The sequence below is a fragment of the Choloepus didactylus genome, chromosome 1 (assembly GCF_015220235.1).
Source record: "Choloepus didactylus isolate mChoDid1 chromosome 1, mChoDid1.pri, whole genome shotgun sequence".
NCBI lineage: Eukaryota > Metazoa > Chordata > Mammalia > Pilosa > Megalonychidae > Choloepus > Choloepus didactylus.
Genome location: NC_051307.1, coordinates 198,636,355 through 198,697,302, shown reverse-complemented (window position 1 = coordinate 198,697,302; position 60,948 = coordinate 198,636,355). Strand labels below are relative to the sequence as shown.

General features: G+C 45.2%; 1 protein-coding gene and 1 non-coding gene across 2 annotated transcripts; one reads left to right on the top strand and one right to left on the bottom strand.

Annotated features, from left to right (window-relative positions):
* Window positions 1–624: 624 nt before the first annotated feature.
* On the top strand, window positions 625–44,712 carry LTF (lactotransferrin). Its single transcript, XM_037849295.1, has 17 exons — window positions 625–765; window positions 8,432–8,595; window positions 21,128–21,236; window positions 21,596–21,778; window positions 22,142–22,289; window positions 23,259–23,314; window positions 28,152–28,330; window positions 28,784–28,958; window positions 29,878–30,032; window positions 31,264–31,354; window positions 32,566–32,613; window positions 33,581–33,736; window positions 35,337–35,478; window positions 39,772–39,839; window positions 41,639–41,823; window positions 42,989–43,181; window positions 44,484–44,712. The coding sequence occupies exons 1-17, from the start codon at window positions 723–725 to the stop codon at window positions 44,516–44,518; spliced, it is 2,130 nt and encodes a 709-aa protein (XP_037705223.1). The 5' UTR covers window positions 625–722; the 3' UTR covers window positions 44,519–44,712.
* On the bottom strand, window positions 19,825–19,932 carry LOC119510510. The gene has a single exon (XR_005211954.1). It is a non-coding gene; the product is annotated as a U6 spliceosomal RNA (small nuclear RNA).
* Window positions 44,713–60,948: the final 16,236 nt, after the last annotated feature.

Below are 60,948 nucleotides of genomic sequence, written 5' to 3'. Positions count from 1 at the left end.
GACTGAAACATCCTTCTCATTGGCAAAGGAAGGCACATGGCACCAGCACTGGACACTGCTTGGTGGCCATTCTCCTCCAGGCTCCTCGGCTCTGTTTTAGGGAGTTGTGTTCATGGTCTCCCCACAGGGCTGGGAGGGCTGACACTGTGGGTAGCTGGGGTCAGACTTTGGGCAGCTTCTGTTATCCCTGCCAGCTGTCCCCCAGCTGCTGCTGACCTGGAGCTGGGGTGGTTGGGTCTTTAAAACCGGCCAGCTCACTGCCAAGCTAGAGTGGAGGTGGATCCACCTGGTCCTACCTGTGCTTCCAGGCACTTTTAGACACCTTCTGTTAAAGGAAAGGTCAGCCTCTGGTTCAAGGTGATCCACAGATATTTACCTTAAGGCTTCCCCCACCCCCACCCCGTGTCCTACTGTGATCCCCCTAGGAATTTACAGACTGGCGGGTGAGAAAGAACCTATTTCAGGTAACCAGGACGGGCCGGGCAGGTGGGGGCTGGGTTTCCTCTCCTGGCGCCCAGCCCTGCCCAGGCACCTTCCTCCCCGGAGCCCAGGGCCTTAAGGAACAAGCTGACCTGGCTGCCGCGGGTGGGGAGGGAAGGGGGCGCCTGTTGGGCAACAGGGCGGGGCAAACCCTGGGAGGTCACCAAGCACTGGATAAAGGGGCGCAAGGAGGCAGCTGGCGACAGAGCGCTCCTTGGCTGGCGCCGCGTCAGGACCCGAACATGAGGTTCCTCTTCCCCGCCCTGCTGTGCCTGGGGGCCCTCGGTAAGCGCAGGTGCCGGTGCCGGAGAGCGCGACACTCCCGGAGGGCGCCGCGGTCCTTGCGCCCCGCTAGATGGACACCTCAGCGCCTGCAGCCGGGAAGGTGTCTGGAGTGTGGGGCTGGGAAGGTGCCCGGAGGAAGAGAGCTCCTGGGTCCCGCCTGCAGGCTTGGGGTGGTGCCGAAGGAGAGCTCCTCTACCTGGGTCCCGGTATACCTAGCGCTGCCAGTTTCCCAACAGGCCTCCGGGGACATTGTCCCGTTTTGTCTTACCAGGATCTCTGACATTCTTTGGACTGTTATATGCATTTTGCTTGGGAGGAAAGTGGGATTCAAAGAGGGTGAGCGACTAGCCCAGTTTAGATCCCAGCTTCTGCAAGGGCTGAGTGATTCAGGAAAGACAGAGCCTTTCTGAATCTTAGTTTCTTCTTTTTAAGAATGGCTCAAGCAGTACACTGGCTTTTCTTAAGAGGAGGCTGTGCCACCTGCTCAGTGCTAGGCACAGGTGTGCACACACTTCCCACAGCAGACTGGGGGGACAGAGTGGGTGTGCAAACTGGCCTGATAGGGCCCCTTTCTTGGAGGGTGTGAAAGGAGAATGGTTGATTACACATTTAAAATGTGCCCAGATCATGCCAAATAGGAGGCACTAAACAATTATTAGTTCACCGGTCTGAAACAGCGTGAAGGAAGAGACTAAAACCAAAGACGATGCCTCAAGCCTAGGGTAGAGTATGCGCACAGGAAGGAATAGGGAACCTGGGGCCAGAGGTTATTTCTCCCCTGGGACAGGTTGAACCAGGTGACTGAAAGATCCCTGAGAGTCCTTCTACAACCCACAGTCCGCAGCCTCTGCCGCTCCTCCCCAACACCTGTCTCTTTTTTTCTTTGTCAGTCTAGCTGAAAGCTGATCTTTAGATTTGGGACATTTTCAAAGAACCAACTTTTGGTTTCATGATTCCCTCTTGATTTTCTTTCTCTGTTTCATGAATCTTCACTCTAGTCTTCATCATTTCCTCCCTGCTCTTCAGTTTGGTGTTTGTTTGCTCTTTTCCTTGTTCCTCTAGGTGTGAGGTTTGGTTGCTGATTCGAGACCTTCCTTTTTAAGCATTTACAGCTATAAATTTCCCTCTGAGCATGGCCTTGCAGCATCCCATAAGTTTTGGTATTTTGTGTTGTTGTTGTCTTTTGTCTCAAGACAGTTCCTGATTCCTCTGTGATTTCTGCTTTGACCCATTGCTTGTTTAAGACTGTATTGTTTAATTCCACATATTTGTGAATTTTCCAGTTCTCCCCATCTTACTGATTTATAGCTTCATTCCACTGTGGCCAGAGAAGACAGTTTGCATGATTTCAATCTATTAAAATTTATTGAGACTTGGTTTGTGACTTAACATACAGTTTATTCTAGAGAGAAATACATGTGCACTTAAGAAGAATGTATATTCTGTTATTTGTGAGGTAGTCTATGTAAGTCTGTTAGGTCTAGTAGGTTTATAGTGTTGTTGAAGTCTTTTTATTATTGATCTTATGTCTAGATGTTTTTACCATTATTGAACGTGATGTAGTCTCCTACTATTAATGTGGAACTGTCTATTTCTCCCTTCAAATCTATCAATGTTTGCTCCATATATTATGGATTTCTGTTTTTAGGTGCATATGTTTATAATTGTTATATCTTCTTGATTGTAACCCTTTTATCAATATATAGTGTCCTTCTTTGTCCCTTGTAACAGTTTTTGACTTAGTTTATTTGTCTGATGTTAGTATTGCCACCCACCCTCTATATTGGCTACTATTTGCTTGGAATGTTCCACACTCACCCCCTTCCTTTCACTTTCAACCTACTTGTGGCTCTGAATATAAGGTGAGTCTTGTAAAGTGCATATAGTTGGGTCATGCGTTCTAAATCCACTCTGCTAATTCCTCCAATTGACAGGAGAGTTTAATACATTTACATTTATAGTAGCCACTGATAATACAGAACTTTCTTCTGCCATTTTGCTATTTTGTTTTTGAAAGTTTTATACTTTTTTGTCCCTCATTTCTTCCACTTCTACTTTTGTATTTATTTGGTCTTTTGAAGTGAACTGTTTAGAATCCCTTCTCATTTCCTTCTGTGCATATTTGTCCAATATTTTCTTTTTGGTTACCATGGTCTTTAATTTAGTACTCTAAACTTACAACAGTCTCATTTGATTTGATACTCACTTAACTTCAATAGCATACACATATGCTGTACCTATACTTCTTTGTCCCTCTCCTTATGTTGTTTTTGTCCAAAGTAAATCTTTATACATTGTGTGCCCAAAACCATAAATTTATCATTACTTTCATGCATTCATATTTTAGATCCTGTAAGAACTGAAAAGTGGAGTTACAAAAAATACAATAAAACTGGCATTCATATTTACCCATTTTGTTACCTTTATTAAAGATTTTTATTTCTTCAGTGACTTTGATCTACTGTCTAGAGTTCTTTTCTTTCAACCTGAAGAACTCCTTTAGCATATTTTGTAGGGCACGTCTAGCAGGGGTGAACTCCTTCAGCTTTTGTTCATCAGGGAATGCATGTCTCCTTCATTTTTGAAGGACGGTATTGCCAATATAAAATTCTTGGTTGGGGATTTTTTGCCTTCAGCACTTTAAATATGTCATTCCCTTGCCTTCTTGCCTCCATGGTTTCTACTAAGAAATTGGCACTTAATCTTACTGAGGCTTCCTTGAACGTGACACTGCTTCTCTCTCTTGAGTTTTTCAGGATTCTCTCGTTGTCTTTGGCATTCAACAGTTTGATAAAAATGTGTCTCTGTGGATCAATCTCTCTAGTTTATCTGCTTTGGAATTTGTCGAGCTTCTTGGATGTGTACATTCCTGCCTTTCATTACATTTGGGATGTTTTCAGCCATTAATTTTCAAATACTCTTTCATCCCCTCTCTCTTTTTCTTCTCCTTCTGGGACTCCCATAATGTGTAAATTGGTACACTTGAAAGTTTCCCACTGGTCTCTTAGGCTCTGTTCACTGTTCTTTATTCTTTTTTCCTTTCTGCTCCTTAGACTGTATAATTTCAATATTCTTAATCTTCAAGTTCAATTATTACTTCTTCTGCCAGCTCTAATCTGCTATTGAACCCCTCTACAGAATTTTTAATTCCATTATTGTGTTCTTCAGCTGCAATATTTCTTCAGTTGTTTACTTCCTTTCTATGATTTTTATATCTATTTTGAAATTATAATTTTGTTTATATATTATTTTTCTCATTTCCTTTAGTTTTTGGTCTGTGTTTTCCTGGAGCTCTTTTAGCATATTTTAGACTGTTTTTTAAAGTCTTTGCCTGTTGTGTCTGAAGTCTGGACTTCCTTATTGATGGTTTTGAATGCAATATTGTGTACCTTTGAACAGGTGATTGTTTCCTGTTTCAGTGTATGTCTATTTTTTTGTTGCACACTGGACTTTTAAATATTTTAATGTGTTAATTCTGAAGTTTAGTCACTGAAGTGACTGTTCCTTATGCTTGCATCCAGCTAGTGTAATGACAATGATTTCCTTAAATTCCAATAGCTAACACCAAAAAAAAAAAAAAAAAAGGTAAAAAGAAGCAGAAAAATAGAAACAAAAACAAAAACAAAAGAAAACACCTCTCCCAGTCTTTGCAGATTGGCTCTGACTGCTGCTGTTCTTCAGAACCTAGCCAGCCTTACAATGAGCATAAAAAATAGCCCAAGGTGAAAGCATGGGAGTCCTCTCCAGTCTTTCTGCACATGCTTCTTTTTTGAGCATGTTTGAGTGGCTTTATGAATTTCCCCATTTACATGAATACTCTCTAAATGCTCCCTCTTTCCCCAGGAAATTCTCAGTCTTTCCTCCTGGTCCTGAGTTCTCTATTGTATATCTTAAAGTTGTCATCCTTTTCTCCTGTCAGCTGCAGTTTGATTGTTTTTATAGCATTTTAGCTGCTTGAATTGAGATTTCTACATCCAAGCAAATCCTTGGACATGCCAGAGAAAGTGGTGCTGGTTCAGGCTGCCACCAAACAGATAGATAGAGACTTTCATTCACCCCAATATCACATAAGTGTTACTATTCTCCCTTCATAACTGGGACTAGGGACTTGTAGCAGGAGCACAGTCTGGCTCAATACTGAGCTAAGGTGGGTAGTGGAGAGGGCTGGCAAATGTGACACAAGGTTTTCCTCCTGTTTTTAAGTTGTATTTTTCTTGAGTTGGTGCTCATTAGTTACTGAAACACTTTAACTGTTTTCCAGACCTCTGATAAAGGTGATCCTGCTAGTTTTTGCTTGTTGTTCTAAAATTCTGTGAGGCGACAGAAACCTAGAGTGTCTCACTCCATTATATTGGTGACACCCCACCTCTAATCTTTAATTGTATCCTCTGAAACACAAAAGTTTTGCATTTTGCTGAGGTCCAAATTATGCAATTTTTCCTTTATGGGCTGTGTTTTGTGCGTCATCATAGCAAATTAATATTCACCTAACCCATGGTCCCAAAGATTTTTTCCTATTTTCTTTGATTCATTTCTGAGTTAATTTTTGTATATGATATAAGGTAGGGGTCTGAGTTCATCTTTTTGTATGTGAATATCCAATTGTTCCAGCAACATTTGTTGAACAGAATATCCTTTCCCCCAGTGAATTGCCTAAGCAACTTTGTGAAAAATCAATTGACTATAAATATAAGGACTTAATTTTGGACTTTCAGTTCTGTGTCCTTTTGATCTATATGTCTGTCCTTATGGTGGTGGCATACTGTCTTGATAACTGTAACTTTATAATAAGTTTTAAAGTTTGGAAGTGAAAATACCCCAACTCTGTTCTTTTTCTTTCAAAATTGTTTTGGCTAATTTAGGTGTATTGCATGCCCATATGCCTTTTAGGTTTTGCATGTCAATTTCTGCAAAAAAGCCTGCTGGAATTTTTTTTTTAAATTAAATTCAGTTTTATTGAAATACATTCACACACCATACAATCATCCATGGTATACAATCCACTGTCCACAGTATGATAACATAGTTATGCGTTCATCACCACAATCTATCTCTGAACATTTTCCTTACATCAGAAAGAACCAGAACAAGAATAAAAAATAAAAGTGAAAAAAGAACACCCAAATCATCCCCCCATCCCACCCCATTTGTCCTTTAGTTTTTATCCCCATTCCTCCACTCATCCATACACTAGATAAAGGAGGTGTGATTCACAAGGTCTTCACAATCACACTGTCACCCCTTGTAACCTACATTATTATATAATTGTCTTCAGGAGTCCAGACTGCTGGGTTGGAGTTTGGTAGTTTCAGGTATTTACTTCTAGCTATTCCAATACATTAAAACCTAAGAGGTGTTATCTATATAGTGCATAAGACTGTCCACCAGAGTGACCTCTTGACTTCATTTGGAATCTCTCAGCCACTGAAACTATTTCGTCTCATTTTGCATCCCCCTTTTGGTCAAGAAGATACTCTCAGTCCCATGATGCTGGGTCCACATACATCCCTGGGAGTCATACTCTGCATTGCCGGGGAGATTTACACCCCTGGGAGTCGGGTCCCACGTAGCGGGGAGGGCAGCGAGTTCACCTGTCGAGATGGCTCAGTTAGAGACAGAGAGGGCCACATCTGAGCAACAAGAGGTACTCAGGGGGAGACTCTTAGGCACCATTACATACAACTTTAGACTCTCCTTTGTGGTAATGAGCTTCATAAGGGCAAGTCCCATGCTCGAGGGCTCAGCACATCAAACCGCCAGTCCCAATGTTTGTGACAACATCAACACCAGTCCAGGTGAGGATGTCCAACACATCCACACCTTCCCCCAGATCCTCGGGGCTGGGGAGGGAGAGGCTGCAAATATATTTTTTATTATCTGCCCAAATTACTCTAGGATGTGTCACTATTTCACTCCAGCCTATACTAACCTACCGTATCTCACTTCCTATTCAAAGTTCCATGCAATTGTGGTGTTTGAACAAATCGACTGTAGAGTTGTACCATTTAGAAAATTTAGATCCTGTACCAAATAGATATCTATTCCCTTGGTCTCATATGAAAGTTGAAGTTTTAAAACACAATCAGTTTCAACCTTTATCCTTTGGCCTGGCTTGCCCTGGTCTTAACCAGACCTGCTTTATTCATATCACTAATTGAAGTCTGGGCTCTTTTTCAGCTTTTTTTTTTTTTTTTTTTTTGACAGTGGCTGTATGCACTAATACTGACATTCATATCTGCCGAGCTCTAGCTCTGAGTTTCAGGTATCTCAGAGATATGCATTGTTCCAGAGACCAATCAGGTTATATGCTAGGGGATCAGCATCTCAAAGTTTAGAGATAAGCCTGCTGGAATTTTGACAGAGATTGTGTTGAATTTATACATCAATTTGGGGAGAATCTCCATCTTAACAACATTGAATCTTACAATCCATGAACATTTCTTTCTGCAAAGTTTTATAATTTTCAGTATACAAGTCTTGTACTTCTTTGTTTAATTATATTCCTGAGCATTTTATTCTTTTTGATGCTATTGTGAATGGAATTGTATTCTTCATTTTGTTTTTAGATTGTTCAGTGCTTGTATGCAAAAGTGCAATTGACTTTTGTGTATTGATTTTGTATCCTGTAACCTTGCTGTACTTGTTTTTTAGTTCTGATAGTATTTTGTGGATATTTTAGGGTTTCTACATAGAAGATACGTCATCTACAAATAAGACAGTCTTGCTTCTTTCTTTCCTATATGTCTTTGACTTGCCTTATCGATATGACTAGAACCTCCAGTACTATGTTGAATGTAAGAGGTGAGAGTGGACATCCTTGCCTTTTTTCTTGATCTTAGGGGGAAAGCATTCAGTCTTTCTTCATTAAGTATGATGTTATGTATGAGTTTTTCATAAATGCCCTTTATCAGGTAACCATGTGGTTTTTAAGAGCTATAAGCAAGAATGATTCAGACTCCTCCTTAATTACAAGATGCATCAATTCTAACAACAAAGGGGCTCAGGTGAAGCATAAGCAGTGGCTAGTCTTTCTGACCCAGAAGCAAATGATATTAAATCAGTCATATCGACCTATTTAGCACCATTGGTCCCACCATCTACTGCAGCTACTGACAAGGAGTCCGGAGTATTTTTCTTGTTCCCTTTGGTCCCTCTGGGGAGATGCTTACACACACCACAATCTAGAGAAACCTGGAGTCTAGGTTGGACTCTGAAACTCCTGAGCACTGAGTCACTCACTCATCTTCCTCAAGAGCCACTTTTCATACCAGTAAAACAGGAGCAATACTCTCTTTCCTGCCAGTCCTCCTGGGATCAGATCAAGTGGGACAAAACACATAGAAGAACTCCATGAACTGATGGAAGGGATAGTCATCATTTTTTTTTAGGGTAGGAAAAGCATCAAAGTCATAGAGAAGAAAGGAATCCAGAGGCTCTGATTGTCTCCTCCAATTTATTTTGAACTGAAATGAAATCACAGTGCTCTGGCCAGCACAGATCCCATTTAGGCCAGAAAGATGCCTCCACTTAAGAAGAGTGTCCTGAATTTGAGGGAGGGAGGCAGAGAGTGGAGCAGGGTAGGAAACAACAGAAAACTCCACCAGAGGATGAGGCTGTCTCTCCCACCAGCGGTGAGTGAATCCTTATTCCTCGGTCTTTCTCCCAGGGCTGTGTCTGGCTGGCCCTAGGAAAATCGTTCGATGGTGCACCATATCAGAAGATGAAGCAGCAAAATGCTCCCAATTCAGACAGAATATGAGAAGAGTGCCTGCCCCCCGTCTCATGTGCATAAAGAGAACCTCCTACTCGGAATGTATCCAGGCCATTGCGGTAAGTCAATGCCATATGTGGTGGGACCAAACTGGAATGGAAGGAAAGGAGAGGAAAAAAAACAGAAAATATAATCTCCCCTATTTCCCCATGCTCCTTCTGCAAGTTGAGAGCAGTCCTCTCTCCAGGAATGGGGCTCCTTTGAAAGCAGAAAGGAATAAGCTGATGGCTGGAAGTGAAGAGGCCATGTGAGGGGAACTGGGATCTCAACATAAATTGTTAGTAAAAATCTTTTCAAAACTGAAACAAAAGCACTCATATTTGATGAGTACGTAATGTTGGCAGAAGTCACCCTTACTCTGAAAGGTAAAACCTTTAGAGGAATTATTTCTCTAAACCCAGAGAGAAATAAGCCCACTCGGCTCATAGTCACCACACCTCATGCGGGGAGGGGCGGGGAAGTGTCTGCTGGCGCTTGGGGCATTGGAAAGAAATTCATCCAAGGTGTTTTCAGAGAGAGAGAAAAGGATACCGTGACTTGTAGAGGATTTCTGATTCTTTTTGTTTTTCTAGATCTAAAGATCTACTGAAATAATTTTTACTCACTCAATCAACAAATAAGTTTTGTTCCTGCTCTGTGCGATAGTCATGCCTGCACGACTCCAGCACAGACTGGGTATTACATGTTAGGCTTCCATGACAACTGTAGGATTGTTTTATAAATATAATTGGGTTATCAGAATAGTACTTAGTGTAAAAACTCTAGTTTGAGCAATGTTTTAGACTATTATTTCGCAAGTTTGGTCTGTGGATAAGCTGCACCAGAATCTCGTTTGTTTAGAATATAGATTCTTGGTCCCCACTCTGAACCTATGGAATCCAAATATCTGTGGATGAAGCCACAGAATCTGTCTCATAAATAAGGGTTCCATTTGAAATTAGTACTGTATACTATACATGAAAATAAAGTTGGGTTAGATTAAATGGTCAAAAATAAAACACATTGAAAAATCAGGGGACAGATTAACTAGCTGAACTGTAAAGGAAAGAGAAATTTTTTAGCTTTTAAATGATAGACTAAATCATGAAACAAGCTGACAGATTTTTATTAGAGAAGTTGTGTGCGGTCGCAGTTGATTCGTCTGGGGGAGGGTGGCGGCCGGTTGCTAAATCCTGGGCTCCCAGGATTGCTCCGAGGGTACCGGCGGCGGGGGCTCTTTCCCGGAGGCGAGGGCGAGGCGGGGGACTTGGCCAGGTCCCCGGCGGGAGGCGTGCAAGTATGGAGGGCGGCGAGAAAGGAACAGGCGGGACACGGTTCTTTTAGGGTGATGAAAACCAAGAGAGTTTATTAGGGGAGAGTACAAGCTTATATTGGGCATTTAGAGGGCGGGGTAGCTGTAAGGGTTAAAGGCTTGGATTGGTTCTGAGAGGGCGCGGAGGTTGATTGAAAAGGGGGCGGGAGTTGCTCCGGTAACGGGGAGTGGGTGGGCAAGGTAAAGGGGGCGGTTTTCTCCGGCAAGCCCTCCCCAATGGTTTTTACTTTGGGGTGAGGAAATGGGGCCTGCATTCGGCTCCACTTTCTCAGGCCCGGGGGGCCGTGGAGGGCGCAACCACCCGTGCCTTTCCTAGGGGCTGATCAGTTCCCCTGGCCCAGGCCCGCCAAGTCAGAACTCGATAACAGTGTCCCGCATTTCCCCCTTCTTTTCTAATTAGAGGAAGAAGCTTACCGGAGAGATCCGCCAAGGGATGAGGGAAAGGGGAGGTGGGGGAAGGGATAGGGGTAGATGGTAGTTAGAGAGGCTGGAGCTCGACGTTGGTGTGGCGCCCGGGCGTTCGAGAGGGGCCTCGCTGCTTGCGGGATGGGCGAGGGTGGCGACGCTGCGGAGGGTCAGCTTCTTCAGTGGAGGCAAGTTGTTGATACTGGACTTGCACAAATGATGAAAAGACAGCATTGGCTTGGTTCTTAGCAAGCTGAACAATTTTGCGGATAATGCAGGGCCCTAGGGTGAGAGCTAGAATAATCATTAGTAGGGGGCCGAGGAGAGGGAGGAGGTATGGGAGGAGGGGGGTAAAGATGTGGGACCAATAGCTGGTGGCTTCACGGTCTTTTTTGCGTTGTTCCAGTCCCTCTCGGACCTTTTTTAGGCTGTCCTTGGCGAGACCTGTGGAATTGGCATATACACAGCACTCTTCTCCTAGGGCGGCGCAGAGGCCTCCTTCTTTGAGGAGGAGAAGGTCGAGGCCTCGGCGGTTTTGGAGTACGACCTCAGAGAGGGAATTGACAGAATTTTTAAGATGAGAAATAGCGTCTTGTAGGTGACGAATGTCCTCGTCAACAGCCGCCCGGAGGTGAGTTAGGGCGGAGCCTTGACTGGCTAATGCAGCGATTCCGGTGCCAGTGCCTGCAAGACCTAGGAGGGAGGCAATCGTGAGGACGGTGATGGGCTCTCGCTTTTGCAGTGGGGCAGAAGCTGCAGTTGTTTCCAGGCGGAGGAAGAAGTCTTCCTCGCTGTGGTATAGGACCCTAGGGATGAGGACAATTAGGAGGCAAGTTTCATTAGTTGTATTGAGGGTTTGCACGTTAAGGCAGGGGGTAAGCCCTGTAGAGGAGCAGAGCCATTGGGAGGAGTTAAGAGGAATGAGAAATTTTGCAGAGCTGCTGGGAGATGAGTAGTCGGCACAAGCTGTGAGGTTGGGAGAGTTACTTGAGCGAGGGCGGATGCACTTTCCTGTAAAGGAGACTGAATGAAAGGTTAGGGGGACGGCAGAGGTATTCCAATTGCATTCCGAGGGGCTGTCCTCTGTGTTTTCTGAAAAGGAGAGGTTGGAGGCAACTGGCTCATACAGGGGGTGGGAAGTGGAGAGGCAAAGCCAACAAGAGGAGGTAAGATTGGGGTTGGAGGAATTCACTGAGGTGAAGGCCGCTTGGATAAGGCCGAGGAGGGGAGAAGAGTAGCGAGAGGAGTAGCGAGAGGGGGGTAGAAGAGGTCGGGGTGGTGGGGTTGGCGATGCGTTGTTTGCAGCTGAGGTGCGGCTGGTTGAAGCTAAGGTGCGGCTGGAGGGCTGTGGAAAAAGGGGGTTAATGACTTTATTGGGGCCAATGCCCGAAGATGAATGTTGAGCTGCTTCCTTTTTTATGAGAATGAGGGATCCCGGATTGGACCCCGCTAGATAAATTCGGAAGCCCCAGGTTCGACCCATGAGCCAAGACGTATCGGTAGGGTTTTGTACGGTGAGCATTAGCCTTTTAGGACAAAGGTACCTGTCGAAATAGCGATTGCCTGAGTTTAGGCAAGTATAAGGGATTACTGTAAGATTTAGAAATTTGTCAGGGACAGAAGGTTTCCAGCCTGTGGCTAATGTTTCACACCCCCAGTATGCACAGTAGTACTCATAGGGGGAATTGCAGTATGATTTTCCAGGATTTGAAGATGGACACATATAATAATTTTGTGTATTTAGGCTGCCTGGATAACCAATAGGTTTTGGATTAGGAGGGGGGAACAGATCAGTGGCATTAAAAACAAAGGAGGGGGATCCTGCTGTGGTAATGCAAAGAATTATTTTGGAGTCTTCCCAACGCGCAAGGGTCCACTTCCAAGGCTGGTGGGGGTTGGCCTGGGTAGAAGAGGCGAGGGTAAGCATGACCATTAGAAGGGAAGCAATGCTTGGGTGGGGGTTATGGAGGTGTAGGGGGCTGGCTTTTGCCTGTCTGTATAGGCGCATGATTTGGACGATTTCTTGTCTTTCCTCTTGCGAGTTTTCAGGCCTCTCCGGGGGTGCTCTCGGACGGCCTTCCTGGTCCAGTTGTAAGGTTGTCATCTGGTATGTTAGGCTGCGGAGACGGCGGCGTTCTCGTCTTGTTAGCCGTTTGGCTGCTGGTGGCGGGTCGGATTGCTTTTCCCGGGATCCAGATTGGTTGTGCTGCATTATCTGGGAAAACACAAGCAAACCCGCGCCCCTGGGCGAGGAGTGGGGAGGGACCCTTCCAGACATTATTTTCTGGGTCCTTCCAGTAGACCATCGGGGCCTGGGTGGGCCTATACGAGGGCCCCCAATGTTTATGTAGGGGCGAAAGCCCTTCCTTATTGAATGTGAGTAGATTAAGGTGAATAAGGGCTGCTATGATAAGGTCCCCTGGAGTTGCCTGGGGGAGCATTGCCCTCTCTTTTTCAACTTGTGTTTTTAAGCGGCGATGGACTGCTTCCACAATGGCTTGTCCCTGTGGATTATAAGGGATGCCGAAATGATGGGTGATGTTATATAACTGAAGAAAGGCCGCAAAGGAGGCACTGCGATAGGCAGGCCCATTGTCCGTTTTTATGTCCCAGGGGACTCCCATGAAGAGAATTCCCTGTCTTAGGGCCTTGATACAGTGTTTGGCCGTTTCCCCGGCGAGGGGGACTGCATAACACATGGCTGAGAAGGTGTCAATCATTACATGTACATACTTGAGGCGCCCAAAGGACGGAACATGAGTTACATCCATTTGCCATCTAGAATTGGGTTTTAGGCCTCGTGGGTTGACTCCCTGAGGTTGCAGGGGGCCAAGCGGCGCAAAGGGCGCACAAGTTGCACAATTGCGGACAAGATGTTTACAGGTATCTAGGGGGAGGCCACATAAATGATGCAATGACGTAGCCGAAAAGTGAAACCTGGAATGCAATAACTTGGCCTGGTTAACAGCGTCCCCCAGAGGGGCCGCTGTGTGAGTTAGCATAGCTTGGGTAGTCTGAGCTGAGACCGCTTGGTCTACTATACTATTGCCATTAGCCAAGGGCCCCGGAAGGCCTGAGTGACTACGAATATGGCTAATGAACCAAGGATCCTGTCGATGCTCCAGGATGCTTCTGAGGGTAGAAAGTGCTTTATCAATGGCCGAGTCCCCGGGGAAAAAGGTGGAAAATGCGAGGACTCGGCAGACCTGATACGTGTAGAGGCTGTCAGTGAAAATGTTTACTGGGTGGTTGCAGTGGGCGTTTAGCGCGTATGACACTGCCAGAATTTCCCCCACTTGGACTGAATGAAGGTTGACATAACTGAATAGGCGGGGTTCCGGATGGTCCTGCGAATAAGAGAGGAAGGCGAAACGGGTTTTGGAGGCGTCAGTAAAGACGGTAGTGGCACCCGGGATGGGTGCAGAGGAGGGGAAAGGATGGAAGGGGCTGCGGAAGGGAAGCTTGGCGAGTCCCTGTAACAGCCGATGGCTAGGATAGTGGCAGCTGAATTCCCCATGAAATTCTTCTAAAAGGATTTGCATGTCCGGGTTGTCACGTATAAGCAGGCGGGTTTGGCCTGCGTCTAGGGGCCAAACAATTTTTTCTGGCGGCTCTCCGAATACATGAACAGCCAGGGTGACTAGATCTGAAGCTAGGCTGATCCAGAGCCGTACTGCGGGGCAAATTTTTCTAAGCCGGCTTTTAGCAGGGTGCACCCAAAGTAGAGGGCCTTCCTGCCACAGGCAGCCCATGGGTGTGCCGGGCGTAGGAAGGATGAGTGCTATAAGATTGCCCTCTTTAGTGCTGAACCTGTTGAGACAGCAGGCGGCGAGTGCCTTGTTAATTGCGGCAATGGCTTCCTTTGCCTCCTGGGTGAGCTTAATGCGCCGGGAGATTGCTAGCGGCGGGGCTTCAGGGACACTCAGCAGCATAAAGAGTGGTTGGAGCTGGGCGGTGGTGATCGGCAACGCAGAGCGGAGCCAATTGATCTGACCGCAGAGCTGTTGAAGCTCAGTGATAGTGACCCGATCCGGTATGTCCAGCTGGGGAGCGGACGGGGCAATGGTTTTATCAATACTAAACCCTAAGAAGGCTAATGGTGGCACAATTTGAACTTTATTGGGCTGAACCGTAAGGCCGAGGTCAGCTAAATTAGTGGTGAGGTCTTTGAGGATTAGAGGAAGCGCCTCGGCGTCCTCAGAGGCCACCAAGATGTCATCCATGTAATGGATGAGCATGGCCTGCTTTTGCAGGGGGGCCACTGCGTGATTAACATACATTTGGCAGATGGCCGGACTGTTACGCATCCCTTGAGGGAGGACTTTCCATTGGTACCTGCTAGCCGCGCCCGCGTGATTGGGGACGGGGACTGTAAAGGCAAAGCGCGGGTGGTCTCGCTCATGTAGCGGGATGGAAAAGAAACAGTCTTTGATGTCAATGGTGGCTACATGATAGTGGGCCGGGATGGCTACCGGATGGGGGAGGCCAGGCTGCGGGGAACCCATGGGAAGAATATGCTTATTGATTTCCCGCAGATCATTGAGGAGCCTAAATTTCCCTGTGGCTTTTTTATGAATAACAAACATTGGCGAATTATAGGGACTAGTAGAAGGCTCTATGTGGCCAGCGTCCAATTGTTCTTGGACAAGGGCTTGGAGTGTTACTAATTTATGCGTGGGAAGGGGCCACTGCTCCACCCATATAGGTTCCTCAGTATCCCACTGCAGAGGAACGGGCGCTGGAGGTGTTAAACGAGCAGTGGCGCACATTATTGGGGGGGCTGCGTGGTAAGCACTGCCCCAGAGGCGGCGAGGATGTCACGGCCCCATAAAATTTGGTCTATGGTGTGTAGAAATAACGGGCGGAAGGTGCCTGAGTGGCCCTCTTCATCCTCCCACTTAATGGGCCCTATGGCCTGAAGAGAGGTGGAGGTACCAGTGGCTCCCACTACTGAGGGACCATCGAGAACCATGCACATGGTGGCATACTGAGCGGGCATGCAAGAGACCTCTGCCCCTGAATCGAGCGTGCCCGTGTACCATTGCCCCTCTATTCTTAACTTACGAGTAGGCTTTTCTGGGGTGATAGGGACTGTCCAGAGAAGCGTTTTACTGCCGGTGAAGTGATTAGCTTTATTAGAACCGGCCGGCACGCTGCCTCTTAGGGGCGGGGCTGAGGCTTGCCCCGCTTGGAGTTTAAAGCTTGCTCAGTGCCTTGGCGCTGACTGCCGTCAGGGCACCAAGGATAGCAGAGGTTTTTTAAGCTATTCTTGCTAAGATCTCTGGGGCTGCTCTTGCAGTCGCGCGCCCAGTGATAGCCACGCTGGCAGCGTGGGCAAGGAGTGGGAGGGGGGCGCCCATTACGCTGCATGAAAGGTAGGCGGTTGATTTCTGCATTGGGGCACTCCCGTGCAAAATGACCGTTCTGCCCGCACTTAAAACAACCGGTGGTGGCGGCTAAGGCGGCAGTGACAGCGCCAGAGACAGCCTGGGCTAGGGACGCGGCAGCTGGGTCAAAGGCGCTGCAGGCGAGAACCCAGTCATCTAGACTTTTTCCCTCAAGGGGAGAATGGCTTGCTTACAGGGGGGGTTAGCCCCTTCTAGAATGAGTTCTCGGGTGAGAGCTAGCTGGGCTTGGGGGTTGCTAACTTTTCTAGCGCAGGTTTCTTCGACTCTGGATACGAAGGTGGCGAAAGGTTCGTTTGGCTCCTGGAGGAGCTTGGTAAAGCTGTCAGGTCGACGGGCAGAGCAGTTGGCAAATGCGCGTAAGGCGATGCCTCTGAGGATAGTCCAGAAGGTGGCAGGGACATTAATATAAGCAGACGCATTTAGAAATGCTCCCGTGCCTAAATAGGCTTCGGGGGGATGATAGACTCCAGTGGCTGCGTCTTGCTCACTTTGCTTAGCTGCTTCCGCCTGGAAGTGAGCACGCCAATCAATAAACTGGCCGGGGTTAAGAATGGAACGGGCAAGCGAGGCCCAGTCTTGGGGGATGCAAAAGTCCATGCCGAGATCCTGCAGTATTTGGGAAGCGTATGGGCTACCCAACCCGTCCTCCTTGACGGCCCTGCGAAGCTGCTTAATAGTATTAGAGTCAATGGGATACCAGTCATACGGTTTCTGTGGTGTGGGGGTAAGGTTAAGAGGAAAGCAGTGAAAGGCACGAGAGAAAGGAGGACGCGCTTGCAGAGGGCTTGGCGCGGGAGTGGGGGTAGGGGGAGCGTTGCCCCAAGGGTTGCCTTGAGGTGTAGAAGGCAGCCAGGGGTTGTTAGTCGGCAGGGTGGGAGGAGCGGCGGCAGCTGCCGGTAGCGGCTCCGAGGGGGAGCTCGCCGGAGGGGGAGGCGGAAGTGGGAGGCCCCAAGTGTCGCAAGACGGCGGCGCGGTGGGAGTGGCTAAGGCATAAGATGGTGGACTAGCTCCGCCCTGTGAAAGGGCGGGGCCCAAGGCATAAGATGGCGGACTAACTCCGCCCTGTGAAAGGGCGGGGTAAAGCGCATGCGGTTTCCGGCCCAGCTTAGGGCTGACATCATCGCCGGAGCACTTCCTCCCCTCGATGGAAGAAGAAGGAGGAAGTTCGCCATCTTGGCGAGGCTTAGTATTGCTTTGTTTTTGGGGGGCGATTTCGAGCGCGTTGTTAATTTGCTCGACTAAGGATTCTGTGTCTGAATCGTGGTCTACATTAGTATCGCTGTCTGAATCTGTTGGCTGGGTTGATAGTGCCTCCTTGGATTTAATGGGGCCTCGATCAGGGGGGAGGGAGCCTTGAAGGCAGGAGCGGACGGTTATTAAGGTGGGGAGCAAGCCGGGAGGGAAGCGCTTGCTCTCATGTTCCATGGCGTTGGTGACCCGATCAATAAGGCGATCATAAGTAACAGGGTCCCAAAGATGGCAAGTGGTGAGCCATGGGTTAAAGGGCAGCAGGAGGTCCCAGTATACCTGCAGCTGCCGGACAGACACTTTACAGCGATGTGTGTCTAGGAGACCCGCCAGAGCGCGAACTTGGGGTGCTTGGCGTGCAGATAGACGATTACCCATAGCGGAGTGAGAAAAGAGAAAAAAGGGGGGTTGATTATTGAGTAAAGAAAATGAGGTAAATCGTGGCCGCGAGGCTGAAAGGGACAGTGAGAATAGAAGGCAGGACCCTCTAGTAGCGAGAGCAGTTTGGGGGAGCAGTTGCAAAGAGGCACACCGCGCTAAACAACGAAACAAAGACACAGAGGACCACAGCAAAGTAATGGAGGGGAAGAGGGAAAGCTACTGGAGGAAAAGTGTTAGGAGGAATGTGGGGGATATAGGAAGAGAAGACGAAAGGTAGTCGGGGGTAAGAGTTAGGTTAACGCGGGAAAGGAAGAGCGGCCCGGGCGCGGAGCGGCGTGGGAGGGGCGGCTCCAGACGTGGAGCGGCGAGGGAGGGGCGGCTCCGCGGGGCGGCGAGGGAGAGGCGGCCCTTACTTTGCAGGCGAGGAGAAGGGGAGCTGGAGAGGCGTCCGGGCGAGCGGGTGGTTTCACTGGACCGCTGCGTGGAGAGGACTTTTAATTCCAGGGGCCCCACGTTGGGCGCCAGTTGCGGTCGCAGTTGATTCGTCTGGGGGAGGGTGGCGGCCGGTTGCTAAATCCTGGGCTCCCAGGATTGCTCCGAGGGTACCGGCGGCGGGGGCTCTTTCCCGGAGGCGAGGGCGAGGCGGGGGACTTGGCCAGGTCCCCGGCGGGAGGCGTGCAAGTATGGAGGGCGGCGAGAAAGGAACAGGCGGGACACGGTTCTTTTAGGGTGATGAAAACCAAGAGAGTTTATTAGGGGAGAGTACAAGCTTATATTGGGCATTTAGAGGGCGGGGTAGCTGTAAGGGTTAAAGGCTTGGATTGGTTCTGAGAGGGCGTGGAGGTTGATTGAAAAGGGGGCGGGAGTTGCTCCGGTAACGGGGAGTGGGTGGGCAAGGTAAAGGGGGCGGTTTTCTCCGGCAAGCCCTCCCCAATGGTTTTTACTTTGGGGTGAGGAAATGGGGCCTGCATTCGGCTCCACTTTCTCAGGCCCGGGGGGCCGTGGAGGGCGCAACCACCCGTGCCCCACTACCTTTCCTAGGGGCTGATCAGTTCCCCTGGCCCAGGCCCGCCAAGTCAGAACAGTCGATAACAGTGTCCCGCAGTTGTGTGTTTATAGAACAATCATGCATAAAATACAAGACACCTTGCTTTGGTGGTGTGGAATATTTGTTATAATTGATAACAGCACATTTTTATAATTGTACTGTTAATTAAAGTCCGTGGTTTAACTTTGGGTTCCCTGTTTGTGTAGTGTAGTTCCATGGGCTTTTTTTAAAGCTTTTATTCTGTTACCATATATACAATCTAACATTTCCCCTTTTAATCATATTCAGATATATATTTCAGTGCTATTAATTGTGCTCACAATACTGTGCTACCATCACCACCATCCATTACCTAAACATTTCCATCATTCCAAGTAGGAATGTACATTTTAAGCCTTAACTACCCATTCTCTATCCCGACCCTACCCCTGATAACCTATATTCTATATTCTGATTCTATGAGTTTGCTTATTCTAATTGTTTCAAATTAGATCATACACTATTTGTTCTTTTCTGTCTGGCTTATTTCACTCAACATGATGTCTTCAAGGTTGATCTATGTGGTCACATCTATCAGGACCTTATTGCTTTTTAAGGCTGAATAATATGCCATTGTATGAATATACCACATTTTGTTTATCTATTCAATGGTTGACGGACACTTGGGTTGCTTCCATCTTTTGGCAATTGTGAAAAATGCTGCTATGAAGATCAGTGTGCAAACATCTGTTCAAGTCCTTGCTTTCAGTTCTTTGAGGTATATACCTAGTAATGGGATTGATGGGTCATATGGTAATTCTACACTTAACTTTCTGAGAAACCACCAAACTGTCTTCCACAGTGGCTGCACCATTTTATATTGCCATGAGCAATAAATGAGTGTTCCTATTTCTACACATCCTCTCCAACACTTGTTATTTTCCATTTTTTAAATAGCAGCATTCTAATGACTATGAAATGGTATCTCATTGTGGTTTTGATTTGCGTTTCCTAATGGTTAATGATGTTGCACATCTTTTCAGGTGCTTTTTGGCCATTTGTACATCTTCTTTGGAGAGATGTCTGTTCAAGTCTTTTGCCCACTTTTTATTCAGGTTGTTTGTCTTCTTGTTAAGTGGAGGGATTTCTTTATATATTCTGGATGTTAAACCTTTATCAGATATGTGATTTCCAAATATTTACTCCCATTCTGTAGTTGTTGTTTTAATTTCATGATAAAGTCCTTTGAGGTGCAAACGTTTTTAATTTTGATGAGGTCCCAAATATCTATTTTTTTCTTTTGTTGCTTGTGCTTTTGGTGCAAAGTCTAAGGAACTGTTGCCTAACACAAGATGCATGCCTACATTTTCTTCCAGAAGTTTGATAGTTCTAGCTCTTCTACTTAGATCTTTGATCCATTTTGAGGTGATTTTTGTATATCGTGTGAGATATGAGTCTTCCTGCTTTTTTTTTTTTGCAAATGGAGATCCAGTTTTCCCACATTATTCAAAAATATGAATATTTCATGAATTTGCATGTCATCCTTGCACAGGTCCATGTTAATCTTCTCTATATCATTCCAGGTTTTTAGTACATGTGCCACTGAAGCAAGCACTAGCTGAAAGATCTTAAAATATAAAAAATTGAATTCATAGCAATTAAATACATTGAAACAAAAATTTTAAAAGCACCAGTGTGAATATGTGCAAGCTTTGACAAGTGGTTACTATTTATACTCTGTAAATAACTGATTCAAATTAGTAAGAAATGCAGGGTCTTATAAGAAAAGTGATATGAATAGAGTATTAGTTAAAGGGAAATCATAATAAAAGTAGACATAAAATAGTTTCCTTTGTAATTAGAGGACTACAAACCTAAGCATTACTATTTGCATTTTCTAAATACAAATGCTTAATAAATAATAGCTTTTCCTGTTGGTGATTCTATGGTGAAACTGGCCTTCACTGTCAGTGGCATTATAAATTGGCATTAGGGATCTTCTGGAAAGCAGAATGGCAATATGTAGCCAAGGCCATAAAGTTAAACACTCCTACTGTCTTGTTGATTCCACTCCCAGACGCATATTCCGAGGAATTAGAAGGAAAAACAAAAAAAAGCCATGAGGGCAAAGATATTAATAAAAGCATAATTTTCACATCAAAAAGTTAGAAATCTTTTAGTTGCTACATAATTGGAGATTTATTTAATAAGTTATGGAAACTCCACATCATAATAAAATATTATGCAGTCAGTAAAATCAATAAAGGCTCTGCAGAAGTAAGAAAATGTATGTGGTTTTAGATGAATAAACCAGTGAACAAAATATTATGTATACCATATTGCAAATAAAAGAAATACGTGAGAGTGCAGAAAGTAACATGCTGAATGTGATGAAGATGGTTTATTACCATAGTTTTAAGATATCTTAATAGCTCTATTTTCTATTGAATATAAAAAATTTTAAAAGATAAATATAGAGCAAAAAAATAAGGGGAAAACCAACTTTAAATATAAATGACCATGAAAGGTATAGACAAGGAAGCAATAAGGGAAAATGTGCATGTGAAAAAAGGGAACGTGCTAATCTCAGTAGTTAAGGCAGTTGGGTGGTGCTCATTGCCCCACAAGTGGGACCCTTGGCTTGTGCCATCTGTCACCAGACATGAGTTGACATGATCGAAATCCGGGTTATGGACAAAATGACCGTTTAGAAGATCCTTCCGGCCCTGGAGACTTAATGATGTCCTGAAATCACACTTACCTGGGTTTGGACAGGTTTTCACCTGAAGCTGGTCTGGTCTCTTTTTCAGACTAAAAAGGCGGATGCTGTGACCCTCGATAGTGGCTTGGTGTATGAGGCAGGCCTGCCCCCTTTCAAGCTGCGGCCTATTGTGGCAGAGGTCTATGGAACTGAAGCGGGTGAGTTCTTTTTGGGGACCCAGGAGCTGGTGGAGGCCCCCACCTTGGTCCTGGGCTCTGTGGGGTCAGAGAGGATGACAGGTCGAGGCGCGGTCTTGGTCAGCATCACACTTGCAGAGAACAGAGTTGCTGGGCTCTTTGGGCCAGCGAAGGTCGTCACTCCTGACACTGACCTGGGACAGAAGGACGCACGATCTCTCCCTGGGGGAACAGAGCAGGCCCTGGGCGACCCTGGGCTACTCCGCCCCCGAGTAACTGCAGAAACCGGTCCCGTTCCCCCCAGGAGCTTGGTCGGGGTGGGCTGCTTTTCTTCCCCTGGAACAGGCTAAGGACCTCCAGTTCTCTCTGGCCCTCTGCAGAGCCACAGACCCACTATTACGCCGTGGCCGTGGCAAAGAAGGGCAGCAACTTCAAGCTGAACCAGCTGCAGGGCAGGAAGTCCTGCCACACGGGCATCGGCAGGTCTGCTGGGTGGATCATCCCTATCGGGACGCTTCGTCCCTTCTTGAACTGGTCAGGGCCACCCGAGCCCCTTGAGGGAGGTAAGATGGCTGGGGGCTGGGGGGTGACCTCAGGTGGGGTCTCTACTCCGGGTGCACACACAGACTGCTTTAAGGGTACACAGACCATCGGCGAACCCTTGTGGGGAATCCTGGGTGGGGGTGAGGTTAGCGGGCTTCAAATATGCACCGACTGAGCCCACTGCACCGGTGGCCTTGGGGAGGTGGATGCTGAGCCTTCCGTCCGCAAAGGGGCATCTCTCTGAGCTCGCAGCACCACCTCCCAGGCTGTCCTGCAGGGCTGGGGGAAGGGCTCTCTGCCGACACAGGGCACAGGCCGGGACATGTACTGGCTGTGGTTGGGGTTGGCTCACACTCCCTGGTCCATTTCTCTGTGTTCAATAGCTGTGGCCAACTTCTTCTCGGGCAGCTGTGTCCCCGGCGCCGACAGAAACCAGTTCCCCAAACTGTGTCAACTGTGTATCGGGACAGGGGCAAATAAATGCGCCCAAAACTCTCAGGAACCATACTTCGGCTACGATGGTGCCTTCAAGTGAGTCTGTCCGTTTCTCCACAAAAGCCCAAGTGCCAAATGTCCTCAGGCCAGGCGGCCCTTTGCACTTAGAGCTCAGCCTCCCAGTAAGGACTACAGAGGGGGCTCACGTGTCTCACTGCTGTGCGGATAGAGAAGCTGAGTCCGGGAAGGTGCTGACTGTCCAGTGCAGTTCCCCTCCAGCCTCCCGCCCCCCATCTGTGGTCCCCACCTCCACCCTGAGGAGCCGTCACTTTGCCTGTGGCCCCTGTGTTGTCCCTTCTACCCCCTCCCTAACCCTGGAGGGTCTGAAGGCGTCGCGTCATAAGACGACCAGTCCTGGGCTCCTGGCTGAGCAGAACAGCCGAAGCGTCCAGGTGGACGTCGTTCTGCACCCCCAGGCTCTCCCCAGAGCCAGAGGACAGTGAGTTCGGCCTGCCCCACCTCCTCCGCTTTTCTTGGTCCCCGTGCAGAGGCTGACGCATTCTGCCTCTTGGGATCAGGCATTTTTGCAGAGAGGGAGGCTCCTCGCCTCCTCACTGACCTGAGCACATTTGCATATTCAGTCCTGGGAGAAAGAGCCACATGTCCTTAAACCAGAGCCGCATGGCCAGGGATTCCAAGCCCTCACCCGCCTTCATCCTCCAAGGTTTCTTTTGTTTTCTCTTTCTCTCTCTCTTTCTTTCTTTCTTTCTTTCTTTCTTTCTTTCTTTCTTTCTTTCTTTCTTTCTTTCTTTTTTAATTCTCAGCTCTTAAAGGGAAAGGTGGAGACTTCGGTCAGCACCTGACCTGAGTCAGAATTAGCCTGCAGGCTGGCCCCTGCTGCCTTCCATTTTGGGGGTGCCCCCAAACCTCCAGTCCTGCCCTCCAAAGCAGCAGACACCCCACAGGAGATGGGCATCAGGGTTGCTACTCCCTGGGGGGCCTAAGGAGGAGATTGAGAGGGGATACGCTCTGTGCTGATGCTTCTGGTGCTTTCTCATTTCACAGGTGTCTGCAAGATGGAGCCGGAGAAGTGGCTTTTGTCAGGCACAGTACCGTGTTTGGTAAGAGCCGGGAGAAGGGCTTGGAAGACTGCCCCCCCCCCCGCTTTTATTTTATCATAATCCTGAATGTTGAGCTAATTGTGAGCCTCAGTTCTAATGGTTAGAACAAGGGTTTGCAGAGAATGACATAAATTCAAAATGGGAATTGATTTGTTTAAAAAGCTTAAATTCCTGAACAAGGAGAATTTTTAGCACCAAAGATAAAGGGAAGTGGGGCAAAACAAATGTAATTCTCCTTATCAAAAAGAGGGGGAAGATGGAAGCTGTACAATTCAGTATCGCCTCTTCATGCACTCATTTATATCCTCATATATTTAATTCCCTTAGTATAATACAAAAAAAAAGGCTCTATAATTGTCAAAGAACATAACAGATCAGTTAAAGGTTTACTTCTTTGAATGAAAAAAGTTCAGGAAGGAGAGATAATGATGACCGTCTGCAAAGAGTACTCATTTCTGGGGCATCTCTGACTTGCTTACTTTCTGTTCTTTTTGTCTTCCAAGTTCCTCTGGCTCTGGGCTCATTCTCCCAGGCTTCGATTGCTAATTCCTTTAGCCCATTCAGCTCTTTCTAATCAAGCCTCCAAAAATATGCTTTCCCAGATAACAATGTTCATGCCTCCTACTTCCCTCAGTTTTTGAAGTTTCAGCTGGATGACTACTACATCTCTTCCGCTTGTGAGACCATATATGCATATACTTTAAAACAACATAAATAAGACACTATGCACTTTAAAACAATGTGAATAACATGCCCGTAGAGAGTTATGTTGATTATACTTCCTTTTTTTCTCTAAAAAAAAATAAGGGCACAAGGTTCTTATTTTATGTTATCATATTTTAGATGACTAGTTTTCTTTAACTCTCCCGTGCCCACTCTTTCTCTCCCTCTCAAGGACACCCATGCCCAGGTTCTTGAAATGGGTTCTCTGAGAGTAATGTTGTCTTGCAAAAGTAGTCATGTTGTCTTGCAAAGTAGAGTACTGCTTTGCATTTCTGGGTTTTAAGTCCACAAAAGTTTTACTGAGCATTAGAAACAATACTGCTCCTAATTTTTTTCTACTCAAATTTTTCTTTTTTTTTTAAATTCAGTTTTATTGAGATATATTCACATGCCATACAATCATCCATGGTGCACAATCAATTGTTCACAGTACCATTGTACCATTATATAGTTGTGCATTCATCACCACAATCGATTTTTAAATGTTTTCATTACCACACACACTAAAGAATAAGAATAAAAATTAAAGTAAGAAAGAACACCCAAACATCCCATACCCCCCAACCCTTCTTATTATTCATTTACTTTTTGTCCTCATTTTTCTATTTATCTGTCCATACGCTGTATAAAGGGAGTGGGAGCCACAAAGTTTTCAAAATCACACAGTCACACCATGTAAGCTATATAGTTATATAATCGTCTTCAAGAATCAAGGCTACTGGGTTGCAGTTCAATAGTTTCAGGTATTTCCTTCTAGCTATTCCAAAAACACTATTAAAACTAAAAAGGGATGTCTATATAATGAATAAGAGTAACCTTCAGAATGACCTCTTGACTCCATTTGAGATCTCTCAGCCACTGAAACTTTGTTTCCTTTCTCTCCTGGCTTTTGGTCCAAGAAGGCTTTCTCAATCCCATGAACTCAGCATTTTCTTTAAAGATTTATCCATGTTGTTGTATATAGTGGCTCAGTGGTTCTAATAATTGAAGAGTGTCCCATGGAATGCATCCACCATATTTTACTGATCTGTCACCCTATTGATGACCACCAGGTTGTCCTCTTCTTCCCTCTACCAAAAACAGCTCCGTGACCAGTAAAGTGTATCCTGTTACATCTTGCAGGAGGATGCTGTGGGGGCCGCACACAAAGCATAATTGCTGCATGTGTACAAGCTGAACACATTCGACCCAGGACCACCAGAGACAGACCCACCACCTCCCCCCCAGGATCCCTAAAGCAGACCTCCACATTTCCCCCAAGACCACCACAGACAGACCCCACATTCCAGCCAGGACTACCAGATTGCTCTCAGAAATGGAGTACCCCATTACATTCCCACCGTACTCTCTAAGTGTTCTCATTTCCCCACAACTTGAACATTTTTTGACTTTCATAATTTTTTGTTCCAATGATGGCTGTAAATGAAGGTATCTCATTGTTGGCCCAATTTCATTTCTCTGATGTCTAGTGTGTTTGATCATCTCAATATATTTGCTGGTAATTTAGGCTTCCCTTTCTTATTTTATAAACTTTGATTATTTTTCTATTGTGTTTCTTCATGATTTTGATTCAATGATAGGAGTTCCTTCTATCTAGATATCAAACCATTGTCAGTTTTAGACTTTAGGAAGATCTTTTCTAAGTTGAAAATCTGTCAATAGCACCATTTGTTGAACAGAAGTCCTGGATAGTGAAACAGTCAAATGTATTTGTTTTCTACCCACCCCTCTCCCCCTTTTTTTGAATCTTTAAAGATGCCATTCTTCACCTCAAAGTCAAAAACATTTTCTACAACAAGATTTAAAGATCCACCCTTCCCCACATTTGTCCATGTGTGCTCTACTTAGGATGTTAGGTATGGACCCAATCTGAGTATTTTTTTCCCTTTATAGTGAGACAATTTTCCTTAAAATATTAACAATTTTAATATTCTACCTTTTACCCACTAATAGGTGCAGCTGCTTCTATATCAAGTTTTCACATACCTGTGGATCAATTTCTGAGCTATTTTGTTTCATTATCGTATGTCTTAGTTCCCCAGAACTGCTGTAACAAACTACCACAAGCCAGGCAGCTTAAAACAACAGACATTTATTGTCTTGCGGTGCGGAGGCCAGCAGTCTGAAATGAGGTTGACTGTTCTAGGCTCCCTCTGACACCTGCAGGAGCAAATCTTTCCTTGCCTCTTCCTAGCCCCTGGAGGATGTGCAATCCTTGGCATTCCCTGGCTTGCAACTGCAGCACTTTAATTGCTGTCTCTGTCGTCACATGGTTGTCTTCTCTCTGTCTGTGTCTTCTCCTCTTTTATAAGAACAACAGTCTCACTAGATTCCGGACCCACCCTACTCCAGTATGAACTCATCTTAATATAACTAATTCTATCTACAGCAATTGTATTTCCAAATAAGGTCACAATGAGACTTCAACATAACTTTTTGGGGGACACAGTTCAACCCATAATAGTATTTGCATTTTTGTTTTTATTGCTACGGCTTGTAGTGGGTCTTAATATTTGGTAGAGAGAGATACTTGAAAATTCATTTTCAAATGTCCTTCTCTAATTGTAGACCTTTATTCTTCCAGATATATTTTAGAATTGTTTTGTTGTGTTTCTAAAAAAATCATACTGGAATTTTGGTTGGAACTGCATTGAATGTAAGTTGCTCCATGAAAAACTGACATATTTATAATATTGTTTAATTCACGATAATGATAAATCTTCCCATTTAATCGCACCTATTTTTATATCTATTAAAATATGAATGTAATATGAATGTAATATACTTTACATATTATTTTTAGTTATTGCTGATGAGAATCACATTTGATTTTGTAGTTTGATCCTGGAACGTGTTACTCTGCCAAACTAACTTTCTCGTCAGTTTCATTCGTTTTCTGGGGTTTTTTTTTTGGCTTTTCTATGTAGATGATTCTATCATTTTAAAAAATATTTGTCTTTTTTCTTCCAGTGTTCATATCTCTTATTTCTTTTTTTAACTGGGCAATCCAAGATGTTTAGTAGTGTGTTGAGCCATAGGAGTGAAAGCTGGCATCCTTGCATTGTTCCTGCTCTTGAAGTCTAAATTTTCTCCTTTTATTTAGTATGCATTTGCTGTAGACTTCATCATAAATGACCTTTATCAAGTTCAATGACTTTATCAAGTTCTCTACTATTACTAGTTTTCTGAAATGAGAAAAAAAAAACCCCAAATAGATGTTGAACATTTAGGATGCTTTTTCTGCACCTATGAAGAGTAAGATGGTCTTTTTTTTTTTCCTCCTTTAATCCATTAATATGGCGGACGACTTTAGCTCTTTTAACAGTCAACCATTCTTTTGGTAACAGAATGAACTGATAAATCTTAATCCTGATCCATTACTTTTTAAATACTCTGTCAGACTGAGTTAGTTAATACATTATTTGGGAGTTTTGCATTTATGTTCATAAGTAAATAGGTCCATAAATGATTTCCCCTGTACTTTTTTCTCTAATTTGGAGATTAAGGTTGTACTAATCTCATAAAATGATTTGGGCAGGTTTCTGTCACTTTATATATTCTGAAGCAACTTGTATAGGATGATCAGTTCCTTGAAAACTTGGCTGAACTCACTCATAAAGAGTTCTTTTCCCCTCTTTTGATACACTCAATGCTGGGAAGTGAGCAAACTGTATTTCCTGCCTCAAGAATTTTGCCATTTTTATTCTTCCCTGAGCTGTGCGTAAGGTAGCATCCCCTGGCTGACCCCTGGGTTTGTCTCCAGGATGTGGCCCCCTTCTTTCCAGAGCGGCTCTCCTCCCCACAGCCCAGCTGTCATGGAAACAGAGGGGGTCCAGTTTGGCCCCCCTGGCTGGCGGGGCAGTGGCTGGGTCAGGGTTCCAGGGCAGCAGGTGTGAGCCAGTTACAGGAACCCTGGGCTGGCCCCTGAGGTGTCCCGGGCAATATCGTCACCCTTCTGAGGGTTCTGGAGCAATTCACTGCCTTTTCGACCCTCAGTTTGGTCAGCTGGGTAAGGTATCTCCACCAGCTCAAAGTTCTATGGGAGAAGGGGAATTGCAACTCATGGTCCCTGCCTGGAGCTGGCTCATCTGTCTCCACCCCTGCCCTTCCCCAGAGAACCTGCCTAACGAGGCTGACAGGGAAGCGTTTGAGCTGCTCTGCCCGAACAACACCCGGCAGCCAGTGGACTCATTCAAGGGCTGCCACATAGCTCGGGTCCCTCCTCATGCCATTGTGGCCCGAAGTGTGGATGGCAATGAGGACTTGATCTGGGAGCTTCTCAACCAGGCACAGGTATCCCCACCGACAGCCCTCTCCACCTGCTTGGTTTTGGAGTGGGATTGCTTCTTCCTTCCCTAACTTCCTACCACCCCAGAAACCCTTCTGTAGCCTCACTATAGACAAGTCCATGAATACTTTGGACTGCTTGCCCAGGTTCTGCTCTATATGGCAGAAACTCTGAAACTCCCCCTGGAGTATTGCTGACCCACAGTATCTTATGGGCTGGAGCCGAAGCAGGTGGGGGGGAGGGTGCAACATTCTCAGGACCCTACGGTACTTGGACCCCAGTAAGCTGTCCCTGAGCTCGTGTCACAGGGATGGCACAAGTCCCTCTGTGGAAGGGGGTCAACTGAAGTTCCCACTGTCCATTAGAATTGTCCCACAGTTCCAGATATCTTTTTACAACTCATTTTTTGTTTCCTTCCTATTTACCACTGACACTATAATTTATTTTCCCTTAATCAGAAAAAATTTGGAAAAGGCAAGTCATCGGAGTTCCAGCTCTTTGGCTCCCCTAATGGAAAGAAGGACCTGCTGTTCAAGAGCTCTGCCATTGGGTTTGTGAGGATCCCCTCGAAGATAGATGCTCGAATGTACCTTGGCTCCAGCTACTTTGCTGCCATCCAGAACCTGAAGGAAAGTGAGTGGATACAGGCAGGGCCCTGAGGCCACCTGTTGCAGGTGGTGAGCCGTGGGCGAGGCCCTCCGGGGAGCACCTCACACCCTGTTGGGAGGCAGCGTGGCCCTCCTCTGCCGTGGCGGCAACCCTGCTCCTGGCCAATGCAGGGTCTTCACGGCGCTAGGTTTGATGCAGGTGTGAGTATCTTCTGTCGATGGAGTCAGGGCATTTTAGCATAGTGAGAGGTGGCTCCAAACAAATGCCCCAGCCCCTGGATTGATGCTGGCCTGTGTCCCTGTGCACATCAATTTGCCTCCTATGAAGTAAGAAATGTGTACCTGAATCAAGGGGGCCCAGGTCCCTCCTGGGATGAATCCAGAGGTCTTGTAGCACGTCTGCCCATGCCAGGCCACGGGCTTGGCTGGGGCTACTCTGTGAGCGAGCCCAGCATGGCTCATCCTCTACTGGAAGGGCTTGGAGAGGAGTCTGGGTGAACTGGGTGGTAACTGCCTTCCCCAGGGGCAGTCACGCTCAAGGTGCCTAAAGCCATCTCTTGGCGCTGCCACTGGTCCCTGTGGAGTGGAGCGTTCCTTCTGTGTGATGCAGCCAGGAGAGAAAAGCCATTGCACGAATGGCTTAGATGGATTAGAAGTCAGAGAAGTTCTCCAAGGGACTGGAAATGAGAAACAGAGGGAGCTGGGCCCTCCTGATGAGAGGCTGGGGGTCTGAGATGGAGGAGGAGAGGGGCCGGTGTCTGGACTCATCCATGGGAGGAGCAGCTCCCTGGTCTGTGGGAGGGTCTGAGCAGGAAAGGGGCTTTCTGAGTGGAGCCCCAGCTCAGGGGTGACGGGAGGGTGGCTGGGCTGCTGTCGGGCGACGGTGCCTCCATGCCATGGGGTTCCGGGCCCCCTGCTGACCCGGCTGTCGTGTTTCTCCTCAGCGGAGGCCGTGGTGGCTGCCCGGCGCAAGAAGGTGGTGTGGTGCGCCGTGGGCCCCCAGGAGCTGCGCAAGTGCGAACAATGGAGCAGCTTCAGTGACCAGAGTGTGTCCTGCGTCTCGGCCCCGACTGGGGAGGACTGCATCGCCCTGGTGGTGGTAGGTGGCCGGGCAGGGCAAGGGCGCGCGGCAGCAGGCTGCTGGGGGGTGGTCTGAACTCTTTCACGTGGGGGCAGAGAGGAAGCAGTGCACACATATAGCAGGGTGGAGGCAGGCTCCCTAGAGGACCCGAGGCCAAGGGCATATGCTTAAAAATGAAGTCATGGGTCGAAGAGGCCACTGCTGGGCTGGTTGGCAGAAACTGTCTGCTCAGGGCCGAGGTTTTGTGCAAACAAGTACAGTATTATGTTTTTAAAAACTGTTTATGGTGGCTTTTCCACCCCTCTGATTCTAAGAACGACTCGATTATTATAAGTAATTTGGAAAATATAGAAGTGTAAAAATGTAAAAGAAATGAAAAGCCCTTGGGATCTCATGCAGAGAGAGAGCCACGGTTAAAGTTGGATAATATCCCACCCCACAGGTTTTCTGCATATCTACAAGTATGTACTCGACAAAATTGGATCATACTAGTTATGTGTGAATCCTTTTTCACTTAACACCGTCTCTTGGGCAGTTTCCCCAGTGCACACCTGTTCTTTGAAAACACTTAAAAAAGGATTTCAGGGTATCTTTTCTGTTTATGTGCCTCAGTTTAATCCTAACCCTATTCCTCTTTGTCCCTCTTATTTTTCTATGATCAATAACCCCATGATGAGTATCCTTGATAGAAGTATTTGTCCACATCACCAATTATTTTAAATATAGTTGTAGAAAAACACCGTTCTTGGGTCAAAGAGGAGGTCTGCAATCTCAATGAATCCATGTCCCAATGTTGAAGTGTGAGCTCGTTCATTCTGATGGTGAGCAAATGTAATTATTTCTGCTCATCTGTTGAGCAACTTCTGTGTAGCACTATGAGTCTATTGCTAAAGAGCTGAGAATAGATGAGGCCAGATGTTCCCATCTGTCTTCTCAGTGAATGAGGATGTTCAGGATGTCCCACGCATGCTGAGGGTGCTGAAAAGCTTTTGTTCAGAGGACAGAGGGTTAGTGCAACTTGTGTCCGATCTTTCCAATTGAATCGACAGCATGAAAGGTGTGTGGGGCTGGTAGAGAATTAATAGTGCATGTAGTGTTTCCTTTGGGTGCTCCATTTAAGCTCTCCTTGTCTCTTTCTACTGCTTCATCAGGACACATGACATAAAGCCAGCCTCTCACAGAACTGTAATGACAGGTGGGACAGAAACCAGCCTCAAAGTGGTGCTGGCTGTTTGCTTTGTCTTTGCAGAAAGGAGAAGCGGATGCCATGAGCTTGGATGGGGGATTGATCTATGTCGCAGGCAAGTGCGGTCTGGTGCCCGTCCTGGCGGAGAACCAGCGTAAGTGGAGGGAGCATCTTCCCTGGTTTATTTCCTCTGGGCTGTGGGGCTAGGGGTGGGGAGCAGCATGGCTTAGTGCATCCAAGTGGAGACATGAAGATGGGCAGATACATTCAAATTGGGGAATCAGGAGAAAGAATGAATGAAAGGGGCTGTGTTGCTGTGAACTGCTCACATCAAGAATTGACGAAGCACAGATAGGTTTCTTCCTTCTTATTGTAAAAAAGATTTTAGTGAAGTATAATTACATACAGAAGAGTGCTATAACAGTACAACTCGATGACATCTCACAAACTCTACCCCCCATGCACCTGGCACCTGGATCAGAAGTCCTCTTAGCTCCTCTCAACATTGCCCCCCCACCCTGCCTTTTGCATCCGGTTTCTCCTGCTCAGTGTTCTGTGTGTGAGTCGCCCATATAAGTGTGTAGTTGTGGGGCATTCACTTTTTGTTGGATCGTATTCTATTGTGTGACTCTACTGCAAATATTTATCCATTCAACTGTTGATGGGCATTTGGGTAATTTTCAGTTGGGGGCTAGTTTGGTTTTCCTGGCTGCCAAAGCAAATACCATGCAATGGGTTGGCTTCAACAATGGGAATTTATTGGTTCACAGTTTTGAGGCTAGGAGAAATCCAAATCAAGGCATCATAAAGGCAATACTTTCTTCCCAAAGACTGGTGTTCTGGGGCTGGCTGCTGGTGATCCTTGGTCCTGGGCTCCTTTGTCACATGACAATGCACATGGCAGTCTCTCCTGGCCTCTCTTTTCTCTTTTGGGTTCCCTTGACCCTCAGCTTCTTGCTTCCTGTGGCTTTCTCTCCCTCTGTTTCAATTTCATTCTTCTTATAAAGGATTCCAGTTAATAGGATTAAGACTCATCCCGACTGAGTTGGACCACACCTTAATTGAAGCAACCTCATCAAAAGATCTTACTTAACAATGGGTTCACACCCACAGGAATAGATTAAATTTAAGAACATGTTTTTCTGGGGTACATAGCTCCAAACCACTACAGGGGCTATCGTGAATAGTGCTGCTATGAATGTCTGTGTCTTGTCTTTGGGTGAATGCGTATATACATTTCTGCTGCATGCAACTGCTAGGACAGTCTCTTCAAGATTTGATTCTGCATTATTGATATTTAAAAGTTTGTGACTTCTCAATACATCTGAATGTCTAATGACATTTTACTTGTCTTTATTCTTTCAGAATCCCAGGAAAGTGGCCATTCTGATTGTGTGAATAGACCAGTGGAAGGTGAGTTGGAATCAGTCACTCTCAGGGTCACGGGTAAGTAAGTTCTTGTAGCTGGAGGAAGTGGTGGTGGTGGTGGTGGGGAACCCACAGTGAGAGATACAGCCATAGAAACCATACAGGCTTTTGAGGATGCCAATTGGTCATAGAGGAATAAATATAATTAATGTTTATTTTGATTGTCACACTTCGCAGAAGACTTCACCTGTTTTCTCATTCTGTCCTGGTCACATGGAAGAAGGGGTATTTCCATCCCCATCTTATTTGGGAGAGGAAGGAGTGGCTAGAGAGTCCCCTGAAGCATGCAGGACTCTGGCAGATCTGGACCTTGAACAGGAGTCTCCTGTGCCAAATCTAGCGCTCTGTGTGCCTTCCCACCCACCTGCCAGTGGCGGGCCTTGCTCGGCTTTGGAAGAGACTCCTCCTTGGCCATCCGAGGAAGTCTGTCAGGTGCACTTTGTCAGCAGGAAGAAGACAACCACATTAACCCTCTTACAGCCCCAGGCTAGGTCTGACTCAGCACCAGGAGGGTCCTTGGGGATCCCCCACCCTCCACTGTGTCTGCAGAGTTGTTAGTCTGGAGGCTGCCTCTGTTCTTGCCCGAAGCATGTGTAGTTGATTTCTGTACTATTGGACCCACTCTTGTTGTTTAGTGTTTGTTGCTTTGCTAGCCCACATCTGAAGGTGCATTGCTGGTTAATAACTCAGGGGTGTTTTATGGCTGGTCAAGGATAGTCCCCAGCCATCACTTAAAGTATCAGCTATTCTCAATATTTTATTTCATAGCCAAGATCACTCTCTCCTCAACACAAGGCAGCAGCTTAAGCTTTTTCAGTTCCCCTGACAGTGTCCAGCTATCTGGGGTGATGCTTTTCACCCTATTTGGCTTGGTGTGGAGACTGCCTCACTAGAATCCATGTGCCAGGCCCCCTGGAAGCTAAGCCTTGCTCTTCTGTCATCTGTTTCCAAGGGTATCTGGCTGTGGCAGTTGTCAGGAAATCAGACGCCAACTTCAACTGGAACTCTGTGAGAGGCAGGAAGTCCTGCCACACTGGCGTCGGCAGGACCGCAGGCTGGAACATCCCCATGGGGCTGCTCCTCAACCAGACTCACAACTGCAACTTTGGTGAGGAGGCCTGAGGGAAGCCGGCGGGGGATGGGAGCATGCTGTGCACCTTCCTGTGGATGTGCAGTTGTGGAACCTTAGGGCCAGGCGGGGCAGTTCGGGAGAAGCTGGGCGGGGAATTTGTAGGCTGATTGCGGTCTGCAGGTCTCTTAGTGTAAGCATTTCTCCTTGGGGCTGCCTCCTGGAGTCATGGCTACCCTCCAGGACACTTCCCATGCCCCAGCCATTCCACCCCAAGATAAAAATCTGAAATAGCCTGTTTCTCTGTATCCAGAGAATGGATGCAGGTACAGAGACTTACAAATGGTTTTTACTTTTTGGAACTGCAGGGCTAAATTCCTCTTAGGCCTTGGATTCCACATTTGGGAAAAGATGCCTGCCCCTAAAGGGTGGCATCTGTTTCTAAGCAGTTCTTCACACCGCAAAGGAACCCCAATAAGACCTCACGGGTTCTGTCTCAACCTGCTTCTGGGGCCTCTTCTCCTCCTCGCCAGACCCATCACCCATCTTGGTAGCAGAAGCCCCGCACTCCCGCTGTGGGCCTGGTGGGGTGGAGGGTGGGACGCATTGTCCCATGGCTCACCCCCTGCCCAGGCATCTCCTCCAATGGGACCCTGCATTTTGAATAGATTGGTAGTCCTGCCTGCAGCAGGCTTTCCTGTCACCCTGCTCATCAGCGGGGCATGCTTGCTCTCTCCAGCCCCCATGGCTGCCCTGGGCTGTTGGGAGGCAGCTAGGACGGCTGTGGGAAGCTCACAGCCCTTTCCTGAGGGTGGCGCTGGGGCTGTTCCAGGGCAGGCCTGCAGGATTCTGATAATGGGTGGCACTTGCTTAGTGAGTGGGGCTTTCTTGTCATCTTTATTCCCTCCTTCCTTGGGTTAAGTGGCACAATGGGTTAGTTCAGATGAGGTTCAGCTGTAAGGAACAGACACCCCCAAACTATAGCAGTTTAAACAAGACCAAAATTGATTCTTCTCTCATGTAAGTGAAGCCCGGAGGTGGGTGGTCCAAAGCTAGTGGACGACAACATGAGCTGGGGACCTGGGCCTCTTCCATCGGCTCCTCGGCTGTACGTAGCTTCTGTTCTCAAGGCAACCAGAGTTCAGACCCCACTTCTCATTACATGTGCAGAATGAAAGAAGGGAAGGAGAGGGGCAAAAGGCATGTGCCAACTGTCTCTTAAAGATGTTTCCAAGAAGCTGGCACCCAACACTCCCAGTCATATTTCCCTGGCCAGTACTTAGCCACAGGAGGTCTGCTAAGTGCAGTCTTTATGCTGGTGGACCAGGTGCTTGAACTGAAAATTAGGCTCTGTTACGATGGTTGTCGCGTTCATCAGCCAGTCCCCACTTTGAGGCTGTGACAGCAGGACCCCTGTGCAGTCACTGCCTCTGTCAGGCATCAGTGTGATGCCGGCAGCATTTCCGATTTCTGGCGGATCCTGGATTGGTGGCAACATATCAGTACTCGTGACAATGAGTATGTTCTGTCTCTCCTGGGCAATACAATGAACTGAAGCCAAGCTTCATCACCTGTTAAGAAAAGGCCTGTCATGTTGACTCAGGTAGGAAGAGCTGACTTCCCATGTTCCTCTGTTCAGATGAATACTTTAGTCAAAGCTGTGCCCCTGGGTCTGATCCGGGATCCAATCTCTGTGATCTGTGCATCGGCGATGAGGAGGGTAAGAACAAGTGCGTGGCCAATAACAAGGAGAGATACTTCGGCTATAACGGGGCTTTCAGGTGAGTTCCGGGACCCATCTCCATCGGACAGTGCCTCACCCAGGACTTGCACCTAGTGCTGTTGCTAAGGGGACAAGGGGCTGGGGGCAGAGGGGTGGGCAGGTCCTGGTGTCCGCTAATGGGCAGCTCCAGGACGGCTCCACCTCCAGAGCCCCCTCCACAGAGTGTGCCGGCCTGCTGGCCGGGGCTGCCCGACCTGTCCGCCTGCTGCCTTCTTCCCTGTGGCCTTGAGCCAGAGCCACTTCATGGGCCGCAATGTCCTCGTCCTCAAAATCTAGTGGGTAGAGCGTGTGCTTTCTCCAAGTCCTTTCTACAGCTTTATAGGGAGCATGGTCATTCCCACAGCCACCCAGTACTTCCTATGTTTTCACTTTTCTCTTTGATCTTGGCCTTGGAAACAGCCAAGAGAAAGCAGAAAGTGAAAAGTAAACAACAACACAAAAAGGTTTTCAGAACTAACCAATTATGACCACTTAGTCGTTCACGGTAACCATCCAGAGTCCACATCTCACAATTCCACTCACCCGGGAGTCGTTTCCCAGTGGAACTATTCAGGGGTTTGAAAGCAATAAAGATGTTCCCCATCCCTTTTTCTCCACACCCCAAGAATGTATTTTGCCACTAGATGGTGCTAATAAATTAGATCCGCATCATGTTTCTGAGAATGACTGCGGCCAAACTGTGTGGCTTTGGACTGTAAAAATATACATTCAGTAGCCTTTTCTCCAGTTTTGGGATAATATAAAAATGGCTTTTGCTTTACTCTGAATTATTCAGAAGAAAAACACAAAGAAAAATGTTCGGTGAATGTGCAGAAGTAGGTTTAAAGGATTAAGGATTAGCAAATGGAAAAGCTGTGATTCCATTCAGACATATTGAACAAACACATATCTGGTAAGAATCTAAGGGAATCCAGTAGTCCTTTTGTCCCCATACCTTACAGCAAGAATTATCTCCCTGGAAACACTTACAATTTAGAATCTCTATTTATGCTGGGGGAGGGGGGGGGGCTGTCTTTTGTTCAAATTAGGTCCAGAAACTAAAAATTGGGAAATTTAATACAAAATAATTGAAAGGTGGAATCAGAAATCCATCTCATTTCTGTATTTCTAACTAACATCCTTATACTGCTGGTTTTTGATTTTTAACTTTCAGTAATAATCTGCTGGCTTCTTATTATGAAAGAAAAAGACGTAGCCTTTTCATCCTGCCCTCTGTGTGTCTCACAACCGCAAACTTCACCTCCCTTAGCATCCAATAAAATCACATCATATTCGGTGTTTACGTTATTATGACTAGGGAAATGTTACTCCTCTCATATTAAATATGTGGTGTAACAGGATTATATTTCTATTAATGTATACTTTTTTTTTTTTTTTTTTTTTGCTTTGGAGCTACTAGGTGTCTTTTTTTAAATTTGCTTAATTTTCTGTTTTTTGTTTTTTCAACTCACTAATTCATCTCAAAACCCTCTGCCAGTAGTGTAAATCTTGTAAAGATACATATATGCACACATGGGGTGCTGTCTCAGTTTTATCATCTCCTAGGAAATGTTGTCTCCATCCTCCTCCTCTCTATGCTGCCTGCACATCTGTGATCCTGGTATCCTCTTGACCGCTATTCTGGGATTTTCCTTTGTCTAACTTCATGTGAGGTTGCCTGTTTCCTGGATCCTGTACCTTTAGTTTTCTTGATTTGGGGAAACACATCTTCTAGCAGCTCCTTGAGAAAAGGGATTAGAAGTTGTTATTTTCTGAGTATTTACATGTCTGAAAACATCTTTATTCCACACTTGAGACAATTTGTAGTTTAGCTGTATAACTAAGCCTAGGTTGGCAAACATTTTCCCTAGGAATTTTGAGCTGACTTCCATAGCTGGGAAATGTCAGGAGTAGGTAATTTTGACCAACTTTCCCACTCAAACAAAAATTGCTGGTTTAAATACATATATATACACACACACACATTCTTAAAAGCATTGAACAACTGACAGAGTAACAAGGAATTATCAGGAATCCTGAAGGCTAACTGAGGCCACTTTGCCCTGAGAACCTTGACCTATTCTGACCAACTTGACCCCACGAGGTTATGCACATCCTTAGGGTAAGAGTGAGCCAGGGTAAAGGTTCAGAAATGGATAGCACAATGCTGTGTGAGGGTAGTGCAATACTGTAAGTGTAAGTAACAGAGTGGAGTATGAGTATGATCAAAAGAGGAAGGCTAGAGTCATGTAAGTCACCAGAAGGAAAGCTAGAGGATAAAAACTGGGACTGAATAACTTAGCAAAACCTAGAGTGGACAATGTGGTGGTTGGTTGTATAAATATAAGAGAGCTCTTACATGAGCTAGAACAAACATACGTCACTGTTGCAAGGTGATAATAACAGGGTGTTATATGGGAAAAATACAATTAATGTAAACCAAGGGCTACAGTTAACAATAACATTGTAATATTCTTTCATTAATTGTAACAAAGCCCTATACCAAAGCTAAAAGTCAATAATAGGGGGATATAAGGGGTATGGGAAATTTTTTCTTTGGAATAAATGAGAATGCTCTCATATTGATAGTAGTGGTGACTGCATAACCATGTGATTATACCAAAAGCCATTGATTGTACACTTAGGATGGATTGTATGGTGTGTAAATAAAACTGTTTTAAAAAAATCAGGTGTACTCAAGTCATAGCTATTTTAACAACAGATTTTAATATCATGCAGATTGTCACATGCAGGTAAATTCAGTATGTAGCAAGAAGAGGGACAAAGAGAAATATCTGGAAAAAAGAAAGTAAGCCAGAGGTAATGCCCATGCTCATTTCTAGGGGGCTTCAAGTTGCCCGGGAGCTGAGGAAACAGGGAGGAAAATAAGCACCCTCACTGAGCAGTCATAGTCATGGGTCAGCTCTTACAGGGATTTACAACTCAAACGTGTGTCTGCCAGGACGGTCCAGAAATTTCAGGATGGTCTAGAAATTTCCAATTCATAGATTTTGTTTAAAGCAGCCCCAGTCTAATGGTGCCTTTAGGAATCTGTCAGAAAGACATGACCTTCAGTTTAGCCCTCAAAGACTGCTCAAAAATAAATTTTCAGTGACAATGAGCAGCTCACAGTAAAAAATAATTATAATGATATTAACCAAACACACAAGGAAAAAAGATACCAGAAGCAAATCCAGCAGGAAAAAAAGCTGGTATTCTTAAAAAAAAGGAGTAAATGGAACTTTTAGAAAGGAAAAAACAAAACAAAACAATACAAAAAAACCAAGGTCGATTGAAATTGATAACACAGTTATCAGTTGAAGAGATTAGACATATAGCTAAAAAGGGAATTAGTGAACAGAAGATAAGTGAAAAAATATTTAGAATGTAGCATAAAAAGACAAAAAGATGGAAAATACAGCAAATTCAAAATATTAGAAGCTTATTCCATTGTCATTTTCTAATTTCTAAAGTTGCTGTTGAGAAATCTGTTATCATTTTTGATCCCTGATCCTTTGTATATTTTTATTTTTGGAAATTTTTGGTGCCATTAAAAAAATTTCCAGTGTTCTGAAATTTCACAGTGATGTTTCTTCATGTGGGTCTTCTTTTAATTCATGAATTTGGGCATTTTTTGGGCTCTTTACATTTGGAAACCCAAGTTGCTGAGTTCTTGGAAATTTTACCTTATTGTTTCTTTGATATTTTCCAATCCTCTATTTTCTCTGATTTCTTTTCAAAATTTAATTCTTAATTTATAAGATTTCCTGGATTATCATTGGATTTTCTTATCATACCCCTTTTATTATATGTGCTTCATCTTCCTAGTTTCTTGGACATTTGTTCAGTTTAATCTTCTAAAGACTATACAATTTTTAGTAATTTTTATGATTACTATTATATTTTACTTTCCAAAAATCTCTTCTTTAATTTGGACTGTTTATTTTTAGAGCTTCCTGTTTCTGTTTCACGAATGCTATACTGTCATGTCTCTTTAGCAATATTAATTGTAGTTTTAAAAATTGATCGGTCAATTACTGACCATCCATTTGCTCTCTAACTTCCAAGTGTTGTAATTTTATTGCCTCTCCATTCTTTCACTTTTTAAATTATGGGTTTAGGGCTACCATTTAATTGGGATTTTAGAAGGAGAGAAGGTATACATGTGCGATCAATCTTCTCTAGAAATATATGTCTTTATCTTTTACATATGTACTTTCATTTTTCAATTTTTGGAATGTATATTACAAATATTTATGAAAACTCTGACACTTTTCTCTGTGCAATGTGTTTGTGTCCTGGAACATTTTAGGTGTCTGGCTGAGAAGGCTGGAGATGTTGCATTTGTGAAAGACAGCACTGTTGTGCAGAACACTGATGGTATGTGGAGATGTTTCCTTTTCCCTTTCAAATAAGAGTTTTGGCATCACAAACACAACCTGCTATTAAGGTTTGCAATGGGAAGGTATCATAACATTTTCCAGATTTTGATTAGGTCATTCCCCAAGTTCTTTATCTCAGAAGGCAATTTGGTAATGTCTATAGGTATCATATTGATTTTGAAACCAAATTCTTTCGTCTCTGTCTCAGATACACACACACACACACACACACACACACACTCCAGCCATTTTCAGTAGCAGATATCTCCCTGGCTTTGTCTCAGTTTACTGCAGAAGTACATCTTCTGCCTATGCCAGATCATGCATGTATAGGAAACTGAGTGTGGATGATACTTAAAAATTGAACATATGCAAATAAATTTTCCTTTATATAAAAGGAATTAGGGGACTTCATTCAGCAACATGTGAACCCTTTGTCTGGAAATGCCTTGGGAGTTGGTGGGGACAAAATCAACAGTGGATGCAGATGACGGAAGGTAGTCTACTAGCCGATGGTTGAGCCATCACTCTGCCTTCTGATCTTTTTCAGATGAAAAAAAAATAATTACCAAGACCCCTCAGCCATTTGCAACCTTCCAAATTGCACTTTTATTCTCAGCCCCCATTCTGTGTCCCGTCCCACCCCCCATACTTGGCAGATGACTTGTCATTTTGTTCTCTGAGAAAGAAATGCCTCAGCTTTCTTCCTCCTCCTCCAAAGATATCTGCAGCCATGGCCACCCCCCACCTCCTCTTGCTCACTGACTCTTAGGAGAGGGATTAAGGCCAGATCTTTAGACTGGGAGTCATTTCAATGTCAAGTGCTTGAAGCCAATACAATGGATGAAGTAGAGTTTCTTTTTTTAATGAGAGAGGGCAGAGAGCAGAAAGCAAGACATGCAGGGTTCTAAACAATGACCCTATATTTGCACACAACTGGACATGCATACAATTACATTTAGAATTTATGAGCCATTAGATCTAAGATTTAGAGACCTGGTACAGCTTCTACAAGTGATCTCCAGGGATCAGATTGATGTCAAGTTTAATGCCGAGGTTTTCAGATATTTTTAAAATCTATTTTATTGAAATTGAATAAATATATTTAATGAACCTAGAGAAATTTCTATCCTTTTTCTGGTTACATTAAGAGCATTTGAATATGACAGGTGGGAGAAAACAGTTTCTCCTTGAATACAAACCAGCTAGTCTTTTTTTGGAATGCACTGGAAAATATGGCATCATTTTATTCTTCTTTTAAAATCTTAACAGCTTTTTGAGATGCAATTGAAAGTGTACAATCCAATGGTCTTTGTTACATTCATGGAGTTGTGCTACCACCAACACAATCCAACCCTAGAACACTCTTATCACCACAAAAAAGAAATCCAATACCTATTAGCAGTTGCCCCCATTTCCCCAGCTCCTGGACACCATCAATCTACTTTCTGTCTCCTCAGATTTGCCTGTTCTGGACATTTCATATAAACAGAATTACATAAAATGTGGTCTTTTGTGATTGGCTTCTTTCCCTTAGCATGATGTTTTCAAGGTCCATCCATATCGTAGTGCTCTGTTTATTGCTCAGTAATGTTCCGTTGTATGGATATATCACTAAATTTTTGATGTCTGCAGTTTGTATAGCTTGTTCAGGACAAAGCCATATTCTCTCCTTCACATCGCTGGGATCCTGTGCGTGTACTTTGACAGACGGGTGGGTTGGTCACACCCATCCCGAAGGGAGCCTTTGACCCAGCCAGGCCCTGGTGACTGATGCCACTTTCCTTCCTTCCCCAGGAAGGAACTCTGAACCATGGGCTAAGGATTTGAACCTGGAGGACTTTAGTCTACTGTGCCTCGATGGCACCCAGAAGCCTGTGACCGAGGCTCAGGTCTGCAACCTGGCCAAGGCCCCAAATCATGCTGTGGTATCTCGGCAAGATAAGGCACAACGCACTGAAGAGGTGTTGCTCGTCCAGCAGGTGTGGATCTCTTTTTTAACTGCATGGGCTCCTGCCGGCTGGGGAAGTCACAGAGCTAGGTGAACCAGCACATCTCAGAACTTTTTTCTAATTGCCCTGCTTGAAGCTGGTGGTGACAGTACTTGCCCCATGCTGGGGCCCTACCCAGGGGCTCAACCAGGATGGCAGGGGCTTCTGATGCCCGGTGATCTGTGACTGGTCTGACTTCTGCCCAGAGACTGTGTGCCTGGACATGTGCTCGTTGTCTGCCCCCATTTCCCTCCTTTGTTCTTAGGCAAGTGGGGGAGGTGACGTGGCCTCCGTTTCACCATGCCTAGGTAGAGGGTGGTTTTCTCTGGTGAAGTTTCCTGAACCCAGGCTGAGTGAGCAATGTTCTAGATGTTGTTCAAAAAACGAGGTCACTGGACTTGTGGACTCTAAAAACAACAAACCTCTAGAACTTGTATAGACTCAGGGCTATCTATATGAATGGGATTTAAAATTTCCCAACTCAAAAAGTCAACTCAACATCTGTGATTCTCTGTTAGAACTTTTATTTTTATATTAAAACTTCATGTCTCCAGGTTTGCTTTTTACCCTGGAATGGTAATGATAGCCACCCCACCTGATATTTATTGAGCCCACACTCTGGCTCACTCACTGGTGCTGGTAAGAGGTCTGCCATCTTGAGGTGTTCAGTTCTCATAGCACAACCACACAGGAGCGGCCACACCATCCAGGGTAGGGAGGGGGAACTGTGGCTGAGGGGACCAAGTGATTTGCCCAAGGCCACGGCCTAGTTAGTGGCAGAGACTGGAATATTGATCACCATCTGGGGGCAAATCTCAAAAATCATCAGCCATCATCTAGTCACCCATAAGAAGTTCTAAGGGAACATGCCACAGATTAAGAAGGAAGGAAAGATGGCGGGAGGTGAGCTCAGAAGCAGTGAGAGGCCCGGGCACTGCTCAGGGAAGGTCTGGCTCCAGGGATGGCAGCAGCAGGAGCACGTGGGCAGGGGGAGAGTTAGCCACGGGAGAGGCAAGATGCCAGAGCTCAGCTCCTTCTGCCCCATGGTTTTCCCAGGGCTGATCCTGGTTGGAAGAAATGCCTTTGGCCTCCCCGAACTCACAAGTTCTCCTACTTTCCTCAGTAACATACTTAACTGTCTGTTCTTTTGACACAGGCTAAGTTTGGAAAAAATGGAAGTGACTGCCCGGGCAAGTTTTGCTTGTTCCAGTCTGAAACCCGAAATCTTCTGTTCAACGATAACACTGAATGTCTGGCCAAACTCCAAGGCAAAACAACGTATGAAACATATTTAGGGACGGCGTATGTCACGGCCGTTTCTAATCTGAGACGATGCTCCAAAACCTCTCGTAAGTGATCCTAGATCACATCACTGAGAAACCACTCCAGGTGAAGGCTGAAGTTTGAGGGCGAAACAGCATTCTAGGGATGGAGACAGATCTAAAAATTATTAAGGCAATGTCTCTGTGGTCTGGGAAGTTACAACCTCATTCACAAGAGAAAAGAATTAGAGGATAAAATAAAGCTGTAGGTAATATGCTACATTTTGATAATGCTGATAGTGACTGTCATGGAGTTTTTGGAAAGGGTTAACTTTATTTGAGTAAAATGAAACATTTGTGTATACATATGTATTGAAAAATGACAAAATTCTGATTTCTAGGCAGTTGTCATAAATACCAACCATAGGGAATACAAATGCTGAAAAAATTTAAATGCAGGAAAATATATCTTAGCCAGGAAAATGTATTGAAAATAATGTAATCGTCTGAGAATACTTAATGACATTGCAGTGTGGTGAGGCTGCAGGTGAGGATTCCCACATCTCAGTGTGCATTTCCCCTTTGTGCTGTCAACCTCCAGCTGCCTGGTCCCTCCCCCAGAGAGTTGGAGGGTGAGGGGGCGCCGGGGGATGGGGTAGGACCAGGAATCTCTGTATCAGGCAATTTCTGGAGACATCTTTGATGGTCCCATCTTCGGGGGTGCTGCTGATATCTAGTAGGGAGAGGAAAGGGATGCTGCTAAACAATGCACAAGACAGCTCCCCAAACAAAGAATTATCTGACCCCAAATGTCAGCAGTGCTGAGTTTTAGAAACCCTGCTCTATAGCAACAGACATTTCAGGCAGTTGCACCGCAGTGGGTCCCAGGACCACGCTTGGAGGAATACTACCTTGGGGCATTTCTCCTTGTGAGTAGTCTGCTCCTGACGGCACAGAATGTAGGCTCTTGAGGGCAGCACCTGTCCATCCATGTGTGTCCCCAAAGAAAGCAGGTGCTCAGCAAGAATTTGTGAATGAATGAATAAAAGAGTAAGCACTATTGCAAATAAATTTGCATGAAGTTATTAATTGCTCTAATTCCAAAAGAAGTTAGGGGGCTCTCAACGTCTTATGAACTCAAGGGAGTAATGGTTTGATCAGAAAGAGAAAGGGTGGAGTGATAGTGTCAGTCAGGACAGAGCAGGGTGATGCCCTGGCTGGCGAGGGCCAGAGTTTGCCTTGCGCTGCCTCGGCCACTGCAGCTGTAAGGAGTAGGGGCAGTGGGCAAAATTGTATGTTTTGGATTTGAAAAAAGAAAGAAAGAAAGCCATTTTCGTTCAGCAGGCAGCAGGGCAGTTTCTGAACCTCCCTCTCTGCTGTTTTCCACAGCGCTCCTGGAAGCCTGTGCCTTTCTCAGCAAGTAAACCCCAAGAGGATGGCCTGGTGTTCCCGAAGGCGCCTCAGCCGTTCATCACTCTCAGCTTTTAACCCCAGGCATGGTGGACCCTTGTCCTCCCTTTTGGAGGGTGGGATTTGCCAATCTCATCTGTTTTCATAATTCCCTGCTGTCATCTTAGCAAGAAATAAAAGCAGAAATAAGGTTGATTTTCCCTCCTTATAAAGCGTCACTCATCTTTTCTGGAATTTTGTACTGTAATTGTGTTTGGACAAACACCTACCCAGTTGGACTTTTTCTTCCAAGGTTTTCAAATCCAGCTCCTCATCTCTCCTGCAGTTTTGGGTACAATGTCCATTAGTCTGAACATTTCCAAGGGGATCTGGTTGGCCATTCACACAGTTGTCTGTGTGCACCTGTGTGTGTGTGTGTCTCGGAGTGTGTGCATGTGTGCCCGAGTGTTAGTGTGTGTGCCCCAGTGTGTGTGTGTGCATGTGGATGTGAGTACAGGGCAGGGGCTGGGATGGGGGCAGGGAGTAGAGAGTTGGAATCAAGGGGTCAATGAAAGAAACTGGATATTGGGAGGATATTTGGTGTTTTAAACACACTTCATTGGGTATAATAAATGTACAAATTGGGAAAAAATAGGAAAATTGTGAAACGCGTCTATCTTTTGGCCTTACTGGCCCTCAGGCTCCAGTTAACCTCTAGTTACTAGTGTGAGACCCACTTTTCTCAGCCAAGCTCTTCAAAGCACAGCCCAGGCTGACTGCCTTCACTTTCTTCCTTCTCATTGTCTCCTCGTCCCCCTGCAATTTGCTGCTAATCCATTCACTCTTCTGGGAAAGGACACCCATGCCTTCCCGACCGCCAGGCTTCACAGGGGTTTTCAGATGTCTTCCCGTGGGCCCCTTGGCTGGTTTGGATCCTGTTGACGGTGCATTCCTTCTTGAAACCCTTTTCTCTCGGCTTCCACGATACTCTTCCCCCTCTCTGACCTTCTTTTCTCCGTCTGTTTGAGGGCTCAAATCTTCGTCCTTTAACCTTGTCCTCCACAGTTTCCTCCTTAGAGTTTTGTTTCTGACCCACTGCTTTGAAGCAAGGGAAGGGACTTAAGAGAACAAAAGGACCAGGTTTTAGTACACATGGCGTCAATCCCCACCCCTCACCCCCAACCACCACCAGGAAAAGGTGTGCAATCATGTTGCAGTATCTGCTTTCTAAGATTAGTAACCCTCCCTGGGAAGGGGTCATTTTCCTGCTTTTAGTTTTCCCCGTGGGCTCACTGGGCCAACAGCAAAGCTGGGGTGGACCAGGGTGAAATCTCCCCTTCAAGAGCAGAGAACCTGGAGTCCTGTCCCGGCCCACGAGAGAGGAAGCTCTGCTGCTGCCTGCAGATACCTCTGAAATTTGTCAGGAAAGGATGTCAGTTGAGGTCACGTAATCTCTAGGATGAAAATTCATTTTTTTCTATGTGCTACTTTGAATTATGGCCAGATATGTTGCCCATCCTGACTAACCTGAGAAGGATATTTAGTGAACAAGTATTGGTGGTTTAGCCATATTAATTATAATGCCAGCACTTTAAAACATCTATTTGAAGCTTTTCACGTAAATAAGAATCCAATTATTTTGGATTGCTAAAGCTTCTTGAATGCAATATACCAGAAATGGATTGGCTTTTACAATGGGGATTTACTAGCTTACAAATTTACGTTTCTAAGACCGTGAAAATGTCCAAATTAAGGCAGCAACAGGATACCTTCTTTGAAGAAACTCCCAGCATCTGGGACACCTCTGTCACATGGGAAGGCACATGGCTGGTGTCTGCTGATCCTTCTCTCCCAGGTTTCACTGTTTCCGGCTTCTGGTTTCAGTGCTTCCTCTCTCAGCTTCTGTGAGTGTGTCCTTGTCTCTTAGCTTCTTGGGCTTCTGTGGGCTCTCTGGGCTTTTTCTGTGTGTCCTTTATCCTCTTATAAAGGTCTCCAGTAAGAGGATTAAACCCACCTTGAATGGGGTGGGTAACATCTCAATTGAAATAACCTCACCTCTGCACTCACAGGAATGGATTAAAAGAACATGGCCTTTTCTGGGGTACATAACAGCTTAAAACTAACACACCAATGAAATCCTCTTTTCCTGGCTGAAATTAAATTTCAAAATATAGTATCATCTGTGTCTGTCAGCTTCTGCTAAGTTATGTTGTTGTAGCAAATGATGCCCAAATCAAAATCTTAGTTGTTTCTACTCAGAGTTTTTTTTTTCTCTCTTGTATCCATGTCCATCATGGGTCAGTGGTGGTTCTGCTGCATATCACTTCAATCTGAGGTCCAGGCTGTGCCAGAAGGCCCTGTCTGAGGCATGCTGGTCTGAAGAAGAGGGGGAGATAAAAGAGAGATGGAAGCACCACACAACAGCTCTTAAAACTTCTGCATGGGAGAGGCCATGCCATTTCCACCAATTTCATTGGCCAAAGCAAGTCATGTGACTATGGCATCAACAAGGTGGGTGCAAGATGCCCCACAGGGAAGGCCCAGTAGGGAGGGTCAGGGACTATTTTGGCAAAAGGACACTCTACTTTGTCTTTGCTTGTGGATCTGAGGCAGTGACACTAGTTATGTACTCTTGTATGGCCCTCTTTCCTAAAATTTAGTGAAGTCAACAGAATTCAAAGGAGTGACTGTCCACCAGCCCCACACTCTCCTATTGCAGAAAATGTAGACAAATCACCAGACACACCAGCCACATGATTGACAGCAACACCTGCTCCTTGCAAACAAAGTGATAATCTTACCAGGCTATGAGGATCATGTCTTCAGACAGATTTTTAGTACTTGAGCAGGAAGGAAACACACACACACACACACACACACACACACACACACCTGAAGCTATGTTTGAATTTTAGGGTGGAACAGAAGTCTGTTTGTTAGGCGGTATCTTGTTAGGCAGCTTTGGTTAAATGAGTCCCCTAAAAGACCCTGAGAGAGCTGGCTTGCTCTACTATGTGAAGAGAAGGTGGGAGCTCTTCAATTATACAGTTAAACTGAACTTGAGATATGGAGATTTCCTTTGCCTTCACCTTGAAATCTGCTGGAACTGTAGTTTGAGCTCAGGAAATACATCCACTGTGAATTTTATGGGAATGGAGATCTTGTTTCGTAATTTAACTTTGGGCAGCATGGGAAATGTATAAAGCAGCTTAACGTTACTTATGTGTGATTCAAATTTTATTTATCAAAATGACTTTACAGTCAACAGTGTATGTTTCATTTATAATCACTGTTTTGTCCTGTCATTTTAGGTTGAGTTTATTAAGCAACATAAAGAAGCCTGCAGAAAAATCTAATTCCCAAAGCCATTCAGTGTCAATAAAGTGAAGGAAGGTGGTTCTTCTTGTTCAGAAAACTTTTTAACCACTGCTAAGCCATCAAACTGCAGTGTGGTAGGGCAAGTCAGGGTATTTCGTTTCTATTTCTGACAGGATTCACAGAACTGATGATGGATGGTTCAATCCCTGGGAGCAAATGAAGTTTGTTCACTGTTCACACTCGTGGTTCAATGCACATGATATATTCAAATCTTTTACACAAAATACCACTGTTGAACCATACAATGAATAACCACAGGTGCCAAATACTTTACATTATCACAATTTTTGTAAATTTATTCAACTGAGACTTTTTCTGCTCCACACAAATTTTAACCACCATCAATTGTAATGCATCTTAGGAGATTCCATCTCAGGTTGTACTGAGTTAGTATTTTCTCGATTTCTTTGAAACTGCACTGGCCTGTGGTTGTTCAGACTATCCATGACTATTCATGGAGATGTCACTTGGACTCTTCATGGAGGTGTAGACCACCTGGACCATTCGTGGAGGTGTAGACCACCTGGACTATTTGTGGAGGTGTACACCACCTGGACTATTCATAGAGGCTAATTCTTCACTCACCTCAAAGTCAGTGTTGACTCCTCAAACCAACAACAATTGAGCAGCATCAGAAACACCTGCTGACTCATCAAAGCCAAGGAAAACCACCCCAAATCCCCCAAAACATTTCCCTTTTTAAATTGACCATCAATGTTGTTCCCAGTGTCCTCAACTTCTTGAGTAACTGTTCTCACTGAAAGGCTGACAACATTAAACATGTTTATTTTCTCTGGACATTTCTTTGACTGCAGCAGTCAAACATGTTTTAATTAACTCACCATAGTTGCCTGGCTTAGCTAACAAATGAGACATTCAGGAACTGATGTTGGGTGCAGCCTCATTTTCAAATTTTTTGTGAAGAAATTTTGTTGTGATGAGATATTCCACTGTACGTTTTCTAATTTTCTTGACTTTTTCTCCCTGTGAGTTGAAAGTAGTATGATGAGCACTTAGTCTGGTAATGTCAACATATATTGTATTCTTCTAGTACAACTAAAATGTCATTGTGTAATACATACAATGATTTGCTATCTACTTTTATAACAAAATAAGCCACATTCCACTGTGTCTTAAAAGTATGGCACTCAAAATCTACTTTTTTTTCCTTTTATTGTTTTGATGTGATGGATGTACACTGGTAATAAAAATAAAATAGAATGTGTGGCATGGCTCATGTGTGCCACTTGAAACACAGTTGCAAGTGCAACCATCTTATTGCAATTTGTAATGTACCAAGCAGCAGTGTAAAGTGATGGGAATGCACACACAATCTCTGTTAAAACTATGAAACTTTGTCATTGTAGTGCAGAAGCAGCCAAAGATAATACATATATTCAAGTGAATGTGGCTGTGTTCCAGTGCAACTTTGTTTATGGTCACTGAAATTTGAATTTCATATAATTTTCATGTGCCATGAGATATTCTTCTTCTTTTGATATTTTTTCAACTACTTAAAGCAAAAGATATTCTTCACTTATTGTTCTTACAAAAAAACAGGCAGTAGGCTGGGTTTCTCGTGTGTGCTGCAGTTTGGTGTTCTCTTTTCTAGAATACAGACATTTGTCCTCTGGTAGGAAAGCTGCAGTCTCCTTCTATCTACTCTTTGAGGGTGAGCTCTGCCTCTGGCTGACGTGCTGGGACCTGATCCTTGAGGTGTTTTACATGCACAAGAATGATGGCCATGAATCCTACGGCTCCGTGTACTGTGAGAGCTGTGAGTTGCTCCTCTGTACCCACATCTCTTGCTGTTGGTGCCTCAGCCCTGACACCTGGTGGTGCAGGTGAGCATGGCACAGCCATGGACTCCGAGCTGCAGAGCCCTGGAGCTGCTGCCTGTGTAGTGCTGGCATGGTGTGCTGTGGCTTGGGAAGACTGGAGCGTGCACCTGCAGGTCCCTTCCACAGCAGTGCAGGTGTACTTTTGAGGGACAAGCTGTCACACCACGTCCGGAGGAAACACATGTGCTCTTTGGTCTTCCGGAAAGCTGACTGACAGCCTGAGGTGTTGTGTACTGTTTTTCCCAGGCAATTTGCTTTTACAGAAACAGCATTGAGAACAATGTTTAGCAGGCCATTGTTTTCAAGGTAATCACAGGCCAGTCCCAAGTGGGAGACGAAAGTGGCCTGAGTAGCAGCACATCCGGAGCCCAGTCCCAGCTCTGCCGCTGTCGGGTTATGTGACCTTTATAGGTAAGAGAGGCCTGGGCTTGTTCTCTCACGCTCTCTACAATCATGAGGGAGAGAAGGAGGTTGAAATCTGTCCTTGTGGTCTACCTTTTAAATTTGTTTTTATCTAGACAATATCAAAGTCAGTTTCCTCCTCAACTTTGTCTTACAAAAGTTTCTGTTTTTACAGTGTAGGTCAAAGAAAGCTACAATGAAGACCCATATACTCTCCATCTAGATTTGACCATTGCTAACATTTTGACTTATTTTCCTCCTTTCTTCCTTTATATACATTTTTGCAAGTGTAATTGAACCGTCTGAATATAAGTTGCAGCCATCATGACATTTCACTCCTGAGTATCTTGGCATTTCTCCCCTAAGAATAAGGATATTCTCTTAGGTAAGCAGAATTCCATTGTCACACTCGAAAATGATAATTCCAAAATATCATCTGACATCCTAATCATATTCATATTTTCCCAATTGTCCCTAGAATTACTTTAGACCTTTTTTTTTTAAAAAAAAAAAAAAAAAAAAGAAATAGGTCAAAACACCTGAATTACCAGCACTCCAGAAGCACAGCTCACGCCCTTTCCAAGGGCCACCCTCCCTTCCTCCCCACAGAGAACCACTATCACAACTTCAAACACCTTCGATTACTTTGCCTGCTTTTGAACTTTGTGTGTGTGGATCAGGTAGTATATATTTCTCTGGTCTGGCTTCCTTTGCTCCATGTTGTATTGGTGACATGCTTCTCTGTTGATAATGTCAACTAGGGATCAAGTGTCACTATTTTTACCATTTGGATACTCAATCTATGCAGTACCTTTTATTGAAATGATCATCCTTTCCCTACTCAGTCATATTTTTAAAAAACTGTTTATTCTATTTTCTGATTAAGTATCTTGACAATCTCAAGAGTTGGTGAAGTTGTGGAGCTGGAAGGTGTTCATTGTTGTAGAGCCACTTTGGGGAGCCATTTGGAAGTCTAATAAATATGAGTATGTGTATACCTTGGGACCCAGCCCTCCTGCTCCTTGGTGCACAGCAGAGAGCTGCAGTTCTCCAGGTGTGACCTTTTCAGGGAGTCTCTGAGGTCAAAACTATTCTCATAATGATACTAGGAAGTTATTTGCATTTCTCTCACTCATTATCTATTAAATGGAGTTTTCCAGAAGCTGCTTGACAATTGATAGTCTAACAGATTGTTTGCAGAGGAAGATAGAGAATCCAGCTTCTCCTATTAATTCAAATTCTAAGGAAATTTGCAAAAATGTAAAACAATGCCTCTAAATGTTTTTTCTTTAGGAAAATGCAGACTTTTTCGTAAAATATTATTTATGTTAACATGTAATGAGTTAATCATTGTTTAAAAAATCTGTTATACAGATACCTTAAATCCCCATGTTTAAATTTTCTAATTCAGTAAATAGCAATAGATTTAGCTTACATAAAAAAAGTTCTTTGGGATTTTCAAGAATTTATGTATGTAAAAGGATTCTGACATCAAAAATTTTGTGAACTGCTGCCCTAGAGAAACTCTCTATGACCGTACAAGGAGGCATATGAAAATATCCTATTGGAGCATTGCAAGAAACCAGAAACAGTGGAACTCTCAATACCTGTCATCAAGAGAAAGGATGAATGAATTGTGGTCTATTTCTACAGATGACACCATATATAGCAGCAAACATGGATGAATGGATCAGCACCTATCCTAACGGATACTGTGCAAAATGAGCTAGTAGCAAAAGTCCTTACTTTATGAGTCTATTTACATTAACATATAAAAGCATGGAAAACAACACTATATTTTGATTATGGGTAACTGTGGTTAAAACATAAGAATGTGGTGGACAGAGCGTGAGCAGGTCTAGGAGGCACTGGGCAGGGGCTTCTCAGCCCAGGATAAAAAATGGGTCAGTCTCGCCCTGGAGCAGCTCCTGGGTTTGGCAGGAGGGTGTCGGTCCCACCTGTGCCAGAAGACCCCGGCCCCACCCCCAGGCACTAGTAGGATCTGTGGTCAAGGCTGCTCCTCCCTTGGGGTATATTGTGGGCCTCGCCAGCTGAAAACAAAATTTCTGATGGCTGTTACTAATAACAACATTAGAGAAAAAGGCATTTATTTGCCAGCCCCACAGCAGGTGCCAGGGGAAATGTTGATTTGCCCCAGCAATGAAACCACATTTGGAACAGCAGCTGCAGTGGTGTCATCATCTGGGCAAATTTATGATAATTCACTGTCTATGATCTGTTTTCTGTCCAGGCCAAATTGAATGGGATGTTGTGGGAATCACTATCCTTGCATCCTTCAAATTCTTTGGCATTCCCTACCATAATAGCCCTCACTTCACAGGCCAGAGAACCAATGTGAGGATTCTGTTGGTTGCTGGCTATGTCTCTTCCAACTATGCATTCTGAGACTGGGGAAATAACTAGAGCATATGTTCAGGATCCACTGGCCCTACTGTGAGATGGGCCTGAGTTAAAACTCCATTGACCTCTATAAACTCCTGACTTCTATAAACTCCTGACCTCTATAAACCCCTGCTCTGAGTAGTGGGCCACAGTGATGTTTTGGGTCTCCTGGAATTAGTGTCTGTTCAAAGCCAGTGTCCAGTAACCCCAGAAAAGTCTGATTGTTTCCCCTTCCCCAATGTGCAGTCATGCTGGTAAATGGCCATAGGTCCCTGTGGAGAAGCTGGGAGGAACACTAATGGCATAAATTATTTGCAGTGTATCAGCTCCCTTCATGGGGACCCAGCTTCCCTTGGGTTCTTGGTCTATAAATTGGCTCAAGGGACCAGACACTTTCTGTCTGGGAATTGATTGATGGACCATGACTCTGTTTTGGTGATTCAAGTTAGACTTCTGTTCACTCCACCTAGAATTCTTCTGCTTATACAGATCAAGTACAAATTTAGTATAGACTGCCCTTCTCTTTCAGTTCTAGTGACACTATGATCAGCCAGCCAAGGATCTCTGTGGGTCAGACTATTCTGCTTACTGCTTTGGTGCCACTGTCCTTTACAGTAACCACGCCCACCTTGTCTTTGGCAATCACCACCGCATGGTCCCTGCTTCTTCAGGATCCCACCACCCCCATTGCTTGAGGGATCCCTGGTCGACTGTAGCAGATCCCACTGTAATTGCTGACTTGCAGAGAAGAGCTACCATAGGGTTCTTTAAGATGCTGGAGCTCATTTATCCCTCACAGTGTGGTGAAGTGTATGTGCTCTGGGTCCTCCTGGGGTGGCTGAGAAGGTTTTACACAATAAATCTACCCTACCTTTCCAATACCCTTAAGCATTTAGAGACCTTCCTCTACACGGTAACAAGGAAATCCTGGTATTTCACCTTCATTTAGTGCAGGACACCTTTGGGTCATTGTTTCAGTCAACCAACAACAAACTATTAGAGCCATTCTCAGCTCCTCAAGCTAAAGCTCTGTTTAGGGAGCACATATCAGTAAATTCAGCCGGACCCAACTTTATATTCCTTCCAACATGAATCCACAATTTAAGATTCATTTCTACACATATTCCTCAGGATTCTGCTAATAAAAATTAGGAAAATTATGCAATTCTCACTGGTCAAACGTTGTACCTCAGCTTTGTACCCTTGTGGTCTGCTGGGACATGAGTCTAGCGATAGGTCTAAAAGCAAGGAGATGTGGGAGTAGGTTCTGAGAAGGCTTAGCTGTGCCTTACAAAGCAACTGCCTCAGGGAAGCTCATTATAGTTTCTTCAGGCAAAGAGGGGCTAACTTCCTGTGCCAGTTTGGAGGTATTATGTCCCCCAAAACACTATGTACTTTGATGCAATCTTGTGGGGGCAGATATATTAGTGTTGATTAGGTTTGAACCTATTGGTTCAGTGTTTCCATGGAGATGTGACTCAATCAACTGTTAGTGAGAACTTTCATTGGATTATTTCCATGGAGGTGTTGCCCCACCCATTCAGGGTGTCTTTATTGGATCATCGGAGTACTTTAAAAAAAGACACACAGGACCAGACACAGAGCAGCTGCTGCTAAGAGGACAAAATGCTCCAAGAGCAACACTTCGAAGAATGCCATTTTGAAATGCAACCTGGGAGCAAGTGGACACCAGCCATGTGCTTTCCAAGCTAACAGAGGTTTTCCAGATGCCAATGGCCATCCTTCAGTGAAGGTACCCTACTGTTGATGCCTTACCTTGGACACTTTATGGCCTTAAGACTGTAACTCCGTAACCAAATAAACCCCTTTTTAACAGCCAATCCATTTCTGGTATTTTGCATGATGGTAGCATTAGCAAACTGGAACACTTACTCAGGCAGGGGTGGAAAGGCTGCTTCTACTGACAAAGAAGGCTTGGTGGAATTTAGAGATTTGAGGTTCCCAGCTTCATTGGACTCTGCCCACATGCTCCCATCCCAATTTTCAGGATCTCATTCCTTCCCAATCTGGGTCTTCACTTTTGCTAAAGAGACCCTGTGAGGTTGAGAATTCATGTGTGTTATAATTCAGTCACTTGCAGGATTAGACTTCGGTTTTTAGAAATCTCAACCATGTCACAGGGGATTCGGGTTTCTTCTGCGGCAGCAACAAAAGCTTTCAAGCAACTGCTGCTTGCACCCCATGCTTCTAAAATTCCATCTTTGCTATTAAAGCAGCTGCCATCACTAACTAAACCCTTGAATGTCCAAGGTGGATACGATATTTTTTTCTGAAGCCATTAATCATATCACTTCTTTCAGTTTAACTCTAATAATGCAAAATCATGTAATATTTTTCTCCTAATATAATAATGTTTAATTTTTCTATTATATCCTAATTAAAATGTCAACCATTCCTAGGAAGCTCTCCCTGCATGTTGATAGCTGGATAGTAGAAAAATGCTCAATATAATCCTTTAGCTGGAAAATGCTTATTATTATCTTTTGTAGCTAGAAATGCTTCTTATAATCAAATTACTCAAGCAGCTTTGATTCCCTTTAACCCTGAAAGCCTTTACTAGCATAGCTTGCTGTGACCTAATCTCAAAAGTTTGCTCCTTGTTCCCATTTACATTAATGAGCTCTTCCCCAGCCCTGCTTGCAGGGATAAGATAACACCATGTGGACTTCCTCCCTTTCAAGGACAAGATCAAAGACCTGAATGGTCAACAAGGAAAGAAGGGCCTACCAGATCACAGGATATGCTGACCAAACAAAATGAAGCAGGCAACCTTTACTCAATTTTCATGAATACTGTAACTTTTACTTAGTTTTTTTTTCTTTTTTCGCTTTCTTCTAGACCCTTGCCATTCCTTTGTTTGGGCTATAAAAACTCAAATCACCTTTCTTATTTCGAACTGGTCTTGGAAAGATTTTTCCTCCAGTTCCTTGTGGATATGTCTTCAATAAACTCACCTTCTTACAAAAACAAAGAGTGTTGTTTCTCTGTTTGATGTGGGATCAGGCGGGTCTAGCCATATAACACCACTGCTCCTGGCTTCCCTCAGAGGCGGGTGGAATAACAGTGGCTGTGTTGGTGGCAGTCTTTCTTGATCACCCCCTCATTGCCATGTCCCTTCTCCTCTGGTTCACGAGTGTGGGCGACACAGTGAGTACACCTACAAATTATCACCAGTGGGAATATGCACATCCTGGGGATGTGGAACGTGAGCTCTGCAAAGGATGGAGGGCCTGAATGCATGGGGTCACTGGGGAAGGTGCCTGTGTCCTGGGCAGCAAGCTGTGTGCACCCCAAAGAAATGCAGAGGTTTTCCAGGGAGGGAAGCAGGTGCCATTTCATTCAGGGGCACCGCAACGGACATCTGAGAACATGTCGGATATAAAGCGGTACCTGTAAGGGAATAAACGCTCACTCGGTTTTGGAGGAGAAAATAATTTATTTACGATCTTGCAAGAAAGGACACACAGCCAAACACGTGGAAGGCTGGCGCACCAGAGGAAGAGAATGGCGATCTTTAAATCTCCTACTCCTAATTTGCAAGTCCCTCCCCTGTTTCCCCATTGACTGGGTACTACAGAGGTTACAGCCTATCCGAGAATACTAACTAATTCATCTTTTGAGATTTTAATTTGTACAACCAATCCTAGAGAGCCAACTAGCTCATTATTGAGATTTTGAACTGATCAGCCTATCCCAGAGAGTTCATTTAGTTAAAAAAAAATTTTTTTTTTTTTTTGCTGTGAGTTCCCACCTCTGATTTTACCTCGTATCTCTTTACATTCCAGTAACCATGGTTACTTTTTCATATAAGGAGCTGGCAGATTCTTTCTTCTCTTTATCACCGGGCTTGTTTAAACTGGTTTTGCCTCCATTTCCCTTATTCCATGCTGTTTCTATGTGAAAACTAAACTTATCCCTTTCTTACAGAACATGTGGGCAGGTGTTCCATGAATAAGGAGCAGCTTTGAACCACTGAGCTGGAGCTGAATTGCAAAGTCCTTTATTTTCTCAGAGGCCCAGAAAGTCCTGAAACCGGCCCTTCAATGGCAGGCCTGGGGGTGGGGGGGAGCCTGACCTCCTGTAGCCTGGTGCTGACCCCTCACCACTGCCCGAGGGCATGCAGATTGCCCCGTGTGACGCAGCCATCCTCGACTGCCTGGCACTGCAGAGGGGGTGGTTGCCTGCCTAGGTGCTGGAAGGGCAGCCCTGGCAGTTTTCCCACCACACAAAGCAGTGCATGAGCAGGGATTTGAGGAAAGCCCGTCCTGGCGAGGGACCGGAGAGCACCGCAAGCCACAGCAGCTTCAGGGGCCTTCACGCTCAGGCTCTCAGATGCTGCCTTTCTGAGCCCCTCGACTGGTTTTGGATTGGTTTTCTCTATCCCTCTACATCAGCCTCCCTTCTTCACTGCTGGTTTATAAGGTTCTCTTATCCTTTGAACTGGCAGATTTTGGAGAAGACGAGTCGTCAGGGTTCCAACCGTTTCTCCTCATGGAAAGGACCTGCAGCCCAGGGAAGCCACCCAGGGTGTGGAGGGTCATGCCCAAGACGGCGGCCCAGCCCCTGGCTCCTCAGTGCTTCACTGCTGCGCAGCGTCTAAGGAGGGGCCGGAGGGCTGAGGCAGCCGGGTGGGCGGGGACCAGCGGCCTTCAAGGCTTCCAGGGCCCTGCACACCACAGGAACGTGAACTAATGATGGTGCCGGCTCATGTGTACTGACTAGGCCTGTTTGACCTCTGTAAAGAAAGTGAACTAACTAGTCCATCCTCAACTGAAGCTGGGGGTGTGGCCACCAGCACTGTTGGAGCAGGACTATATAATTTGGCATTTTTAAATCCAGCGTCTGCCTTCCACTGGATCCCTAAGCCTCCTCCCTCACTCTCTCCCTACCTCCCTGTCTTCTTTCTTTTCTTTTCTTTTCCCATTTTGTCAACTGATTGTCCTGAACACTCACCCACAGACTGCCAGCCGCTGTTGGGTCTGGGCATGCAGCGGTGAGCACAGACGGGCAGAACGTTTGATTGAAGGGAAGAGAACTGGTAGGGGTAGGGCTTCCCAGAACAGAATAAGATTACACACTGGGGTTCCTTCCATCCCTGAATGAGAGAATCCATTCCTGTGAGAGGATGAAGAAGGGGCACTTCCCAAATACGGGTCTGTTGCTCGGCGCTTCTGGTAGAAGTCACACCGAACCCGGCTGAAGAGGAAAAGATGGTTTAATTTACGCCGGTGGGGAAGACGGGAAACTTGCCCAAATCTGCCTCCCTGAGGTATTTCTCCAGTTGGGTTTTATACTTAGGTTCAGAGACAAAGACATAATTACTCAGACAACATGCAACAAGAGTAATAGACAAAAGGCCCATCTATCTGGGAGGTTTGGGGCAGTCTCCCAGTGATTCTTTAATTGGCTAAACCCATTACAGACAAAGGGAGTCAATTACTTTAGTGAACATGTAACAGGTTTGGAGAACTTCAGTAATTTGTTATCTCCTGTTTCCTAGGTGACACCTGGGAAAGGTGCAAACTTTACATTTACATATGTTTGCAGAGCTCACATTTACGAATTGCTCCTTTGTGAAAATAAGAGCTTTCATTATAGCCTGTTGCAGTTTTAAAGGTTACATTTTAAGGTTACTTTACAATTTCCTGCTTGTTTACAGTTTTTTTTAAGATTACATTTTAAAAGTCACTGTTACAAGGAGACCCCAAAGGGTCACGAGCTGGGCAGTTGTCCCCTGAGAGGGGACGCCAAAGGACGTGAGGCCAGGAAGGAAGGAAACAGCTCCGCCTGAGCAACCCAGCCCTCTGGAGGGTGAGGGCAGCAAGGGGGTGCCGTGGGAATGGGGCACTGGCCCCAGAGGCTCCCCCCGAGCTGAGGCAGCCAGCCCTCACCCAAGGTACTACAACCCCAGACCCATCGGGAGCTCCACAGTTAGAAGGAGTGGCTCAAGAGCGCCTAGCCAGCCCACCCCAGGGACGCTGGCTCTGGAGGGATCTCTGGGGGTCCCTGCCCAGGAGCTGGGAGGGAGGGGGACATTCAAGACTGTGTCAGGGCCAAGGAGGGTGGTGAAAGCCAATGAGCCTGTTCAGTCCTTGGGGAGTAGCTTAATTTTTTCTGATCATAAAAACATTAGCTTCTCCTAAAGAAAAGGAAAATAAATGTGGAGCATCCTCCCTCAGCAAGCATCATCATGTAATCTCTGAATTCTGGAGATTCTTCTTCTTAGTAGTAGCAGCAGTAATAGTATATAAAGTGTCAAACACAGTTGGTGCGCTTTCCAAGGCAATGAAACATTCATGTAAAATGTGTCTTTAATGACTGCATAATATTCTATGCAGAACAGAAGATCTAGAATTGATATTCTATCAAGTATTCATGCCTCAAGTTAATTGACCATTTCTAAATTTCTGTGTTTAAATGGTTTCCAACTGCTCTGCTATTATAGTTAACACGGGATTGAACATCGTGTGTCTATTACTATCAATATTTCTGACTATGTCTTTAATATCCACGATAGCCAATTTTTTGCAGTGCTTACCAGCGGCTGGCATGTTTATGAGTACTTAACGTGCCCTCACACATTCAGTCACCACAGTAACCTGATGCGGTGGATGCTGTGAGATCCCCACTTTAGAGTTGGAAAGTTGAAGCTCAGCTCATGCAGCTCCCAGGGTGCTTTTGGACTTGTGTGCAGGAGGCAGGGCCCGTGGGCTACATGGTATAATGGGTAACACAGAAACTAAGGAATTCAAGGCTAAGTTTAAGTCTCAGGGATACAATCAGCTTGAACAAGTTATTTAACCTTTCTGTGCTTCAGTTTACTAATTGTAAAAGGGGGGAGACTATAGGACCTACCCCAGTGGGTTTCACGAGGAATAAATGAGGTAATCGCTGTAACAGGCTTAGTACAGGGCCTGGGGCAGGGTTAGGGCTTGGTATACTTTTGCTGTTATAGTTCCTGCTCTTTTATGGTGGATTTTTAGAAGGAGAGTTATCAGCTCAAAAGGGAAGAGTTTGATTGGCTTGTCTATGGTAAGTGCATATTCTTTGTTGGTAAAGAAATTAATTAGTTAATTAAAATAGTAATAATTTGCTTGTTAATTGATTATTTAATTAGAGGAATTAATTTTTTATTGAAATCTTTGTTGTGCAGGGCTCTGGGGACAGTGCTAAGTGGATTATGGGAATAGATTTGAATTCCATCCCACAGGAGAGAAGTTGTTCCTTAGACACAGCTTGAACAGATTCCCTGACTGTGGCCACGGGGATCATCGAACGAGTGACAGTGGTCACAAGAAGGCGCGGGGAGGCCATGCCCAGGACTCAGCATAGGTCTTAGGAGTGAACTTGGAGCTGTCCAGGTACAGGGCTGAGGTTGGGCCACTTGCCACTGGGTCTGCAAGGTCCAGTTTGTCATGGGTTAGTGTGTTTTGCATACAAGCAAGAAGGCAGTTTCTTTTCTAAACATGTTGTGTTCGTGTGGCAGAAGCTTTGGGCAGGCTGCAATGTGGGCAATCATGAGGACACGTGACATGACGCCAACGAGGTGGAGACCTCTGTGGGTGGGCAGGCCAGGAAACAGCCTCACTGTGGCACTGGTGAGGTATTTCTTTACTTCAAAAAGGGGAAGCTGAAGCTATGTGCTTGGATGGAGGGTTTGTCTACATTTCAGCCAAGTGTGGTTTGGTGCCGTTCCTGAAAGAGACCTACTGGGAGTGGAGTGTCTCTCTGGTTTATTCCCTTTGGGCCAAGGCATAAAAAGAGGAAATAATTTAGCTTACTGTTTGGGAGTTAATATACCATTGAGATAAAAATAACTATTTGGGGGCTTAGGGGGCTGTTATAGTTTCCTGGCTGATGAAGCAAATACTATACAATGAGTTGGCTTAAACAGTGGGAATTTATTGGCCCAGGGTTCTGAGGCTGGGAGACCCTAGGCATCAGCAAGGTGATACTTTCCTGCCCGAAGACTGTGGCATTCTGGGACTGGCTGCTGGCAATTCTTGGCCCTTGGATTTCCGTCACATGGCAATGCACGTGGTGGCATCTTCTCCTTTCCCTTGACCTTCTCCCCTGACTTCCAGCTTCTGGCAGCTGCCTTGGCTTCTCTCTGTGGCCTTCTCTATAAGGCCTCCAGTAAATGGGATTAAGACCTATCCTGATTCAGTTCACCACAACTTAACTAAAAATAGCCTCATCAAAATATCCTGTTTATAATGAGTCCACACCTACAGGAATGGATTAAGATTAAGACCATGTTTTTCTGGAGTACATAATTCAATCGCCAATGGGGGCTCTGACTCCCCCACCCCCAATTAAGAACCTATTAAGATAAAGGTGCAGGAGTTAATCAGAAAGAGATAAAAATATCACCTTTATTTCTGATAAAGTGACATTGTAGAGCATAGTTTGGAGCTATA

Excerpts from the sequence above, each read along its gene's own strand:
- LTF (XM_037849295.1), top strand. The coding sequence starts at position 723 with ATGAGGTTCCTCTTCCCCGCCCTGCTGTGCCTGGGGGCCCTCG. Across the intron at positions 21,237-21,595 it reads GGTCTATGGAACTGAAGCGG|AGCCACAGACCCACTATTAC; the intron begins GTGAGTTCTTTT and ends GGCCCTCTGCAG. Across the intron at positions 31,355-32,565 it reads CGTCCTGGCGGAGAACCAGC|AATCCCAGGAAAGTGGCCAT; the intron begins GTAAGTGGAGGG and ends TTATTCTTTCAG.